General features: G+C 28.5%; 1 protein-coding gene and 1 pseudogene across 1 annotated transcript; one reads left to right on the top strand and one right to left on the bottom strand.

Annotated features, from left to right (window-relative positions):
- Nucleotides 1-49172: 49172 nt before the first annotated feature.
- On the bottom strand, nucleotides 49173-53510 carry LOC111281842 (spermidine synthase). The gene is made up of 9 exons (XM_022869569.2): nucleotides 53204-53510; nucleotides 51932-52008; nucleotides 51697-51819; nucleotides 50847-50951; nucleotides 50509-50581; nucleotides 50362-50433; nucleotides 50066-50261; nucleotides 49685-49814; nucleotides 49173-49522 (listed from the first exon to the last, which is right to left on the bottom strand). Exons 1-9 carry the CDS (start codon nucleotides 53409-53411, stop codon nucleotides 49460-49462), a joined length of 1047 nt encoding a protein of 348 aa, XP_022725304.2. The 5' UTR covers nucleotides 53412-53510; the 3' UTR covers nucleotides 49173-49459.
- A 9708-nt stretch (nucleotides 53511-63218) lies between these two features.
- Nucleotides 63219-63524, top strand: LOC149518728 (U4/U6 small nuclear ribonucleoprotein Prp31 homolog pseudogene; annotated as a pseudogene).
- Nucleotides 63525-72089: the final 8565 nt, after the last annotated feature.

Here is a 72089-nt window from a genome sequence, read left to right as displayed (position 1 = left end):
CTATTTTTAGATTGTATTATTTTAGACCTTTTTTTAAACTAAAAATACCTTAAATAATCAATTTTATTACTTATAATATTTATGAGATAAAATATAAAAAAACTAAAGTAGCTCAATCAGTTAGAATATACAATTATTAATCATAATATTATAGGTTTGACCCCTCATTCTAATGCTTTAAACAATATATTTCAATTTTTTTAGGGGATTATTTAAGGTGTTTTTAGCTAGAAAATGCCTTACATAATCCCATTCAATTTTTTTTTAGGATTATTTAAGGAGTTTTCTGACCAATAGAATTATTTAAGACATTTTTAGCCAGAAAACATCTTAAATAATCCTAAAAAGAATTAAACAGGATTATTTAAGGTGTTTTTCATGCCAAACACCATTAATTACAATATAAAAAAAAATTTAGCAGTAAAAATCTACAACTAATTTGCAATAATTTTCAGACATACTTTTCAAAATAGTAACAGCTATGTCATAATTTTTTATTCAGGTCAAATTTAAAAATAATGCAATTCCCTCCCCAGAATCCTAGAATACCATAAAGAGAGATGGGTTTTTGATTCTGGAACTTTGGGTACTGTTGAAAATCTGTCACTTTCCCTTAGAATCAAATTACCTTAAACTAAACATTGGAATCAAATATCCAACCAGTAAGATTCTAGAGGAAAATGCATCGATTCCCCTAAACCAAATGCCCCCTTAGTATTATACTTTTATATGTTTCTCTATATTGGATTTTAATCCAATAAATCAAGTCCAACTTTTTCTTAATTTTAATCTTTCACAACATGTTTTATTGTGTGTAACCCATTAAGTTTCTTAGCATGTAGGTAATAAACATGGGCATTGTAATCTTTATGTTTAGAATTAGATGAATCAAACATTTTTAACTTTATCACTAATTCTCTAATTAGTCAATCTTATATTTATAGATCATGATCAATGCTAACTACATTGTCATGACCCTCAATTGCTAAAAATAGTCAATATGGCTTAACAATTTATCTGTCCATGGTCTTGATGTATAATTAATATCCTTTCGTCACTAAACATCTCGACTTAAGCATTAAGTATGGTTTAATGTCAACTCAATTTTTATTCAACCACGTTAAGTTTTGCTCTGACATTAACTTTCGAATAAGTTTTAGAACTATTCCAAATCTTTATTTTACTTTGGCCAAAGATATCTTGAGTTAATTCAATTAAAACTAATTAAGACACTCTTTTGATCACACGAGGTGATGAATTCCATTTTTATTACTTCATGTATTTTTATATTTTTATGTTATACCTAACTATATTCGACTAAAGCATTCATGATTAGAACTCTAAGTAAAATCAAAGTATAACACTCATCATATAAGATCATAAATGATCTTAAGTTAAAAGATCACTTATATAATCATTATATGAGAATGTAGCTATAGACACTATATGGACTACCATATAACATTCTCATATTAAGTCATATTGTGAACTTGTGTTTATAACACGATCTATATATTAACTCAAATTTATCTAAACTTCAACCTATGTGCTGGTCTTAACAACTTCTATCAATATCTTTTCTTGACAAAACATCGATTAGGAACAATTTAGAAATAATACTTTGATGCAATAATGATATCATAATTACAATCTCATTGTAATTCTTTTACAAAACATATTTATTCCAAGAACTTTGTTATAAGAAGTAAGTAATATCAATCATGTATTTAGACACCACATTTTGTCTAGGGTTTAAAATTTATTTTATTTATTGTTTATTTTTAGACACCATATTTTATCTAGGGTTTACAATTTATTTTATTATTTTTTTAGTAAAAAAATAAAAAAATGGCATAGACTTAGTTGAAAAAGGATTGTTTGGTTGGATAAAAGTTTTTTAAAAAATGAAATTCAATCATAATCCAATTATTAGATAGATTCTATTAAAAGTTTTATATAAGTTGAAGTATTGTTTGGACTGAAATTCCCACCTATAAATAGACCTGTTAATCATCAACAAAAGGACACACAAGAAATCAACAGTGATCAGAGAGAAAAATTGAGCAAAAAATTTAAGGGTGTAAAGCTTTTAGGATCTTTATATGGGGTTTGTCAAACTAGGGGATTGGAAACCATTGATTGAACCTTTACCAATAACCATGCTATAAGTATTATAATAGTAATCGAAAGCCATTCTCATCACCATCATTGATCACTCACTATCAAAATAAGTAAGCCAAGAAATAACCAAAATCACTAACCCACCGTCACACCCAAACTCTCAATCCAGCAATGATCTCAACGATAGCAATAACACATAAGCTTTAGCCAAAGCTTTATACCTGATGCTTACTTTTTTCATCAAAGACTTCAACTTCAAAGCCTGCAACACTCTTGTTTGTGAATACCTCCTTCAATCATCAATTGGTCATCTTATTTGAAAGCTTGATCAATTACTGGAAGATGCTTCACGGCCATCCATAATGCAACTTGCTTCCATGTTTTCTAATGCTAGCAAGTTTTATCATTGAATATGCATTTGAAATCTGTTCAGCGGTGTGTTGATGACATAGGCTGAATGCTACCAATTGGCTGGCAACATAACTTTTAATAAAAGTAAACCCTTAGGATTGTCATCATAGGTAGGCTACTCATAAAGAAATTGCTTGCTATTGTTCTTTTATTAATTATATTGGTTTTAATGTGGTGGCCCATTGTCTTATTGTACATAATTTGAATAGTCATAAAACCATTAATTTCATGAGATTTTTTTTATGTATATCATATTGTTAGTGACACGCTATAAGGCGATTTAAAGTTTAATTAGAGATGCATTTAGTTTACTTAGAAACATCATACATCAATAATTTGTTTATTTATAAGTTCATTAATAATAAAATTTATAAAATAAATAATTTATAAATTCAATATTTTTGCATTTTTTATCATATAATTTAAATAAATTTTTCTTTAAAAACATATGAAAGTTAACTCCAATAAAATGAAGTCAAGAATGGTTGATTTTTTAAAAATTTTTAAGTGAGAAATTTCTTTAAATTTATCCCAAATGGTAAAATAATTTAGATGGAATTTTAATAAAAATAATTGTATTCTTTTCCAAATAAAAAATTTCTTGTTGAAAATATTTGACAATTATTCAAGGATGAGAATCTTAGAAATTTCAAATGGTAAATTTTCTAAGAAAATTTTAGGTGAGAAATATCTTTAAATTTGTCCCAAATGATGAAAAAATTTAAATGAAACTTCAAAAATAATTGTCATATTATTTTCTTTCCAAAGATAAAAAAACAAAATAAAAGAGAATTTCTAAATTTGTCCTAAATGATGAAAAATTTAGAAATCAAATAGAAAGTTTATAAATTAGCCCAAATGGTGAAAATTTAGAAATAAAACTTGTAAAATAAAAAAGTAAATTTCGAGGATGAAATTCTTAATAATCGCGAATGGTTGATTACATAAAAAATTTTAGATGAGAAAATATGTCTAATTTAGCTCAAATGATGGAATAATTATATATATTTCAATAAAAAATGATTAATTTTTTCGACGACGAAGCCTCTTCAAGAAAATAAATAAGATTCTTAAATACTCTTGAAGTGAAAAAATATTTTTAAAAATTCTTCTAGATTGATGAAGAAATCTTAGAAGTTATTTATAATATTTATACATTAAAATAAAAACCATTAGAACCAAGATAATTGTTAGAATAATTCAAAATTAAATTGTACCATCTTAGGATGGACGTTTTGGGGGTGTTATAACATTCCCTACACATAATCAAACTCCCGAACTTAGTTCTGTTCAGATGGTCAGAACCTATTTTTATGGACCCTTAGTCAAGCTTAAGAGCTCTTTAAAATGATAGATTTATTAGGTGACCAATCACACTCATATAAAAAAAATTGGTGGTGACTCTTATTGTTAAATCTAATTATAAATTTATGAATTTATATGTTATAACAATGTGCATACCATCTCATAGATAAAGAATGCCTTTGATAATAATAAAAATTTATAATATTATATGTATCTCATAACCAATCTAATTGGTCTTAGGGCATATACCAACAATTACTATATATTTAAAAGAAATTATCATTTTATCAATTTTGATGAAAATCTAATATAATTTTTTTAGTGTAAATAAAAGTGTAGGATTATGACATATTGCTATGTAAAAATCTTAAAAACAATGAAATTAAAGTATTTTAAGGATATCATCAATTTTATTAATTTTAAAAATAAAAATAATTAATTTTTTTCTTTTTTATGATAGATACTTTGTAGTTTTTTTTCTTAGAGATTAAATATAATGTACTCATTATTGTTTGTAAATTAAAAAATAAAATAAAATAAAATATCAATTTTTAGCCTTGATAGATTTTTAAAAGTATCTTGAGACAAAACTTAATTAAAAATAAAATATAGTAGTAGTAGTAGTAAAAAATATATTATATCTTTGTTTCATTTTCATTACCACTTTTCATCTAATTAAAAATTATGAAAAATAACACTTACGTGTAAAAAAATCATTATGTAACACTTTCATTTGTTAAAAAAAAAAAAAACCAAAACAAAAGAGATAATAAGATCTATAATTTTTCTATTATTTAGCAGCTAGACAATGACCTCAACAAAGTCAGGACTAACATGCCGCAAAAAAAATTAGCAATTATGTATAGTTACACGTGTTGTATCTAAATTTTATAGCGAGTGAAAATTTTATTATTTAATAATGACAGCAAAATATGATAAGATACAATTTACTTACTTCTTATAACAAAAGTATTTGCATAGAAAGGTTATATCAAAATGTTAAAAAAAAATAAAAAATATAAGAAGATTTATAAAAAAAAAAAAACTTACGCATACGATTTTTTTAAAAAAAGAACAAAGTATATTCATAAAAGAAGTATTTAAGTGCTTTTCTTATGTGAGTTTGATTAAATTGCTGGATAAAATATGAAAATTCTCTTATGAGATTCTCTTATGAGATTCTAGTTAACTTAATTTTTAATGCAGCTTTTTCTTATGTGATGTTACGGACCATTATGGGTGTACTAGGAATTTTGAGTTCATTTTTTTTGTTTTTAATATGGTTGATGCGTATAGCTATTTTTATTTGGTGTTTGCCATATAAGATTTATGAAAAAGAAGGAAAAAAAATCAAAGTTTACATTTGATATATAGTTATATATAGTTATCTTGAAAAGTACTAAAAATATCAGAGTTTATACCTTTTCCTTATGATGCCTAATGTTGTCGTTAGACTGAGTTATATTAGTTGTTTTTAAAGTTGTTTGAATGTAGGTTTAAGCAAAATATAACTTGCTTAGTTTGAACTTGAGAATTTTTTTGTTATTATTAAATTTGATAATGTGGTATATTTTATTAGTTCCCAGACATTTGTAAATGCTTGTTTTCTCCATGTAATTGTACATTTTGTATGACTCTAAATAGAAACAAATCAATTGTTAGATGATAAGTTTAAAGTCATGCAGACAGTAAGTAGTTTTTATGATATAACGTTGAGGACCATGATAGGTGTATTTGGAGTGTTGGAGTTTTGGGTTAATTATTCTATTTTTGATATGGTTGATGTCTACAGTTATTTTTTGTTGTTCTGTGGTATATAAGATTTATGAAAAAGAGTTTCTTTTCTTTATTTTGTGTTAGATTTAAAATAGAAGTATCTACCAACAACTTTGTTTTTACTTTATTCCGTCATGTTCTACTGTTAGATGTTATTTACATGGTTTGAGGTTTTCATTCATTTGTAAATGTAATGATCTATAAATTAAAAAGAGGTGATAAGATTTGATGGCTGAGATTGACATTTAAGTAAGATAAAATAAATGGCAAAAAATTTGATATCTTCTTATGATGTAAATTTTATGAATAGTTTTACGAATCCTAGCTCTTTTTTATGAGTTGTCTAGAATTTGACTAGGAAGTATAAAAGTTGAAGATGTATTTTAAAGATGCAATAGTCAAGTTTATATGAATGAATTTTAGTTAAAATTAAAAGTGTAATTAGTGTAAGTTTTTTTAGATAATTCATAATTAAATTATGACATTTATTAATCAATCTATTTATTTATGTGTGTAGAAGTAAAAGTTATCAAAACATCTTTATGTTTTTATCTTTGTTTTCAATTATGTAGTTAATTTGTTATTTGATTTGTTTTCATTGTTTTTAATTATAAGGTGCTATTTTTTTACAAGTTGAGTTCAAGCTATTACGTTGTTTAAGTATGAGGTAACTTTTAAGTTGGATTGTTTTGTTTTTTTTTTTTTTTTTTGTATTGGTTGATTATGAATGTAGTATGGAACGATATTTGTTAATTTTGAGTTTCGTTCTTTTTTATTTTTTCTAATTTCGTTAGTTGAGGATATTTTGTGTCTATATTAGTTAAAGGTTGTAAGTGTTAAGTTATTGTATTTAGTGATGGATTCTATCAGTAGAGAAATAGAGAATAAAATTAAAAGATTAAAAAAGTTATGGTTTGTAAGATTGAGAAGACAGCAAAATATTCATATGGATAGGTTTTTTTGTTTGGCGTTGATGGATCTAAAAATGGTAGACGTGTCTTTAAGGTTAGAACAAGAAGATATTCAAGTTTAGTTAATAATTCAATGAAATGTGTAATATTAATGCATTTGTTGATAATAGAAGAGAGTATGGTGATATTAGTTTTGATAATGTTAATGGAGATAAAAATAATGCATTTGTTGGTTATGTTAGAAGAACAAGATCTTTAGTTTTACTCCTTGACTCACAGTCTATTAGTATGTATCCGAACATGTTTCTATTGTTACCAATAGAGAAAATGGATATCAGTGTCAAGTATTAGTGCATTCTTCTGTTGATGTTAATGGAGAATTACAAACCATTGAAGTTAAAACATGCAAGTCTATTGTTGCAAAAGATTCAATTACTTATGTGTCAAAGAAAAGAAAGTTTGGATTGGAGTATGATGGTTTTGCAAGTTCTTCTGGAAGTGCTTGAAATTAGAATTGACTCTAGCAACTTCTACTAGTAATGTTCATTAACATGTTGATCTTTATATGTATTGATATTTATAGTAATGATTGACTTATATTTAGTTTGACTTTTTTCTTCAATTTATGTAGGTGATCGTAATTCTATGACAGTTTTTTTAAAAGAGGTAAAACATTTGAATGTTTATGGTAGGGAGACAAGGCAAACCAATCATTTAAGTATGTTTTATTACATTTTGTGTATATGTTTTATTACATTTTGTGTATTTTATTTATAAGTAGTTTAATTGTTTTTCCTTTCATTTCTTTGATATTTAAAATATTTTTTGAAGGAACACGTTTTGAACCTTCTAGTTTTGGTGGCCCTAAGTGTATTTGTTTGTTTTGATGCTGTCATATGGTAAGAAAGCATTGATATCTTAAAACAAACACGAAATTCTAAGTTTACACTTTGTTGTGAAGAAATGATTCATTGACTACTTTTTTTTAGAAAGACTCCACCATAGTTAAATGAATTATTAAGCTATAATGGAGGGTGTAGAAGTGTAGATTTAAAAAAAAATATCAATGTATAATTCTATGTTTCAATTTATCACAACAGGAGATAAAGTTGACAATAGTGTCAATAACAGAGCAAGTCCTTGTATTTTTAAGATTTCTAGTTAGAATTATCATAGAATTGGATCCTTGCTCTCTTTTTCTGGTCAGAATCCTAAGTTTGCTCAGCTGTGTATCTATATATATATATATATGATACTAAGAATGAGATTTTGAACTCTTTAAATTTTCTTGGTATTCCTAACCATCAATTATGTTTGAAAAGTGATATTGTAATTATGCTTTTGAGAAACATAAACCAATATTCAGGTTTATGCAATGGTACTAAACTTTTAGTGACACAATTAGCTTCGAAAGTCATCAAGGGTAAAATATTATCAGGAACTCATACTGGTGATAATGTTTTTATTCTTAGAATTATTTTGATTGTTAAACATCATAAATAGCATTTTGTTTTAAATAGAAAACAATTTCCTGTGAGATTATATTATGGAATGACCATCCATAAAAGTTAATAACAAACATTATATATAGTTGATCTTTACTTACCTAAGCCTATTTTTATACATAGTCAAATGTATGTAACTCTTTCAAGAGTAACATCTAAAAAAGATTTGTAGATTTTGATTCATGATGAGCATGGAATAGCAAGCGATGAAACAAAAAATATTGTTTTCAAAGAAGTTTTCCAAAATTTAAATTTAAGTCAATAATTGTTTTTGTTTGTCATTGATTTTTTTTAGACTTATCCTTACAAGTTGAGCATGCTATTTTATTTACTTAATGTTCTATGATTGATGTTTTGTTATTTCATTTCTTTTTTGTTCCTTCTATATGAAATGTCGTGGTTTTTTCAATTATTCTTATTTTTGCATTTTGATTTTGCAACATGAGCTATCAATTTTTCAATAATATTGAGCATACTGTTTCATTTACTTTATAATTTTATAATTGATGTTTTCTTTCTTGTTTTTTTTTTTTTTATTTTTCTATGCATAATATTATACTTTATCTCAACTAAACTTAATTTTGTATTTAGATTTTGCAAGACGAGTTATCAATTTTTTGATGAAGTTGATCCTTTCAAACCTTTAAAAAGTGTTAAATTCCAAATATGCAAATTTTGGAAATGTGTTAATCTTATTGAACCAAGTAACATTTTTAGTCTTGAATTCATAGGAATAGATGCGTAGATTAGTGGAATGTTAAAAAAAATTCGTATTCTGTTAGAATTGCAGCTATTCTAGCATTAACGAATATTTTTCATTTGATTTAATTTAACATTTTTTTGTAGGAAAATGCAATGCATTTCTACATAAAAGGATTTGATGCACCTTTCTTTGATACAATCTTAAATGAAGGCTTTTTGTATTAAATAACACAATTCCAGCTGAGAAATTGTAAGCACAATTATAACATTGTTTTTAAATTTTTTAATATTTGTCTAACCAGAGCAAGCCAAGTTGAAGAAATACAAGAGAATGTGACTCCATATCTATTAGCCTTGAATTGATCTTTATTTTGAAATGATAAAATATTAAAGCTAAATAAACTTGATCAAAATTTTGAAAAAAGATTTATTTAGTACATGTTCTTAAGTTTTATATTTTGGTACTAAATAAATAATATGATTTTCAAAGCTTAAACAAACCTTTCTTTGTTTTCATATTTCTCAAATCAAATTTATCTTTAAAGATTATTTATTTGAGCTTAAATGAAAGTTCAATTGTTGTTTTTAAAATGAACTTATTCATTTTGGACTTAATACAATTTTGATAATAGTGGTTTTGAGAAATAGATTAACTTAGGAAAGTTGTTTTACAAGAACAAAGTTTTCCAATATTAAATTTATTTTATTTTTCTACATAAATTCACATCGTTTTAATATTTGAAGTTTATATGGTTGGAAAGCTCTTTGAGTTTACTTTCTAATGGATTAAACAAAATGAAAATCCAAATTTTCTAAGAAAAGATTTTGAATTGTTACTAGACATACTGCAGTTGTCTAATAACTGCACAAAGGGTAAGTTTGAAAATTCACTATAATTCTTACACAGTGAATTAGGTGATAAACTTTTTATGATAGAAAGCGCTTTAAGTCTAGTTTCTAAATCTTCAAACAATTTGTGAGTTGGATTTGTATAACTCAAGTTATGATCAAATTAGTAAGTAGAGTACAAAACGAAAAACGACCACTAGCTTGGACATGATCGATCCCCTCTAGAAAGGATTGATTGCTTCCTCATACAGAATGCCCCATATGCTGAAAATCCAAAAAAGGGATCGATCCCCCTACATAGGAGATCGATCACCCAGGTAAGGGATCGATTCCTTCAAGGAAGGGATCGATCGAGTAAGGATTTTCAAGCACAAAATCGTGCTTGAACCAACATGAACCAATCGATCCCCTCAAAAAGGGATCGATCGGTTCTGGGCGTGAAAACCTCCAACGGTTACTTTTTCATCATTCCAATGGGCATTTCTTCACTCCAAGCTTCCCTAACATATAATTTCTCAATTTTTCTATAAATTGGACACTCCAACACACTAAGAAGTAAGAGGAAACAAGTGGAATCAAGATGAATCAAGAGAGCAAGAATTAACAAGCAATATTTTCTTTTTCTCAAATAATCAAGAGTTCTTAAAGCTTTAAAGTCTATATCCTTGCATTCATTATATCCAAATTATCTTTTTGTTATTCATTCATTTTTGTCTTGTCTATACTTTTGTGCATTTCAAATTAGCAAACACCCAACTTTTGAGAGGTTCTTAGAGTTTGTCAAACACTTGAAATTTTGTATTGTGTGATTGTAAGCTTCAAGGGGAAGATAACCCTTAAGAGTGTATTATGTTGAGTTTGTAAAGCTTGAAGAAGCTTGTTTGTAATCTTCAACACATAGTGAATTTGAGCCTTAGTGTGAACAACTAAGAGAGAGGACGTAGGTATCTTGTGGAGAAGGATCGAACCTCTATAAATTATTGTATTTGATTTCTCTATCCCTATCTCCTTATAATTTATTGTTGTTTATATTTGATTTTAAGTTCATTGATTATTATTGCCTTCATTATATTTTTATCAAAAGAGCTTATTGTTTTAATTTTCATTCAACTATATTGAAATTATTATTTGGAAAGAATTTGGAGAAATCTAATTCACCCTTCTTGGATCTTTATTTAACCTATAAAGCTAACAATATCCTCGATATTACTTTAACTTTGTCTCATATGACAAGCTTAATGATACAATTAGTCATGAAATACTTGATAGGTTTTTTTTTTTTTTGTTATAACATTTACAATTATAATAATTTATTTTCTCTTTATTCTTTATTAACTTATTATCGAAACAGATTTCATTAGGATGTTGGTATCTATTGGACATGTTAGATAAGTTAGATTGAACCATAAGTTTGGTGATGTTATTTAACGAGATATATATGTTTAAAATATTAGGTCTGTCACTATTTAAAATATTTTACTATTTGTTATTATATTTTTTTGTATAATAATGTATACATTACGCATTGTCATTTAGTTTTTGATAATATCATCTGTATGAAAATAGTGGCCATCAATTGAAGATTGTTCTTTGTAGTGTCATGGCACTTCAAATTAAAGAATAAGATTTTGTTCAAGAAACAAAAAATCGAATCATAATTTCTATTGGGATGATGGTTAAAAAATACATGGGTTTCTTGTTTTGTTAAAATCTACTTTAAGTAACTCATATCAAATAACACGTACTATTTTTTTTTATCATATTCTTTATTCCTGTTTCACTTATGTATGCATGAAAAATTTACTTGGCATATAATTCAACGATAAAATTTTATGTGGATCTTGATATTCTAGAGACAAATCAATTGAGAGAATAGTAATTTAAGAATTATAACTTTCTGATTATTTTGATTGATATGTTATGTAAATGTTATATAGATTTATTAATTATAGTATTTATTTGATAGTACATGTTTGTCAATTATGAGCTTGATCCAGTGCATATACAAGTTTTACAACAACAACATCTTTCTTCTGAGAATACTTTTAAACAAGTTTGCGTATATCACTTTGACTTTGTAATCATAAATAAGAAAAATACGTTTGCTGATACTTATCAAAATTTTCAATTATTTATTTAACAGAGAGTCTTTGTCCTAAAAGCTAAGATTGTTGATATTAATCCAACGGATGGTTAGTTTTATAATACATGCAATGAATGTGTCAATACCACATAATTTTGAGCTAAAAATTTATGGTGTTTACAACATGATGAAAAAAGCTCTTTCTTGTTGTAAGTTATCTTTAACAGAAAATAAAATATACTATTTTTTAAAAATTTACATATATGATAGATAATAATAAACATATTTTTTTTTATTCTGACCTAAAGTGTAGCTTGTGATTGAAGATGAAACTGAACAAATGTCATTGATGGTATTTGGCAAAATAATAGAAAAATTGATTAGAGCTTCATTCACATAGTTGATGCAACTCTTTCAAATGAACAAGATGGTGCTTCTAAAACCAATCAAATTATTGAAAAATGAAATAAGAACCTTACATGTTCTGCTAACTTTCAGAGCTATTAAGACTGAAATTATTTCATACAAATTACTTGACTTTGATGATTCAAAGTTAAAGAAAAAAAGAAAATTGAAAGTTGACTCTTGAAATTGATCAAACTCTATAACTTTTCATGAAGTTTTGTGAAAATCAAATGGATGAACTTTTTTAGTAAAAAGTTTTACTATCCAAAAATATGTATGAATCATCTGTACTCTAAACAACAGTTAAGGTGGCAACTACATAAATAGAAAGTACTATGCAAGAAATTGACAATTTATTGAAGTAAAGGAATGAAATGTCTTCTATCGATTCACAACCTTCCATGTTGACATTGTTTTTGAAACAACACCACCAACAAGTCCTTATTAATTTTATCAACCAATGGTTGATATCTCTAGGAGTAAAGAAAAACAAATATTGTTAGCATATACTATTCCCAAACCAATGGCAAGATTACTTTTAGCGCAGCAATTTTCAACTAAAAGACTCAAAACTATTTCTAACAAAACCACAAGTAAGTTTGAAACAATTTATACAATTATTAAAAACTTATTTACTTTATTACTATACTTTCTACTTTAGAAAATTTTACTGTTTATTAAATTAGTTTTTTATACAATTAATATGACTTTTCATAATATGTATTTACATCTACATACTATATACAAATTTAACATATTATATATTATTTTTAATTGAATAGTTCATTAAAGATTGCAAAAGTTGATATAGTTGGAGAAGCTGATTTGCCACATTTAATGTAAAACACGTTTCAACTCATGAGGATGATATTCAAACTACTAAGAATAATATAAAAATTGCTTTAGAACAAGAATCTTAGGAACTTGATGTTCTTCATTTGAAGTAAGGTACATAACATTATTTATATTTTTATGTATACAATTTAGTCTATATTATCTATTTCATTTTTTTCAATGACATAAAAATATTAAGTAACTTTTTCCTACAATTAACATATCAATTGTATTATACCAATGAATATTATAATATTTTCATATTTTATTACTAAAACAACAAAAAGAAATAGCTTCATTGATTCAACGGAGCATTTCAATATGGTAGCCACCATTTTATTAATTGCATTAAGCAAAACATGCTTGATCAAGAACTTTATGAAGGACTTCAAACATCATACTTTGTGTATTGTTTGTCGACGCCAACAAAGTCATGTTTCGTATCTTTTATTTTTTATTTTGTTGGTGCTCTTTTGAGTTCTTTATATATAGTTTTAAGCATATCAAACAAAACTAATACTCGTAAGATATTAAAGGTGTCAATTCTTTCTAAAAAATAAGTTATTGCAATATTTTATATTAATAGATTCATATGTTAATGACTCATTTATTTTCTATTATCTTTTGCACTTTTAATTTATCAAACATATTTGAAAATTTCCTTTCCCATAAATTAATTAAATCAAAATCATATGTTGAGTCAAAATTGATTTAAGGTATTGGCATATTTTCGTTAATTATTATGACTTGCAATAACATCACAAAATATATACATATTGACTTAAATTATTAAAGTTTAAAATTTTAAACTTTACAGAATTTCAATAAAATTAGCAAAGATATTATTAATCTTAAAACAAACTATCAAAAACTAGTTAATAGGATTAAAATAAGCTTTTACCAATCCAACAATCACTTATTGTGAAAAACCAAAAAAAAAAAAAAAACTCATTTTTTTTTAAAAAAAATTCTTGATTTTCGTTGATGTCCAATTTTATATTCGAACAAAGAAACATAATTTTTCAAACCAAATAATAGCAACAAAATCTCTATTTTCAAAAAGCTAACCAAAATTCATATAGTTAAACTGAAAAGAAAAACATAAAATTCAATTTCATAAACCAAACAAATAAAAAATTTTGCTAAAAAAAATTTCCACAACTGAATGCAAATTCCCTATGGATTTTTTCCTCTTTTTTGGTCTTTACTATTTTTCTTTTTCTTTGATAGTTCCATTTCGATAACCCAAATGCCTAGTTTATAAAACAATCTACATTTCCTCTATACTAAGTACATTTTAAATAAATAAACCCACAAACACATCTTCAACTTATTTTATATAAAAAGCCTACAAATATTTGTTACTTTCAATAAGTTAAACTCCAAAAATATAGACCAAAGCTTTTGATACCTTTAAGAGAAATTAAAAGCATGCCTAACACTTCCATATGTTTAAACCAAATTAAAAGCCCACCATTTTACAAATAATACACCAACATAAGTATTCATTTTTTCTCATCTAAGAACCCTAAAAGTTTTTCCTAATTTCTAACCACTCATGTTGTTTTTCTAACATTTATTTTTTCTTACTCAAGATGGCATCATCAGACAATTTAGCTTAGTTCTTAAATATAACATTGATATGAACAGTTTCATGGGATTCGATGGCAAGGAAAAATAACTTTTTCCATTTTAATTTGTTTTCTTTTATGTATGTTGTTGAATCTAAAACAAAAATCAAAATTTGGAAATATTTCTATTTTATTTGTTTATATAACCTAAATTTGACAAATTTATTTATTTATTTAATTTTTTTGTTTAAAGATTTATACTGATACAATATGTACATACCTTTGAAATATAAATAAACACAATAAAAAAGTAAATAAATTTATGCTATTTTCTCTCTTTTTATTTAATGATATTCAACAACCATCGGATTTATATAGTTTCTAGAATTTAGTTTATAATTTGAAGAATATAACCCCATTTATTATTTTACACTTTAGTATTGTTTTTAGTTCTAATTGATTTCAAATCTTATATAAAAATTAGTACTGTTATTTTATTTATATAACAAAATAAATTTATGCATATTGTCTATTTATATAAAAAAATAATATTTATACGAAATTTTTATTTACGGTACAAATATGAATTAATGCTATTGTTTATTAACTATGCAGTTATTATAGATATTATACAAAAATTAGTATTGTCATTTATTCATAATATAATATTGTATAAATAGACTCATAACTAAGCCTAAAAGTAGCAATTCTGTTTTTTCAATCTATTTATTTATACTAACAAAGTATAAATGTAATTTGTCCATACAAAAGAAATTAACAGATTATTTGTTTCATACTAAACTTTAGCCATTCCCATCAACTTTCGTTCATCAATTCATGTAAGGTATACAAATCCTAAACACTGTTTATCTAAAAGGAACACATCTAAAAACATTTCAAGTTCATCTAACTATTATTCAATATATTATGCATTTCTCCAATAGTTGGAGAATTTTTACAGCCACTCATTGCCTAAAATTAGGAGATGTTACTATCTTTAAGTACAATAGAGTCAACATCACATTTGATGTCTCTATATTCACCTCTGACAAAGTTCTCCCAATCGTTGAAACAATTTTAGCTAGAAATGGTTTGTACCTTCTTTGTTTCTTACATTTTATATTTATATAATACCTTAATTTAATATTTTATTTTATCAAAACAAAATTCGTTAATGCTTGAAACCAACCTAGCTCATCCAATAACAATGACACTAAAGCTATCAACCATGAAGATTGAAATGCACATTTTGAAAATTTTATTATCTACAATAGTGAAGATCTTGATGAAAAAGAATTCAACTCTCAACAAATTCTGATGATGATAATGACATCGCAACTTTTAATTGCATGTTAACAAAAATGAATGTGCGAACATCCTATACTTTGATAATGAACAGTAACTTATCATTTTTTACATTGTTTTATCATATTTTCTTTTTACAACTAATTTTGATAATTTTTATTTTAATAATAGCATATTTCAAATCAATTTGCTAAACATTTGCCAAACCACCAATCAATCATTGCCTTTTCTATTCCAAATAGTGAACAACGATTGAACGTTTAATATATATGCAAAGGGAAAAACAAAGCTTTTTAGTCAATTTGCAATCGAAAATAATTTAAATCTAGGTGATCACTACATTTTCATGAAAATTGGTATAAAAAAATTTTAAGTTGTTGCATATAACAATAATTAGTGATTACAAATTTCTCTAAACTTGATAGAACAATTTTTAGTTATGTTACTTTTGTGGTTAAGCCACTTTTGTAACTTAAAATTGCAAGATGGTTGATGGTAGTTTCTTTTTACTGGCTATTTTTTAGCCTGATTTTTTTTGTTAAAAATGCCCAAATACCATCTTAAAAGTTATAACTATCTATGACAACTGACTTTTGCTTCATCTTTGTTTTATATTAACAGTTTATACTGTTTAAATTTCATTTGTTTTCTATAATTTTTTGGTCTATTTAATTGATCAAATATATTTTAAATTTTGCTTTACCTAAAAGATTAAGAAAGGCACACTTGTACTAATATTTGAGTTTTTTAAGTTTTTAACTGGATTGTGTATTTGGTTGTAAGTTTTTAGGATTTTTATAGACAAAAACTCTGGAAGTGTTGATTTATTTATGGGCTGTGAATTTGTAGTAGGTTTTTTAGGCTGCATTTCAGGTTGAGCATTTTTAATTTAGACTTTAAGGTTAAAACTTAAATGTACCAAATAGAAAACATATTTCAAATCCAAAAACCTTGAGAACATCCTTATGAAAAGTGAAGATAGGATCTAAATTTCATTTTGTTGAATGTGTGAAATAGAAAACAAATTGCTATTTACAAAATAAATTGCTAAAAATCAATTAACAAAATGAAACAAATCTTTTATAAATCTATAAGCACTCATTGTCAGAAAACAAAATACTAATTTGTTTTTAAAAAAAATTGTGTCAAATATTACATTTCAATAAAAACATAAAAATTTCCCAACCAAATCACTAATTAAAAATTTTAGCTATTAAAAACTCATACATACAACATTAAATCCAATTAATAATTATTTTAAACAAACCCACATATTCATAGTTATCTTAATTAGCCATTTTAAACAAGCAGGAAAGCCCAACTTTTTTTAACCTAACAAAATTTCATAAACTTTGCAAAATAATAACAAATATATTAAACCCTAACCCAATCTTCACATACCAAACAATTTTTAAGCTTTTTCTAAAAAAAATCTAGCCCAACAATTTTTAAAACATGTTAACAATAAATCCAAACGATGGACAAATTTTGAAGGGCTTAATAATTCCTTAACCCATTAACAAAAACCACAAAATTTTTACTCTTACAAACCTCAAACAATTAGGTTAACCATTTAAACTTTTAGATTGTCAAAAAAGAAAAAACCTATGAAAATACTCTCAAAAATAGCAAACTAGCATCAATCGAATGAAACACCTTTGTCAAGAGCAAGTATTGTCCTAGAATTTTTCAAAGTGATGGTCACAGGATCTTTTTCTTGCAACTTTGTTGTAAGTTTTTCTCAAACTTATAGTTTTTTTTTTTAAAAGCAAATGACAGACACATGGAGATCATATGCATCTTCTAATAACAAAAAAAAGTTTTCACTTTTATTCTTGATTTGGAGGCTTTGAAAGTTAGTAGACATAAAAAAATAGATGAACTTAAATAATTTTACAGATTTAGGTTTTCACATATTTTTTAACAAAAGTAGGGCTAATAGACAACAAAAGCGTTAAATTCTCTATTTCTAAAAATTACTTTCAATCCAATTTTCTTTTGAAAATTTATCAATTTTATATAATAATTTTTCAAACTCATTTTTTTTTTTCATTTTTTACTCTGTTATTTATTTTTTCATTTACTTTAACTATGTGTAGTATTCACTTTGCATGTTTTATTTAAATTAACTTTAAGTAGATTATATTACATAAACAAAATTAAACAAGCATATTTTTTTTTATATTTATTGTATCAAAAGCATATTTTATTTTTATATTTATTATATCGACAAAAAAGTTAAACACATAAATTAATTATGTTTATTAGATTTACTTATGTATTGTATTTACTTTGCATGTCATTTTTCTTTATTTTAGACAGTAAATTCATTTTGTGGTCTAAAATTTTGTTTTGCTCATTCATGGCAAAGACAATAACTTTTCAAACCCAAAAAGCTATTTAACTTTGTTTAGATAATCTAAACTAACTAAAATTTATTTTTTACTAACATGATAAATTTGATTAAAACTTCTAGTGTCTACCAAAATGATTTGTTAACTACTATATAAAGGATGTCAAAATTTTAAAAACTACCTATCTTAGAGGTGTAATACCAGCTGCATTTGAAGTTAAAATGGTATGAGTAAATAATAACATTGACTTTCACAATGGATGACAAAGGTTTATCACTCTTACAAAGTTGAATTGAAATACTTTTTTATGTTCAAGATCAGCCATGATGTCATATTTGATGTGTATTTTTATGATAAGATTGTTGCTTTGATAATAATTGTTGATCTACAAAATGAGAAAAGGTAATATTTTACTTCTCCACATAAACTATATCTAAAATAACAAATTAAATGCACATAATTTTTTCTTACAGATAAAAAACAAACAATCAGTAGCAACAACCTTTTGAACTGATTCAAATCGAGAATTGAAGTTTAGATTCATATTTGGATGATGATGTTCCACTATTTCAATGTATAATGACCACAACCAATGTCCAAACATTTTATATTTTGGTAAAAAAAATCCTATATAACTTTTTTGCATACATTAAGTAAATAGTTTTGTAGAAATTTGTTTTATTACTACAATATATCAGTTATTCTAGGGTTACATATAAGTTATACAAATAAACTTTTATTACTTTGATCAATTTTTATTTAACATAATGATCTTATCACAATAACTTCATTATTATTATTCTAATATTTAAACCTTGAATAATCAAATATCTATATTTTCTTACTTGACTTATCTTGTCTACACTTATAATAAATACCATTCTTTCTTTTCATATAGCATGTACCATTTGCTAAATGTTTTCTTCCAACTTATCGAATGAATTTAATCCTTTCAATTCCAAAAGAAAAAACAAGATCATTTGCTCAAAATGCTAGCACTAGTATGAATCACCAATAGACATAATGGTTTGTTTGCTATATTCACACCAAAAAAACATAAATATTTCTTGGGTGACTGGCGTTGTTTTGCAATTGACAATTATCTCAATCTTAGAGATCAATGCATATTTTAAAAGACTGAAGCAAACAAATTTAATGTTTTTATCTACCTCATCTCTTGATTAGGAAACCATGTTAATGTCAGTGTTGAAATTTTGTTAAATGGTAAACTTACTCCTTTAATGTCATTGTTTTGTTAAACATCTTATTTTGTTAAATAGTTGTTAATGTTCTGATTTTATTAAAAAAAAATTTCAACTCTTATTTCTCTACATAGAACATGTTTTTTTTTTTTTTTTTTGGTAAATATGAAACAATTATGAAAACCATCTCTTATGAATAGTAAAGAGGAGTTACAAATTTATTTCTAAGAATGAAACATTAAATTTCTTCTATTTATTATTTAAAACATTTGTATTATTGTTCACTTTACAATAAATAAATAAAATTGTACATTTTTTTTATCTTTAGATAGGCATAAAATGGTTTAACCTTTAAAGCTAAGAAAATTTAAATCTAACCAAACAACTTATAACCTTTAAATCTAAGCAAAATCATTTTTACCAGACTATATAAAATAAATAATACAATTTTTTTACAATATACATATTTAAAAAAAAAAACATTCAAATTATTATAGCAACTCTATTTATAAAAATTAAATATTATAAAAAATTACAATTCTAATACTAAAATAAAAAAACTCTTTATCCCACAAATACAACCTAACTCCCCTCAATTAACTCAAACTATAACCCTTTCAACATAGACCAAAACTCTATCAGACCCATATACATGGACTACTGATTCAACTCAAACCATGAACTCTGTTACATTAAAATTTTCAAAAAAAAAAAAAAAATTATCTTTAACTCATTTGGTAAACCTATTCGGAACAAAACCCAAATAAAAAATTCATTAAAACCCATAACATCATGACCCAATAATATTCAAACAACTTTTATCCACAAACAACTAAAATCAAATAAAAAACTCCACAAGCCACAAACCTTACAAAATTTTCTATTAGAATCAATCATCTTAAAAAAAACCCATGGCTGCTCATAGCTCTTCTTATAGCAAAAATGCCAGAAATCTTCAACAACCACCATAATTCATGAAGCATTTGACTCATGAAAATACTTTTCAATATTACATGGTAAAAATCTTTCCAACAAAACCCAATTTCTTTTAATCATAAATGATTAATCCTTATGTATTCCCCTTTTATATTTCATTTAAGGTTTAAGATTTAAGTTAACCCATATCCAAAATTGTTATTTATATTCACTCACAATCATGAATTGAAGATTTATACTTATTCATATCAACATTTAGAATTTACACTTATTGATACCAACTATGAATTAAACTTTTGCATAAAATTATCTACATTAGAAAAAGAGTTAGAGTTTGTGGTTTGAGTTGATTAAAGAAACTATTTTAGTTTATACAATTAGAACATCAATCGGGCTAAAAATAAACTTATAAAAAAATATAGAAATAGATAGCATAGAAAAATTGAAAATAAAAAAAAAATTTTGCGTTCTTTTCTTTTTATTTTAATAAAATTTTTTTTGAACAAAGTCAAGTTTTTAGATACTTTTCCTAGATCTTCTTTCTTATTTATTATAAAATATTTTTCATGTTTGTTTTAATTTTTCATTCCCATATCAATATCATATATAATTACAGGAACTTCTAGAAGACTTTACTCAACTATACATGTCAATGGTCCAAACTCCAACAACTGTGCACATAAAGGGTTTTCTACCAAATTCAATCAAAATGGAATTGACAAAAATGAACAGGCAATTATATTTCCAAAATGGATGGCATGAATTTGTTAATCCACATCATCTTGCACATCAAAATATTTTAACTTCTACACATAAAAATGCTTACATTTTTTAAGCATTTTTGCATCGTGAATCATCCACTACTATAACAACAAATGCCCTACAACAAAAATAAGGTAAAATCTTAATTTCACATACATTATATTTGATTTCAATTCACTTAAAATATACTCATTATATTTTGTGACTAACATTACAATACTCGATCTTACTATGCAAAAGATGAAAATGATGACTATTGTGATTCTCCTGTTTTTCATTGTTTAATGACCAGCATAAACATTAATCCTCATCCAACATTGTTTAATGACCAGCACAAACATTAATCCTCATCCAATTTGGGTAAGCAATTATACATAAACTATTACAATATAATATAACAAAACATACATTCAAAATTTCCACTAACTATTTCTTATCACATTATTTCTAAAGCATATTCTAAGCTATTTCCATAAACATCTCTAGACAACCATTCTTTTATCACTTTATTGCTTTCTAAAGAAAACAAATCTTGGACCGTACATTACAATGGCAACAACAAATCATTCTCAAGAGGATAAAAAAAATTGTCACCGATAACCACATGAAGATTGGCGATTAATGTTTATTTGCTATAGTAGCACACAATATTTTTTAAGAAATTATCTATCTTGACTACGAATAAACTTTTTAATAATCATTTGTAACTATAAAGTACTAAATGTTTGATTACAGTTTTTGTTTAACAGTTTTTATTTAATGTTTCTATTTAACAATTAACATTTTCTACTTGATATTACGATAACTTTTTTTTTTCTAACTATTTTAAGAAACCTTTATCCACTTACTCTAATTTCTAACTTAATTAAATATTAATTCAATAAAATACAAAAAACCAATACAAGTGAAGCAGGCATTGATTACTAATTTATAATGAAAAATGTCTAAAATGACTACTAAAATAATATGTTAAAATATCCATTTATGTTAATATTTTTTTAATATCAATATTTTTATTTATACTAGTATTTAATTTTTATTTTTATATTTATGATTGTTAAAGATTACATCATAATCACTTAAATTATAAGAGTTCAGTATGTTATAATATGCATACAAGTGAATAATTGTGTTTTTATTTATTTTAAAATAATAATTATATGTAAAAAAAAATATTTTTAAAGCTTAAAATTTGAAATATAAGTAATTGAAATTTTATAATATTAATTTATAAATTATTCAATACTATTATATTTTAAAAAATATTTTTCAATGAAAGTAATTAAATCTAATTAAAATTTTCATTTACAAATTGGATAGATTTTATTAATAGTTATAATAAAAAAATTTTAATATTAGTTCTTTGATGTATTTAGAATTCTTATTTTATTTATCAATTAAATAAATCTTATTAAATTTAAAAAATTGAAATGATATTTAAAAACATAATAAGTAAAAATATCCATTTTTTCAATCCAAAGATTTTCTAATATTTCATTATTTATATATATTATTTATTATAATTATTTTTATTTAATAAGATATATTATAGATTATAGATAACTTGCATTCTAAATAAATCTTTAACGTAAATCCTTTTTTAAAGAATAAAAAATTTATTTAAATATTAATTAAACTATAAATATTTATTTATATATAATAAAAGTATAAAAATTTATTTAAAAAATATAAAATAATTCAAAGATTTTTTATTATTTTAGTCAAGTAAATTAAACCCTAAACCCTATTTATTTAAAGGGAAAATGATTGCAATCGAGAAAACATCGAATAGCAGCAATAGCCAAAGTCGTATTCTCTCGATTCGTGATCACCATGGTTACTCGATCTCCAGGTAGCCGGAGACTTAGCTCCAACAGGGTTCTGACGGCCTCCGAGAGATCGCTACATACCTTACCACAACAGCATCATTCAGGCTTCCTTAGCCAGCGAGGAGGCCTTATCGTAGTCCCAGCAAGGTTGACAACGCCGCCATCTCTGAGGTTTCCAATGAATGATGGATCCCAAAGGCTGACAAAGTTGCTACTGAATGTGAATATAGAGAGAAGCGTGGGGCCAGTGTACATGGTGATGTCGTCAGGTAATACGGTTAATGATTAGATCAAAGCTGCTATAGAAATTTACGTGAAGGAGAAGAGAAGGCCATTGTTGGAGGAAACCAATCCCAAGTTTTTTCAGCTTCACTATTCGGAGTTCAGCCTAGAAAGTAAGTTTCTTTCTTTTTCTTGAATTAGCGTTTTCTCTGTTATCTTGAATTTGCATGAGAATTAATCTTGATTTTATTTTCCAGTTTCTCAGGTTCTCTTGTTAAGTTTTGTTGACATGATTTATGAAAAGCATATATTCTTGCTGTGACTATTTATATGCCCCTTGTAATAGTCAGAATTTGTACTAATTTGTCTGATATGTGCAGGTTTAAAGCCAGAGGAGAAGCAGATAAATTTGGAGTCCAGGAATTTCTATTTGTGTTTGAGATCTTCTTCCTGTGTCACTTCCAGTGGCTTCAAGGAGGCAAAGATCAGGGAATCAAATTATGGTTTAATAGCGAAATAGTAATCGTAAAATTACAGTAGCGTCATCATCAGCCATCGCTATTGGAAAAAATATATTTGAAAAATTCATTCACAGTTAAAACGTGTGTAACGATTGCAAAAAAAGGATGTAATGAAAAATAGCAATAATAACTGATCGTTATTACCATTATTCTCTTTTTCCTACTTACGGATCAATAGTTCATGTTATAAGAAAAAAACACTACTAGAATAAAGTAATAAGCCTGCAAAAATAAAAGTAAAAGTAAAAGTAAAAACATAGAATAAAACTTAGAACCTAAGGTCTTCAGTATCAAAATCAATCTAAAAACAAGTTAGAAAATAAATAAATTATTTATCAACCATTCAAATAGCACTTCGGTAGCAATCCTAGCTCAATCCATAAATTACCCAATTTTAAATTAGCCTCAAGTTCTCAATCAAAAATCAAAATCAAAGAAGGAAAGAAAAAAAAGTTAAATTACCCTTTTTTTTTTGCAAAATTTTTGTAAAATGATGTCTGTTTTTGTGAGAGTTTGAGACAAACGAGCTATTCTGTAAGCACTAGGCAAGTAATATTGATGAGGGGATGAGAGAGAAAATGAGAGATGAAAAAAAAAAAAGAGAAAAGAAGAAGATTCTCGAGAGGGCTAGACTCTAAAAGCATGAAAAAGACAAACAGAAGAGAGTGAGCTTAGTGCTTGGGTTTGCTGGGATTAGGCAAAATTGGAGGATATTTGGGGTGCATGGGTGGATGAGGGATTGGGTGGGGTAGGATTGAGTGGGGTGGGATGGAGTGGGGGGTGGGGGCGGATGACTTTTTTATTTAATTTTATAATTAATTTTTGAAATTTTTTTAGATAAAATTTAATTAGAGGTTTTGAAAATTTATAATTAAAAAAATTAAGTGGTTAATAATTTAATATATATATATATATATATAGATTTTAGATGAAAAATTTTGATAATTTTTTTTTTGTATAAGTTAGATGAAAAATAATTAAAATTAAATGTTATATTTTAATTTTGTTATATATTAATTTATAATTTTGTATTTAAAATTTAGTAATTTTTTTGTTGTTTTGGTATTTATATTGTTGTCAATTATTTTGATATTAGATTAATTCTTATTATTTTTGTGTAATTATTGAAGATTCTTTTTATTATATAATTATTGAAAGTAATTTATGATAAAAAATTTATATCAATTAGTGTATCAAAAAGATTAAGTTACTTAATAAATTTAACGTTTTATGATCTATTATTCTTATTAAGATTAAAAACTAAAAATTAAAAAATATAATTTTGAAAATTTTATTAAAATTTAAGTTTGAAATTTTTTAATTTTTGAAATTTTTTTAGATAAAATCTAATTAGAGGGATTGAAGATTTATAATTAAAAAAAAATTAAGGGATTAATAATTTAATATGATATATATAGAGATTTTAGATGACAAAATTTTGATAAATTTTTTTGTAAAAGTTAGATGAAAGTTAATTAAAATTAAATATTATATTTTGATTGTGTTATATATTAATTTAATATTTTGTATCTAAAATTTAATAATTTTTTTTGTTGTTTTGTTATTTATATTGTTGTCAATTTTTTTAATATTAGATTAATTCTTATTATTTTTGTGTAATTATTGAAGATTGTATTTATTATATAATTATTGAAAGTTATTTGTAATAAAAAATTTATATCAATTAGTGTATTAAACATATTAAATTACTTAATAAATTTAGCGTTTTATGATATATTACTTTTAAGATTAAAAACTAAAAATTAAAAAATTTAGTGTAAATTCAAATTTTAATGATGCAATAAGTAATATTAATATTTTTAAACATAAGTTTATTTTGTTTTTATACAAAATAGCAAGTATGCCACCACGTGAAGAGTTCCCGAGTAAAAAAGTAGAGAGCACGCCAAGTGATGATATAGGTTGGTATTTTGGAACACCTGTACCAAATACAAAAGAAAATGTTTCATGTAAATTTTGTGGTAAAGTTGTAAAATAAGAAATAATATGTTTCAAGGAACACATTGCTCATAAAACTGACAATGTTGTATCATGCCCCAACGTTACTGGTATGTTATGTTTTTATAATTTTTTTTAAAATATTATTATTAATTTTTCAATAAAAATTATAAAATTACATAAGCATGTGTAACTAATTTTCTCCATTTTTTTAAACTATATTATTAATAAGTATAGTAAGAAAAAGTATGATGAAACTACTCCAAGAAAACAAATAAAAAAAAGCGGACAACAAAAGGAGAAAAAATGAATTTTAATCATAGTTAAGAGGGGAAGATGATTATAAAAAACTTATTGATGAAGACATCGCTACTAGACAAGCTATACGAGATAGTATCCAATCACAACATGAGTGGCACAAAAGACAAGAATTCCGACAAAGCATTAGTGGTTGAAGTAACATATATGAAGAGGGATGAAGCTCTCATGGCTCAGTTGTTGAATATTTTATAGAACGAACAAGAAAATCAACTCCAAATGAGTCTGAATTTTCATTAAGGGGAGCTATACCTAAATTGGTTAAAAATAAGAGTTCAAGGCAACCAAAAGTAAGTGATTCATTTTTAAAGATATTAAAAAGAAATATAGGCGAATCAGTATCAAAATTTTTGATATATGATTGACTTCCTTTTTCAGTTAGCAAATTCTCTATGGTTGCATAATTTGATTTCTGTGGCAGCAGAAGTTAGCCAACATGTAAAACTTTCAATACCTTATGAGATCTTAGATGTGTATTTAGAGTTTGAGTATCAATAAGTTCATGAATGGGTTAATGGATTAAAAGCTCATTGGAATGAATTGGGTGTTACTTTGATATGTGATGGTTAGAACAATAGTTTGAATCAAATACATATCATTAATTTCCTTGTTTACTGTAGTAAAAGGACCATTTTTTGAAAATATGTAGATGTCTCAAGTGTTCGTAGTAGAGATGCAAACTTTTACTACAGATTATTAGGTGAAGTTGTGGAAGAAATTGAGGAAAAATACATTATTCAAATAGTCACTGATAATGAGACAACACTTAAGGTCATAGGAAAAAGACTAATAGAGAAGAAAAAACATTTATATTGGACAACATATTCAGCTCATTGTTTGGATTTGTGCCTTGAAGATATTGGCAAGAAAAAATGTGGTAAATGTTTTGGATGATGCAAAAAAAGTTGACTTGTTTTATATACCATCACATTTGGACTGTTAATTTGATGAAGAAATATACATAAAGGAAGCAAATATTTTCCCCTGCTCTTACCCGATTTGCCACTCATTTTATACAGTTAGAAGAAATAACGAGGCAAAAATTAAGGTTTAAGAGAGATGTTTAATTTAAAGGTTAGTACTTAGTAATTAGTACAACTATTTAAATCTAGCATCTTTTTATGATATCATTTTTAAAATATTAATTTAAAATATATTACTCTAAAAATTTATTAATGAATATATAGGAATTTAAAGAATCAAAATAGAGACAAGAAAAATAAAAACTTGTTTATGAAGCTAAAAAGATCATTTTGGAAAAAAGTTTTTGAAAAAAAACAAGCAATATAATAAAAATTTATAAGTCTTTGGTAAAAGTATTGTACCTTATGGATGGTGATGAAAAACCAACAAGAGGCTTTATTTATAAGGCTATGGATAAAGCTAAATAAGCAATTCAACAAAATTATCATTATTCTGTTGAATATGAAAAGATTATTGATAATAGATGAAGTTTTATGCATTCTGACTTGCATTCAGTTGGTAAGTAAACCAAGAATATAGATGGTATTTAAAAAATATATTTATTTTTTATACTTAAATTACTTATATATTTATTTTTTATTACTTTAATATAATATTGTTATGAATTATGTTTAGGTTACTATCTAAATCCACAATTTCAATTTGGAGTGGAACGTTTTGCAAATATATTTAAAGAAACATTAGAAGGTATAAAAGCAGTTATTGAAAGATTAGAACCTTTGATAGATACTCAAATCAGAATGATTAATCAGGTTAATATTTAATATTATTTTATAACTTTAACATTTATTTTATGTATTAAAATTTGAATTATTTTTTATTTCTTCATTTATTATTGTATTTTCAATCGATGTTGTAGACACCCAATTTGGTCCAGGCCCGGATCAATTGGGCCTGGTCCAAATGAGTAAGCCCATTTTATTTTATTTTTTATTTTTATTTTTTGTATCTTATTTATTTATTTATTATTACTATTATTATTTACTAATATATAATTTTTTTTATTTTATTATTTTCCTTTTCTCAATTATTTATCTATTAACTTATTTTATTATTTATCTGTTAATATATATTTTATTATTATTTATCTATTCATATATTACATTTATCTATTAATATATATTTTTTATTTTATCTTTTTTCTTGATTGATTCTCGATTAGGATTTGGATCAGAATTGAAATTCTGACGTGAATTTGGGGCTAGTAGAGTTGGGTTTGGATTCAAAGATTGAATCTAAATCCTAAAGAGAATTGGGATTAATCAGAAACTCTTCTGATCAATCTCTATAAATAGGTGCTGAAGCATATGGGAGAGAGAAAAAAAAAACACTGAGAGAGAGGAAGAGCAGAAAAAAAGAAAAAAAAGACTTTCAGCAGGGTCAGAAGTAATTTTAGGGTTTTTGTTAGAAATTTTAGAGAATTTTAGGCGAATTTTTTCTGGAAAATTTTGGAAAATTTCCAAATTCAGGTTGAATTTTCTGACAAAGTTTGAATTTTTCAGTGACTTTTCTGGCATCGATTGAATTTTTCAGTCAACTACCCAGTTTTGGATAACTATTTTCAGAAACCAACCAACTTTCCACTGAACTTTTGACGAAAAACTTAGATTCTGATGATATTTTCCAGAATTCGAGAAGATTTAACTAGAGTTCTTGGTTCGGGTAGAGAGAGGGATGAGGACAGGAAGGGAAGAGAGAAAGAAAGAATGGGAGATCTGTCGAAAAAACTGAGGTTAGAGCCTTTTATACCCTGTTAAAATGATGTTGTTTTCAGCTTAAAAAAACCCCAGGATCCGTGCATTTTCATTTGAGAGACCCGACCCGTAGCGCACCCGATCCAGCGACCCGCTTCTCCACCTGGGTTCAAGCCAAGCCGAGCCACGTCTCCAAGTCGTTTTCTTCCTCAAGCCGAGCCTAGCTGTTCCAAGGTTTTTTTCTTCATTTATTATTATTATTATTATTTATTGATTAGATTATAATTATTTAATATTTTTTATTTTATTTTATTTTTTTGATTTTCTTTAAATAAAAATCCTAAAAAAAATATTTTTGAGGAAAAGTTGAAAGTATCAATTTTTCTTAAAAATAAGTTTTCTAAAAAATATTTTTGAGAAAAAGTTGAAAGTATCAATTTTTCTTGAAAATAAGTTTTCTAAAAAATATTTTCGAGGAAAAGTTAAAAGTATCAATTTTCTTCGAAATTAAAGTTTCAGAAAAACATTTTTGAAAAAGTTGAAAGTATCAATTTTTCATGTACAAAAACAATGAATTTTTGAAGAGAAAAAGATTTATATCTGGAGCTGAATCATTTTTTTATTTTTATTTTTTTCCTTTTTGAATTTTTTTTAATGTTAAATAATCTGACGATAGAGCCTCTACAAGTGAAACAGTAGTCTCCTTGCATACTCTTGAGGTGAGGAAATTTTTTTAATTTTCTGCTAAAAGTATTAGAGTCAATTGAGAACAATTTCTAATAATTAATCACTTGGTAAATTTTTAAGGCTTATTAGATAACATAAAATTAAGTTGGTACCATCTTTCGATGGGCGTTGTGAGGGTGCTATAACCTTTCTCACACGTAACCGTACTCTCGAACTCTGTTCTGATTAGTATACCTGAACTTATTCTTTTAGGGACCCTTAGGCTTAGATGTTCCTTAAAAGGATAGATTCTTTAGGTGGCCAATCGCACCTAGATAAAAAAGATTGGTGACGACTCCTCAAGTCAATGTCTAGCGATGGATCCTCGGATCTAGACGTTATGACAGTTTGGTGACTCCACTGGAAAAGTCTGAGAGTCAGGTCGATAAATAAATTTGTGTTATCCAAAAGCCTAATAAAATTGAACTTTTTTGTATATATTTTATTATTCATTCATGTTTATTTACTTTATTAATTATGTTATTCATATGCATATGCATAACATGAGCTTTATACTCGAGCTTCACCTCTCTATGAGGGAGTAAAGTACCTATTACTTTCGTGAGGTTTAATGCCTCTACAGTGGTTAGCGAAATACTCCCACTCAAATTGAACCTTTTTCGCTTGTATCCTCTAATAGGTGAAGATTAGGGTGCCTTACTAGTCTGTGATGAACAATGATGTAAGGAGCAATTTGAGAACCTTTAGACTTTAACCTCAAACCACATATAGTGAACCTTAAGAGTGCCTAACCTATAGATAGAGCCATCATTCTTTCCTTTTAGAATTGACCAAAAGCATAGGGTTCATTCCTCTTTTTTTGTGTGATGTTTTAATTTACTTAGTTATATTTTTTTTTTCTGTGCATACTAACCTTTTCTCTCATTCTTTTGCATTGGTTCATGCTCATATCATAAAGTTGCATAAAGAACATTTGCTTGAAAGACGGTCTTCAACAAAAATTTTTCATGGACTCCACAGAATGACTAGTTTGTTCTTCATCTGTATTAGCTCATTGTGAGTCACACAATAAAGTAAGGGTCCAGTCAGAAAAGATCCAACTAAAGATGAAAGATTGTTTACCAATCGGATATGATTCTATCTTGTCTCAAGAAACATCTATCCTCTTCAAACAAAAAAATCTGAAGGATTTGGTTGATATATGGAAAAAGATGAGTCTGTCAAGACAAGAGAAATTTTGCCAGAAATACGGACATATAGCACACTTTCTCGTAGTAGTTGTCGATGATCAACTAATCAGAGTTACAACATAATTTTGAGATCCTGCATACAAGTGTTTCATCTTCAATAAAATTGATATGACACCAACCATCGAAAAATATTCAACTTTGTTGGGTTTGCACCTCAAAGCTCCTGATAAGATATATGTCAAAAAACACAAGTCAAGATTTCGTAAGAGTTTGGCTCAACTCATGGGGATAGATAAAAAAGTTATGGATTCTCATACAAAGAAGAAACAAGAATAGGTTTGCCTACCATGGAAGTTCTTTCATGAGTTTCTATTACAACATGTCGACGAACAACGAGGGTTAGATGTATTTGCCTTAGCTAAATATGAAATAGTGATCTTTCTAAAGGTTTTAAGTTATATTGAAATAACGGTAATTAACTTCTTCGAGAGTGTGATCAATGATTGTAGCCTTTCAACGGTAAATTAGCAGAGACTATCAAATCTTTGAATTACTGTCGTTGGAATGGAAGGCGCTTTATAAGCTGCATACAGTTATTATACTTATGGATGAAAAGTAATTTCGAATGGAAAAAAGGTGCTTTCTCGAAGCTTTATGTCCGCAATCGAGTTTCGATCAAGAAATTTTGTGAAAGTGGGTGGTCAGAACAAAAGTCTAAAAAAGAGTGGATAGCTTTCTTACAAAAATTGACTAGTGCCAAAGCAAGATGGTTGGTCCCGTGGATGAATCGTGAACCTATGTTGTATCAGTGTGGGGATAATACAGTGGTCCCACTTTTGGGTTTATGAGGAGCAATAAATTATGTACCACCCTAGTGAAAAGACAGTTTAGGGTAGAACTGTTCATTTTTATGATGCATGGGCTTCATCAATTAGATTTCTCTTACAGTGAGCCAAAAGTATTTCAGAGGATGAATGAGATGATTAAAGTATGAAAAAATCCTCAAAGAGTGAGTCCTAGACCGTTTACTAATAAAGCCACCCTAAGGTATTTACCTTGGAGAGCAAGACGACTACAAAAAATCGTATTCACTTATGAAAGCTTTCAATCGCCAACAAGAGAAAAGCTTAAAGAGACACCATTAGAATTAAAGCTTGCGACAAAAAAATTTGAGTCTGAAAAGGATAAGTTAAAGCAAAAAATCCAGAAGCTTCGCGAAGAAAAAGATCAGTGGAAAGATAGAGCTGAGAGATATGAAGCCAAAGTTTACAAGATTGCTAGAGAACGTGATGCAGCTATTGAAGACTTAGCAGAGCTACACCAAGAATATAAGAGGTTATGTGTGAGAGAAAAGGCTAAAAAGATAACCATTGTTGAGCTGACTGAAGAAAATACAAGATTGAAACAGGAATATGCTGAATTAGAAGAAGAAAATACTCAAGTACAGACAGAGAATAACATGTTAAATAGCTACCTAAGCAGGTTAAGATAAAAGTTGAATGAACATGAAGACCATATTGCTGCATTGGTTAGGGAGCATAGAGAGTTATCATACCAAGCCTGGTGTGGTAAAAGAGAGAACTTAGAAAGACAGAAATACATTGAGCCCCTAACAACCTAAATTTATAAAGGGATATACAAGGCAAGAGAGATGATAGAAGAGGCAGAGGCATTAAAACATGTGGTAGCCCCAGTAGGAGAGCATAGGCAGCATCTATTAAACTTCATCGAAGAAGCTAAGGCCCAGTATGAACAGATCAAACAATTTTATGGTTATAACTCTAGGATGATAAACTCAATGTCAACAAAAGTTTTTTTGAAATAAATGAAATCTTTTAGTTAAACACCGTTTTAAAGCAAATGTTATTTGTATACATGCATTTTTATTCATTGCATTCTCATTCATTACACTTAACAAAGTAACCATGAAATAGTCATATAAATTTGCTAATTCTAAGATATGGTATTCAAGGTTCAAGGATAGCTCCATCTAGCGAGAACCCTGTCCATCTATACAACATAAGAGTCAGAGCCAGACAAATAGAGCAAAAAAACTCTCACAAATTTAGAAAGCTAGAAAAAGTACAAAAAAAGATTGAGAATGAGTTGAGCAAGATTCTATATGCTCTTAATAAGCTGAACAAGAAAAAAAGAATAAAAGAAAATACAAGCCAACAAGGCCCTCCTTACAAGAAGTGGCTGACCCTTTGTATCTTCTAGGTTTTGGTCCATAACAAACCTAGTCCACATAGGATATTCTGCCACAACAGTTCACGTATCCTGTATACCCCGGAGTATTATCAGCTTCGAATCCAATGCATTACCATAGCTATGTAAATCCTATATTTATTGAAAAGATAGTAGAACCAATTCCTGATCTAGATAACTTGAAAGAGAAAGAGAAAAAAAAAAGTAAAGGTGGTGGAGTTTCAAGAAGATCCAAAGATTGGTATGCTTGAACAATGATTACGGACGATAGAAAAGATTAGATTTTATGGTTATATTGATGCTGCTGGGCTATGCTTAGTCCCAGATATAGTCATTCTACCAAAATTTAAAGTATCAAAATTTAAGAAATATAATGGTACGAAGTACCCAAAAACCCATATCACCATGTATTGTCAGAAGATGGCAGCCCATGCCTATAATAAAAAACTATTAATGCATGGTTTTCAAAATAGCCTTGCAGGCTCTGCTGTCAGGTGGTATGTCTAGTTGGACAGAACTCACATTCATTCTTGGAGCGATATAGCTCATGATTTCATCAGTCAATATCGACATATTATAGATCTAGCTCTTGATCATTTATCTTTACAGAACTTGAAAAAAAAGGCAAATGAGTCTTTTAAGGAATACGTCCAGAGATGGAGGGATATAGCTTCTCAAGTACAACCTCCATTAACTGAGAAAGAGACTACAATGTTGTTTGTTAACACTTTGAAACCTTCATATTATGAAAAGATGATAGGGAATGCAATAAAAAATTTTACTGATATGGTAATTTCGGGAGAAATTATTAAGAGTGCCATCAAGAATGGCAAGTTAGAAGCAGGTGAAGCATCCAACAAAAAAACCCCAAAGAAGAAAGAGACTAAAGCTCAGGCTGTGAGCTTTGATAGACAATAATTTGAGGGTTATCAACTCTACTTACCACAAGGATACCTTCAATATTATCCTGCTATAAATAACATTTCCCCTTACCCATACCAATCATTCACATAGTCATCTTATCCCTAACCATATCAACCTCCTCTTAGACCTCAGAATGCCACATACAATCCTGACATTCCCTCAAGATCTCAGACTCGTCTAGCCAGCCCAATGGGAGGTTCTCGAAAATAACGAACCACTCATGAAAAGTCTATATTTGACCCAATCTCTATGACCTATACAAAATTATATCGAGAGCTTTACAACAGTCATTTGATTGCTCATAGTAAATTAGAGCCCCTCAAACCACCTTTCCTTAAGTGGTATGATCCCACAGCCTATTGTGACTATCACTATAAGATCGCTGGTCACTCTACTAAAAATTATACTATTTTGAAACACAAAGTGTAACGACTAATCAAGGATGAAATTATTAGCTTTGATATAAGAGGGGTGACTGCACCAAATGTTAGTGGTAATCTTTTGCTTAATCATAATGTGAATGCTTTGAGTGAAGAACAGAAGTGCCATTTAAAAAAAATGACAGATATAAAGACACCTCTCAGTCAGTTGTTTGATGTTTTATGAAAGCTGACATGATACAACCAATAAGTCCACACAGCTATCATAGAATATATATAGCAGGTACTAGTTGTAAATATCATAATAGGGTAATGGGTCACTCTATTGAAACTTGTGAGTAGTTTCATCAAAAGGTGTAAAAGCTCTTAGATTCATAACAGGAGGTCTACGAAAAAGGGAAAAGATTTAAAAAGTGTTGAAGTATCTATGACTGATAAGCCTGCAAAGCTGATTCCAAAGTTAGTGACGATTCATTGTGGGAATAAGCCAAAATCAATCCTAGATAAACTCATTCCCAGGCTGGTAACTTTTAAAGTTTTGAATCCATTCCCATATAATGATGATAAAGCTGTACCCTAGAAATATAGCTGCGATACAGTAGTTCAAGGGCAAGAAGGGGATGTTTCTAAAGCTGACGCCTCTAATATAACTGGTGTGGGAGGCATTACCCAAAGTGAAAGATGCTACACTCTAAAAATATTAAAAAAGGCTAGAAGAGAGAAAGTCAAGGTAAGAGAAGGATAAAATAACCCTGAAGTAGAACCTAAGAAAGATCGTTCGAAATCGGTGTCAAAAAAAGAGGCTTGTGAATTCTTAAAGTTGATAAAACATATTGAATATTCAGTTGTTGAACAGTTGAATAAGATGCCAACATGAATCTCATTACTATCATTGTTATTGAATTCAAAATCACATTGAAATACCCTGCTGAAAGTATTGAACCAAGCATATGTGGCATATAATGTATCGGTTGAATATGTGAACCACTTGGCTAGAAATCTAGTCATGTCAAATTATATTTCATTCAGCGATGATAAGATTCCCTCGGAGGAAAAAAAAAATGCCAAGGCTTTGTATATCACAGTCAAGTGCAAGAGTCATATCATAGCCAAGGTCTTTATTGATAATGGCTCTGCTATCAACGTCATGCTTATGTCAACTTTGGCAAGGTTACCCATTGACTATTCTTATATGAAAGGTAGTCAAATGATTGTGAAAGCTTTTGATGAGATCAGAAGAGAAGTCCTAAGAGATATCAAGATGCCCTTACAAATTGGGTTGTGCACTTTTAATATGAAGTTTCAAGTGATAGATATCTCTCTATCCTACAACTGTCTACTGAAAAGGCCATAGATTCATATGACAGGTGCTGTACCTTTTACCTTACACTAAAAGATTAAGTTTAATGTAGAAGGTCAATTAGTAGTGGTAGTTGGGGAGGAAGACATGTTAGTGACCCAACCGTTAAATGCTCCGTATGTAAAGGCTATCGAAAAAATAGTAAAATGCTTCTATCGATCTTTCAAACTAGTTAATTCTGTAGGTAAAAGACTTAAAAATTAATTTTTTTAAGAATAATGATGAGCCAAGTCATCAATAAGGGCTGGTATCTAGGATTAGGGCTGGACAAGAACTTACAAGGAATAAGGGAACCCTTAACAGTGGTAGACAATAGTGAAAGGCTAGGCCTAAGCTATGAAATAGCAAAATGGGAAATCAAGAGAAGGCCAACAGGTAAAACAACAAGACTAATGATTATCCCACACCTGTATGAGACTTTTAGACTTGGAGGATTCATATACCCAGATATAAAAAAAAGCATGAAAAGAGCTTTTGCCCAGTTAACCATTCACGCTATTGAAGATAAAGTAGGGCTTAATCAAGAAGGGTGGGTCTGTCTTTGTCTGCTAGATTATGAGCTGAATAATTGGAGTGCCATTGAAATACCTTTGACCTTTGAAACTAATTCAATGTAATTGTACATCCCAATAGTTATTGCCCAAGGCATTGAGGTGATCTTTTTTGTTTGGGCCATTTATATTTTATTATTTTAATAAAGATTAGGAATGATGCATTTTCATTCATTTTTTCTTGTGTCTTCATTATTGCCATTTTTCAAACATATTTTGCCAACATATCCCATTTCATTCAATTTCAGGTCCTTAAATGAACATGAAGATAATTATGATAACAATCAAGAGGTTAGTTTTGAGAATTCAATTAACACTGATGAACTTGACAATGAAGAGAATTTTGAAGAATATGTTATGCCTCCGGACCTAATGAGAATGATTGAACAAGAAAATAAGCCAATTAAGCCCCATCAAGAGATAGTTGACTTAGTGAATCTGAAAGATGAAAAGAATAAAAAAGATGTTAGAATTGGCACTTCACTTTTATCAGGAAATAGGCAACGTTTGGCAGATCTACTTCAAAAATTTATAAATATATTTGCTTAATCTTACCAAGATATGCCGAGGTTGAGCACGAAGATAGTCGAGCACAGATTGCCCCTAAAGCTAGAATATAAGTTAGTCCAGCAGAAATTGAGGCAAATAAAGCTTGAAATGCTACTAAAGATCAAAGAAAAAGTGAAGAAACAGTTTGATGCAAGTTTTCTACAAGTGGCTAAGTATCCAGAGTGGGTAGCCAATATAGTACCAATTTCTAAGAAAGATAAAAAGGTACAAATATGTGTAGACTATCGTGATTTAAATAAGACTAGTCCAAAGGATAACTTTCATTTTTCTCATATCAACATACTAGTAGATAACACGGCTAGGCATTGAATTTTCTCTTTTATAAATGGGTTCTTAGGGTATAATCAGATAAAAATGACTACATATGATATGGAAAAGACCACTTTCGTGACCATGTGGAGGACCTTTTATTACAAAGTCATACCTTTTGTGTTAAAAAATACTGGGACAACATATTGAAGAGTCATGGTAACACTCTTCCATGATATGATACACAAAGAGATTGAAGTGTTTATAGCTGATATGATTGTAAAATCTTGTGAGAATGAAGATCATGTTACCAGTCTCAAAAAGTTATTTGAGAGATTGAGAAGGTTCTAGCTCAAGTTAAACTCAACCAAGTGCACCTTTGAGGTAAAATCAGAGAAGTTACTAGGCTTTGTGGTCAGCGAAAGAGGAATTGGAGTCGATCCAGACAAGATACAGGCCATTCAAAATTTGTCACCTCTAAGTACATCAAAGGAAGTTTGAGATTTTTTAGGAAGATTGAATTATATTTCTCAATCATCTCTCAGCTTACCTACAAATGTGATCCCATATTTAAGCTTCTTCGTAAGAATAATCCTGAAAAATGGAATGAGGAATGTCAAGTGACTTTTGATAACATTAAGCAATACTTGTCAAACTTTCTAGTATTGGTGCCACCTGTTTCAGGAAAACTTTTAATTTTATATTTGACAGTGTGTGAAAATTCAATGGGATGTATGCTGGGGTAACAAGATGAGTTTAGCCAAAAAGAGAGAGCTATTTACTATCTGAGTAAAAAGTTCACAGAATATGAACTAAGTATTCCTCATTGGAGAAAATGTATTGTGCATTAGCGTAGACTGCTAAAAGACTCAGATAGTATATGCTCTATCATACCATATGGCTCATAGTAAAATTGGATCCAATTAAATACATCTTCGAGAAGCTTTCTTTATTTGAAAGAATTCTAAGATGACAAGTAATACTCTCAGAATATGATATTATATATGTAAGCCAAAAGACAATAAAAAAGAGTACTATAGCTGAGTTCCTTGCAGATCGTGTTACTAAAAAATATGAACCAATGAGATTAAAATTCTCTGATGAAGATCTAATGACTATTTCTCAATTGAAGAAGGAGAAACATGAAGAAAAGTGTTAGAGAATGTATTTTGATGGAGTGGCCAATACCTTGAGACATGAAATTGGGGTAATTTTGATCTCTCCAAAAGAATAATATTATCCCGTAATAGCAAGGTTAAATTTCAATTGCATAAATAACATTGCTAAATATGAGGCATGTGTTATGGGCTTAAAGCTGCCATAGATAGAAGATTAAAAGCATTAAAAGTATTTGAAGACTCAGCTCTAGTTATATATCAGTTGAAAGGAGAATAGGAGACGAGAGATTCAAAATTCATTCCATATCATAAGTGTATTTTAGAGTTGATAAAGTAATTTGAAGATATCAAATTTGACCATTTACCTCGAGAAGAGAATTTGATTATCGATACCTTGGCTATTTTAACCGTAATGATTCGAATTAATGACAATACTGACATTCAGCCCATCAGGCTAGATGTTAAGGATATGCCAGTTCATTGCTCCAATGTAAAAGAAAAGAAAGATGAAAAGCCCTAGTATTATGATAACTTACAGTATATTAAAGATCAACAATACCCAGTTCAAGCAACAGAAAATGATAAAAGGGTCATCTGAAGATTGGCTATGAGCTTTTTTCTGGATGAGGATGTTCTATGCAAAAGAAGTTGTGATCAAGTATTACTAAGATGCGTAAGTAAGGCTGAAGCAAGAAAAATTATTGAAGAGGTACATGATGGAATATGTGGGGCACATGCTAATGGACATATGATGGTGAGATAGATCTTACGAGCATGATACTATTGGTTGACAATGGAGAGTGATTACATTGACTATGCTCGTAACTGCCATAAATGCCAGATATATGGTGATAAGATCCATGCTCTGCATCTGTTTTACATATTATAGCACCACCTTGGCCATTCTCAATGTGAGGTATGGATGTCATTGGTCTTATCACCCTAAAGGCTTTTAATAGGCATAAATTTATTTTTGTGATGATAGATTACTTCACAAAATGGATGGAGGCAGCATCGTATGCAAGTGTAACACAAGTTGTGGTTTGCAAGTTCATAAAGAGAGAGATCATCTGTAGATATAAACTTTCAGAGAGAATTAATTCAGACAATGTCAAGAATCTAAATAGTAAGATAATGCAAGAAATATGTGCTCAATACAAGATCAAGCATCATAACTCAGCACCATACCGTTCGAAAATGAATAGAACAGTTGAGGTAGCCAACAAGAACATAAAAAAAATTTTTAAGAAGATGATCGAGACTTATAAAGATTGGCATGAGAAGTTGCCATTTGTACTGCATGCATATCGAACGTCAGTACGCCCCTTTACTGAGGCAACCCCATTTTCTTTGGTTTATGGGATGAAAGTTGTATTACCAGTTGAAGTGGAGATCCCATCCTTGATGGTTCTAAAAGAAGTTGAATTAGAAGAAGCTGAATGGATTCGAGAACGCTATGAACAGTTAAATTTCTTAGAAGAAAAGAGATTGATTGCATTGTGTGATGGTCAGCTATATCAAAAAAGAATGATGAAGGCTCATGACAAAAAGATTCGACCCCGTTGCTTTCGAGAAGAAAAGTTGGTCTTGAAAATAATCCTCCTAACCCAGCATGATAATAAAAGAAAATGGACTCCAAATTGGGAAAGACCGTATGTGATGAAACAGGCTTTTTTGAGTGAAGCATTGATACTGACTGAGATTGATGGAAATGATTTATCCCATCCTATAAATTCTGATGCTGTGAAGAAATACTATGCTTGAAAAAAATGAGAAAAAATGAAATGAAAAAAAATGAAAAACATGATGAAAAAAAAAAGGAAAAAAAAGTGAATGAAAAAGGAAGACTCAAAGTGAAAACCCTAAAAGGACGGTTTGAGTCATATGGAGGTTTATCTAAGTTGAAAACCTGAAAAGACAGCTTAGATAAGGAGAATACGACATCAAATTTGAAAATCCATTGGCATGGAGGCTAGCAAATTTGGAGGAGCCTTAAGTTGTTAAATGTATCAGATAGTTGAGTTTTCATAAAAACCTTGAGATGTGTTGTCATGATTGTCCGATTGTTCATTTTTGGGCATTGTCTTCCCATGCTTATCCTTGTAATTCTTTCTTGGCCAAAGTTTGTCAAATTTTTACTAATAAAAGACATTCTATTTCACTCTTTGTGTGCCTCTTCTGGTGATTTTTTCTCAACCATTCTTATTCTTTTCTTTTTAATACCCTACAATAGAAGAAATGTACAAGTGCATTCTTATTTTTTTTGAGTTTGAAATGATGATTGATAAATGAATAATGGCATGAAAGATTTTTACATTACATTAAAAAAGTCAAGAGTGATAAAGGTAAAATTAAGATGTTCAGTTTCTAATAAGGACATCGAATTTGAAAAGAGATTTCTTATAAAAAGAATGTGAGAATTAAATGGAAGAGATGATTTAGAGTTACACTAGCTCGATCTTAGTAAAGCAACGTAACTTGATCTTTGAAAAATCAAGGGTTTGAGGCCCAAGAAAAGAGCTTGAGAAACTTGAGTACCACAATTGAATAAAAATCAATTAGCCAACATTTGCATAGCATGCATTGAATTTCATACGCATTGCATAGCATATACTACATTCAAGAAAATATAATGCATAAATTCAAGAAGCAGGGGTATTTAAAAATCCCACATAAAGAAGACAGATGTGAAGATATTTTCAAATTTGAGAAAAAACTTGTCAGGTAAGTTTCTAATCCTTGAAATAGGATATCTTTCGGTATCAAGATTGATTTGTAAGACCTTTGGGCATAATCTCTTAAAATTCTTTCAAACACGATTTTTAACTCCTTTGGACATGATCGTCAATAAGCCTTTTACTTTTCAAAAGTCGTTGAGCCTCAGATTAGAGGAGCCATTTATTTTTCAAATTCATTGATCCTCTATTTAGAGGAGCTTTGTTTATTGTTTAAGTCGTTGAACCTCTGATTAGATGAGCCATTTATTTTCAAAGTCGTTAAGCCTCTGTTTAGAGGAGCTTTGTTTATTGTTTAAGTCATTGAGCCTCTAATTAGAGGAGTAATTTATTTTTCAAAGTCGTTGAGCCTCTGTTTAGAAGAGCTTTATTTATTTTTCAAAGTCGTTAAGCTTCTATTCAGAGGAGCCATTTATTTTCAAAGTTGTTGAACCTCTGATTAGAGGAGCTTTGTTTATGTTTTTCACAGTCGTTGAGCCTTTGCTTAGAGGAACCTTGATCAAAATTTTAACAAAAAAAAAATGTTAAGTTGAGTCTTGAATGGGTGTCTACGTCTTTGCACAATTTCTGTTTCACAAAAAATGTGCAAAGAGGGGCAGTTGTAAACACCTAATTTGGTCCAGGCCCGGATCAATTGGGCTTGGTCCAAATGGGTAAGCCCATTTTATTTTATTTTTTATTTTTTATTTTGTATTTTTATTTTTTGTATCTTATTTATTTATTTATTATTACTATTATTATTTACTAATATATAATTTTTTTATTATTTTATTATTTTCTTTTTCTCAATTTTTATCTATTAACTTATTTTATTATTTATTTGTTAATATATATATATATCTTTTTATTATTATTTATCTATTCATATATTACTGTTTATCTATTAATATATATTTTATTTTATCTTTTTTCTTGATTGATTCCTGATTGAGATTAAGATCAGAATTGGAATTCTGGCGTGAATTTGAGGCTGTCAGAGTTGGGTTTGGATTCAAAGATTGAATCCAAATCGCAGAGGAAATTGAGATTGATCAGAAACTCTTCTAATTAATCCCTACAAATAGGTGCTGAAGCATACGGAAGAGAGAAAAAAAACACATTGGGAGAGATGAAGAGCATAAAAGAAGAAAAAAAAGACTTTCAGAGGGTTAAAAGTAATTTTCAGGGTTTTTTTTAGAAATTTTTGAGAATTTTAGGTGAATCTTTTTTGAAAACATTTTAGATTTCAATTGAATTTTCTAGCAAAGTTTGAATTTTTCGATGACTTTTTCAACACCGGTTGAATTTTTTGGCCAACTACCTAGTTTTCGGTAACTATTTTCAGAAACTGATCAATTTTTTGACGAACTTTCGATGAAAAACCCATATTCCAGTGATATTTTTCAAAATTCGATGAGATTCAACCGGAGTTCTTGGTTCGGATAGAGAGAAAGAGGAAGAAAGGAAGGGAAGAGAGAGAAAAAAGGGATATCTATCGAAAAAACTGAGGTTAGAGCTTTTTATACCCTATTAAAACGATGTCATTTTGCGCTTAAGAAGACCCCAAGTCCGTACATTCTCATTCGGGCGACCCGACCCGTAACGCACCCGATCCAACGACCCGTTTCTTCACCTGGGTTCGAGCTGAGTCTCCGAGCCGTTTTCTTCCTTAAGTCGAGCCGTCAAGCCAAGCCGAGCCGTTCCAAGGTTTTTTTTTAATTTATTTTTTATTTTTTTAATTTATTTATTTATTTATTATTATTATTATTTATTGATTAGATTAGAATTATTTAGTATTTCTTATTTTATTTTATTTTATTTTATTGATTTTCTTTAAATAAAAATCCTAAAAAAAAAATTTTTTGAGGAAAAGTTGAAAGTATCAATTTTTCTTGAAACCAAGTTTTCTAAAAAATATTTTTGAAGAAGTTTTCTAAAAAATATTTTCAAAAAAAAGTTGAAAGTATCAATTTTTCTTGAAAATAAGTTTTCTAAAAATTATTTTCGAAAAAAAGTTGAAAGTATCAATTTTCTTTGAAAATAATTTTTTAAAAAAAAGTTTTTTGAGGAAAAGTTGAAAGTATCAATTTTTCTTATACAAAACCAATGAATTTTTGAAGAGAAAAGGATTTATATCTAAAGCTAAATCATTTTTTTTATTTTATTTTTTTTATTTTTGAATTTTCTTTAATGTTAAATAATCTGACGATAGAGCCTCTGCAAGTGAAACAATAGTCTCCTTGCATACTCTTGAGGTGAAGGAATTTTTTCAATTTTTTGCTAAAAGTATTAGAGTCAATTGAGAACAATTTCCAATAATTAATCACTTGATAAATTTTTAAGGCTTATTGGATAACACAAATTAAGCTGGTACCATCTTTTGATGGGCGTTGTGAGGGTGCTATAACCTTCCTCACACGTAATCGTACTCTTGAACCCTGTTCTAGTTAGTAGACCTGAACCTATTCTTTTAAAGACCCTTAGGCTTAGGTGTTCCTTAAAAGGATAGATTTTTTAGGTGGCTAGTCGCACCTAGATAGAAAAGATTGGTGACGACTCCTTCAAGTCAATGTCTAGCGATAGATCCCCGGATCTAGACGTTATGACAGATGTAGTTGTTATTATTTTAAGACAAGTATAAAACATTTGATACTCCACAGGCACAAAGAGCTTGGAAACAAATGAATCCAAGTAAATAGTAAATTAAATAATTATAATTTATTTATATTATTTAATTATATAGCATATTCAAATTTAATTTAAATAATTTTATACAACTGAGTGGTGAATGATATATGGTACTTGTGTTCTTGAATTACAAAAACTAGCAATCAAAGTGTTTAGTCAAACAACATCTGCATCAAATTAAGAACGTAATTGAAGCACATTTAGTTATATTCATACCAAAGCAAGAAATAGATTGAAGTTTGAAAGACTTCAGAAACTTGTATATACCTATTACAATATGAGGCTGAGGATGAGACATTAGAAAAAAATGAGCATTGATAAGATAAATAATAGTTTCAATCCTATTAGGCTTGACCATATTTTTTAAGATGATGATCCATTAACATAATGGTTGTAAAAGAAAGAAAATCTTTTGTTAGATGGTCAAAACTTTGATTGGTTGCCTGCAGATAATTTTGATAATGAAATGAATGTTGAACAATCACATCAATCTCAAGAAAAGAATGTGTCTCATTGAAATTTAAGTCCAACACCAAGTCAGAGTGATGATGGTGGGGGTTTAAGTCCAGATGATGATGATAATGATGATGATGATGGTGATGGTGATAGTGCAAATTTTGATGATAATATGGATGCAAATCAACCTTACAGCCTACTTGGAGGAAAATTTGGGCTTGTTGTTATTGGTGAACTTTTCATTAATATGGTAAAATACGAAGTAAATCCATTTGCTGAATCTAGTGAGGGTCAAAGTGCACGTATAGCTCGATCAAAAAAAAAAGCCAAGAAGCACCACTATGATATTTCTAGAAGTTTTTCATCTTCAAGTAAGAGACCAAATTCTAGTAACTTTGAGTATAGTGAATCATCTGCTAGGACTCAAGGACATTACTATCCACCAAAACAACCTAATTTTTAACCTCCTCATTGTTATCCACCTCTATATGATTATTATCCACCTCAAATATATCCTCCACCTCAAATGTATCCTTTACTACAAATGTATCTCCCACCACAAATGTATCATAAATATACATGCTTGGTATTTAATATATTATGTTTTGTTAATATTTGATTTGTCTAGAATTAATATTGAATATGAACTTGGCCAAGAAAAATTTTGTAGATAAACCAAATATGAATTTTTTATTATAATCTAAATAAAATTGTGAATAATTTTTTTAGAAAATAAAAAACATAGTGTCATAAACTATTTTTAAAATTATTAAATAAGAGTTTTTATAATTATAATTATAATTATTACATTTTATAATAAATTGTGCAAAAAAAATTCATGAATGCGATAACTGTAATAATCTCCGTTATATCCGAAAATGTAATAAACGCGACGCGACCGAAAACGTAACTGCGATTGCTATTTAAATCCCTAGCAAAGATGGCATCCGAATCTCTGTTTCCTTTGACAAAGTCTACGGGATCTCTATGGACATATCATTCACTTTTATCATCGGTTAATGAAAGAGAAGTGGCACTTTGTTCTTCAACATATTTATCGAGAAACTAGCCATTGTCCCAAGATAACATCTTTCTTTGATTTAATGAATGCAAATGAATGCATCTTTGGGGAAGGAAAGTCTAGTCCCTTCCAAGTTTTATTCAAACTTAAGTCTCAGGTTCCAGGATTGTTGATGCTCTTAACAAGGAAAGTTCTATAAACAATGTCAACAATTCTACAAGGAGGGACACCGTTCATTACAATTCCTCGTTCCTCATTTATGATAATCACTGGATAGTCTTCCTGGAAATCCAAAAAGATCCGTCCAAAGAGTGGTATGGATCATGTGGTATGATACGCTCACAGTCAGGAGAAGCCAAGGTTCTGTGTAGAAGCATCAGTGCCTATCACAATCTCAGGCGAGAACTATTCTCCTTATACTTGTGCTCATCGTCAGGGTTCCGATTGCATCATATATAGAGATACACGGAAAAAACCTCATTCTACGGAAACAAAAGGTTTACTGGAGCATATGGAGTAAAAAAGAAGAAAGATGGAAGAAAAAATGCCAAAAGAGTCCCGTTTGTCATATTTGTAGAGGATATGATGCTTCACCGTGAATGGACTAAAGGTGTCTGGTTTGAGGTTTGCAGTGGTTTGAGAGTTGATTGGCAGAGATCAGTACTTCTGATTGTTGGATTTTGGAGGTGTTTGAAGGAGTTAAAGGGAATTATCAGAGCTTTGGAAACAAGAAGTTTGGTGCGTTTTACTTGTTGGTCTATTTGGAAGGAAAGATGTAATAAGGTGATTGGAATATGGCACGGGTCTACTGGATGTAAGCTATGTAATTTCTAGAACATAACGAGCTGCTCAAGAGTTTCTGCAAGCTTGCTAGTTATGGAAGTCCACTTAAAAAAAGCAATTAATCAGGTATTGAAATTCCTGAGTTATGGTTCCCTCCTGAGGCTGGATGATACAAGATCAATACTGATGGAACGTATGATCCGAGGGATGGTTCTACTGGCATGGGTGTTATTGTGAGAAATTCAGAAGGCACGTGGATCAAAGGTGCTTGCTTGAAGAAGAAGGCACTCAGATAGCTGTGAGCGAGAAACTTGAAAAGGTGGTTTTTGAAATGGATTCTCAAATTGTCCATGCTGAGATAACAGGAATAAGCAAGCACAAGAGTTGGATACTGATGCCTGAATGTATTAACATATGTTCGTGACTGAATTTGAATCCGGAACACAAAAAAAAAAAAAAATTTGAAGGTAAATAGAGTATTCACTTAAATCAGGATAAGATGTGTCGTATTTAATAACTTAAAACATATGGATGTAAGTCATGCATTTGAAATAATTCCAACAAATAATCATCGATAAAATTCGAACTCAAAACTTTTTCATTGAAAAAAATGGTTTTAACCAATTGAATCGATCACTTATTGATTTTTATTAACATTTGTATTTATGCAATTTATGCTTTAGACGAAACCTATCACCCCGTAGGTGTGCCCGAAATCGTCTTGGGGTCATGTTTCTAAGAATTTCTTCTTGTGCAATAACCAATTCTTAGTTACCATTTTAAATAACAAGATGATATGTTAAGCAATATTGTTGCAATGTCAATATTCCGTACTTGAATTAGGCAAATGTTCAAGTACAGAACGTAGGATCTAATAATTTTAAATACTATTAAATTAGATCTAGTCTTCGAGAATTAAATTTTTATGTTAAGTTTTAATGAATAACAACATACTGATAAATATATGTGTATTTATTTTTTAATAATAAATTATAATTTAATTATATATAAATTTAATTTTTTATTAAATTAAGGTGTTAAATAATATCTTTATTAATATAATACATATATGTATATATATATAAATATAAATTAAATATGTTCTTTTGTATATCTCGTAGAGGGTGAGTAAAGCACAATAAATCCAATTTCAACTTGACCTAAATTACTGAATAAACCAAAATTTAACCAAATTTTTAAAAAACATTATAAATTAGATTATTGTCAATTGAAATCTATTATATATAAGTAATTTTGTCATTTTTAGATTCAGTAATTGTTTCTTTACAAAATTTATCTAATAAATAAAATTTTAAAAAACAAAACAATGACAAAAAAAATCAAATGAGATGTTACGTGAATTTATTAAATTAAGATATTAAACAATATTTTTTAATAAAATACATATATAAATATAAAATTAAATAAATAATAAAAGATATTTGTATATATATTAAAGTCGAGCTGTAATATCTAAAACTTTACTCTTACTTGAGTTCAGTATAAAAAACTTAACTCAAATTATTTATAATTAAAACAAAACATACCAATTGGATCGAGCAAATTAAAATTTATCAGATACGAATTATTTTATTATTTATATTTTTATTAATTTTTTTATTATAGAATTTATCTAATAAAAAAAATATTTAGAACCAAAAAAAGTAAAGGTTTTAGAAAACAAAGAAAAAACAAAAGGAAGGAGGTATCAAGTGAATACTCAATATGAGGTGAAACAATTTAAATATGTCTCCAATTCCATTCCATTTTCAAAAAAAAAAAAGAAAAAAAAACAACCTTGACCCAATCTATATTTTTTTTAGATTGTTGGATCGTTATGAGTCAAAACCAATATAAATTGTTTTATCATTTTTACTTTAATTACTTTTTTTTTAAAAAATTATTTAATAAAAAATAAAAACAAAAAGAAAAAGATAAAAAGTAAAGAACGGAAGAAGAATGTCGCGTATACATTCTCTCCTTCCCTCATTCCCTGCAAAATTAAATATGTAGACACCCCAAACAAGTCGTAAGCCGACCCAATTTTTAAATAAAAAAAATCACGATATCAAATAAAATAAATATGCTTATTAGAGCGAGATAAATTAAAAAATGAATAAGTATTATCTTGCTAGAATCGTCTTAATTATTTTTCATGCATAAAATCAATTAAACTAAAGAATCTAACACCCCCCCCCCCAAAAAAAAAAGCAAAAATCCCAAAAAAACCAAATCAAAAATTAAAAAAAAAGGGAAAGGACATGAAAAGATGTGACGTGGACAACTACAACCCTTCCTCCTCTACAAAATTTATTTTAACGAGTATGATTTAAAATTTTAATAAAAATTTATGAGTTTGATAAAAATAAAAAATATATTTTTATTATAATATTATAATATTTATATTTTATATATATTTAATTCAAAATAAAATGATATAAATATATAAATTATTATGTTTAAATTCAAATTATAAAAATAAAATGACCTGAATATACAATTTGTTATGCTTAGATTCAAGTTATAAAGCACCTTATATTGAAGGAAAAGGAAAAATTTAAGAGGAAAACAAAAAGGAAAAGGGGTTCATCGTTTACTAGCACCGACAAGAACGAAGGTCATAGTTTCTGACATTATCAAGTACCCAAATTGTAAGTGAGACATGATGATGAGTTGATCAAGTGTAAACAATGCCCATTTAGTTTGACCTTGAAATATCATTTCCTAATATGTGACCGAAAACCTCCATATAAATGATAAAACCCTTTAATAAAATCATTGAACATGAAAGGGATCGAGATGGAGAAGCACAGCAATGTGCTGAATCAGAAGATATAGTTGTTTAAAATACTCAAAAAGCTCTCAAGATCCCTTAAAAAACTACCAACTTACTAAGACAACCCCAACGTATTTCGATCATTGGCTGATACCAAGCAATTCTAGAACAACGGCAAATTATTTCTTTTATAAACGGATTCAACTGAGTCTTCTCCATCTGATGCCCCTTCACCTATTGGACCTCTGCGCTGCGGTTGTTACAGTTGATTTGGCAGGCATCAAAAACACATACGAAGGAAAAACCAACAACTCCCTAGATGGTACAAACACTTCTCAACAAAGCGAGGTTTAAAGGCATCATTGTCACATCTGCATATGTTAAATTTGTTTCAACTTGTTTTTTACTCGGATCAACATGGTTAGCGACGATCGATTATATTATTGTGAGGAACTTTTTCTATAACGTGTTCACTGCAGCATTTTTTCGAGTAGCTGCCATGGCTCTTCAGGTGAAATACTTTAGAATGGACAGCTATCTGGAACATGAGTATTGTGATTTCAACATTAGAGGAAGTACATGGGGCTGATGCTCTAGGACTCTCGGCTAATTTATGTAGAGGCAGCGAGAGACAAGGGTTCTTGTTGATGCTTGTCTTCACGTGGGGTGTCGGTTTAAGGTTAACATGTTACTACAGCGGATGCAATGAGAAAGGCTGGAGAACTGGCTAGCTTGATTTGCATGGGGCATGTGATGAAGTGGGTGGTTTGTCTGATCTATTTCTATCATCGCAAAAAAATGGACCACAGGGAAACCAATCAAAGCTGTATATACGAATAAGAACGTTCTTCTGTACTACACTCAGCCTGCCTAGTTCAAAAGTCATCATCATTCTTCAGCCAACCATCCAAGAATTCGAGCAGTAGATAACAGAAAGATACCAGGAACACAAAGATGTAAATCTGATGCATTATTCCCAGAAAGAGCCATTTATATCAACTTAAAATGACCCATAATCCCTGGACTTCGTTGATTCGTACAATTCAAGTAGACTAGCATCCTTCAACAATCATACTAAAAATTCTCTTCCTAAGTGACATAAAAAGAGCATTGATTGAACTTCTAAATCCAAGGTTCACGACTACATTGGATCATCAAGCAAGGGTGAAAATTAATGCACCACAATAACTAGAATTTTGTAAAAAGATCTTCAAAATTTCCATCCCTAAGGTTTTGAATCAATCACCTTCTTTGCAAAGGATGGTAAACAGAAAGCAGCTGAATGAATCTGAGATCAGGAACAACCAAAAAGAGGGAGGGTTTCAAATAAGTGAATCACAAATTATGAAGCCTTAACATAAGATAAAGACTTTGGGAAAAAGGGGTTAAAAGGCGAATCACAAATTTTCTCACTAAACAATAAAGAATTTAGAATAGAGCAGAGCCGCACCTCAGAGTTGTAAAACCTTAGGGGTCGTTTTGATTTGCAGCAGCTATCATCTGTGTCTATAGGATTCACAGGATGCTTGAAGTCAACAGGAGGCCCCTCAGTTGAGCAAAGCATGAAACCAATCACACCACTGTAACGAAATAAAAAGTTACATGATAAGCAGCTTTGGCAACACGTACAACACTAAACAAGTTATGCAAACACAAAGCAATGCACCGATAATGCAGGTGCATAAGATATACCGCCATTCAAAAGGACAGTCCATTGAATTTGAGGGTATTAACAACATCAATGAACACATAAAAAAAAATACAGGGGCGTATAGAATGATAAAAAATGAAAGCAGTTGGGCATGATGAAAGAAATGCCATTAGTACATGCCTTGGGTATGTAGGAACTGTAGTCCATGCATAGTTAACAGAGCCTTTGAAGATTTGGCGGCAGTTTGCTACAATATCCTCAATTATGTGCATATGTAGCCAGATACTTTCTGCCTGAGTACAGACCACTCCACCTGGACGAAGAGCCTTTGCCACTGACTCGAAAAAGGGCTTCTCAAAGAGCTCTTGTGCAGGACCTGAAATGGCAAACAATGGCTCAAATATCTAAAGATGTTAAACCATTCAAAACAAAAAATAAATAAATAAATAATACAGAGTTTCAAAAAATAGCATTACCTATTGGGTCGGAAGAATCCACTATAATTGCATCATAAGTACCTTCTGGAACGGCCTTCAAAAATGCAACTCCTGAAATGGAAAAGGTCATTAATGATTGATATCATGCAATAGAGTATAAAAGCACCGAAAAATAGTTGACCATACCATCACCAATATGAAGGGTCACACGGGGATCCTCATAACCAACAGCTACGTCAGGGAAAAATTGTTTAGAAACCTAGCACACACAAAAATGCATATTGTAATAAGAACAAGGCTCCCTTAAAGGATGGTTGGAAGTTTCTAGCAATTGGCCTAAATTATTGAAGCCCAACTAAAAAGTACTAAAATAGTAAACTTGCATTTTGCAGAAAAATCCTATGTGCTAAGGGAGACAGAATTTAAAAGTAACTTTACCCTCTTTTGATCAATCAATTACAATTCATTTTGAATTTATATAGACTGTGTGAAAGGCAAGAAAGACATTAAATGTTACTACTCACATCAACTACCATCTTATCAATTTCACAGATGTCAATCTGTTCAACAGAAGAATGACGAGCAACTTCCCGTAGAACTCCACCATCTCCACCACCAATAACCAAAACCTGGTGAAAAAGAAAAAAACACATCAATGGGAATTGAAGAAGTAAACAGGTATGATAAGAGTGCCTGTCAAATAATTTCATCTTAGGTAGGGTACTCTTAAAAGCACCCAACAGAAGCCACACATTAAATGAAAAAAAAAAAAAGATTATGCAGATAAATAAAAAAAAATCCAACTTCCACCCAAAAACTATAAAAAAGAAACAATTCCCTAGCTCGTAAAATATCAGCAGTTCATATTTGTTAAATTTTATTGGTTTTCTTTTATATAATAGGTTCTTCAGGCAGGGGAGACTCTCAGGAAGAAGGTAAAGACGAAGAGAAAACATTTAAACATGTCAGTTAGTGTAGGCTTTATAGCAAAGAGGAAAAGATGAAATTCACCACAAAGTAATAAAATTAACAATAGTCCTTAAGTCAAAACAACCAATGGAATCATTTCCAATGATCTCAGTAATCATCATTCGGTCCCTTCCCTACAATAGCGAAAAACAGAACATTTTTTTCAATCATTCGCCAGCACCTTCCACACATCCTCTACAGCTAAATATCAAAACTGAGAATAACTTTAATATTGAAGTCTTCATGAATCTAAAGCATGGCAAGGAATTCACTTCAAACGTTTTATTATGACATGCAAATCAGCTATAAAACTACTCATTACATCGAGCCAGATCAATGACTGACTTTGATATCTACAAAGTTGTTAGTTGTATGCAATATTACAGTAATCTAGTAGATAATTACCTTCTTTGGACTTGGAATGGAGCAAAGAGGAAGGTGAGTAATCATTTCTTGATATGCACATTCATCTCTCTCTGTGAGCTGAATCACGCCATCCAAAACAAGAACCTTCCCATACGTTGATGACTGCCAAAGGTACACAAACAATTCAGCTTCAAAACATGATGAGTCTGAAAGAAACTAAAGAAGGAAAAAAGAAACAAGAAAAAAGTTATATTCCCCTTGGAGCACCACATACCTGAAAGACCATGACATTCTGGTAATCAGACTTCCCTTGAAATAAGATCTTTTCAACTTTTAAGGAATGTGCCTCTCCTGCATATTTCAGTACAAAAGTGGTTCATGGAACATAATGATGTGTCTTTTCAAATAATAAATAAAAAGGAAGTACGTTTTCAGTAAAACTATTATGCAACTTCCTCCCTTACATCTATCTTAATTTAAGGAAACTAACAAAGACTAATATGGAACAGGATCAAACTCCATGAAAAAAAAATCATAGAGATCCGCATGCTCACTAAGAAGACCCATAACTCAGTTAAATGGCAGTCTTGCCTCTATTAGACCTATTCAATCCCACAACTAAGTGAAATTTCAAGTAGTACGAAAAGAGACAACGATGACATAAACAAGCAAGTGTATGCAAAGAAGCCTAAACTCCTAACATTCAATGAAGTTGTCAGCTAAATACATACATAAGAAACCACATTAAGGGAATTGTAGAAAAACAATTGTCGCAGAAGTAATTGAACATAAGCAACTCCAGTTGGTTTCCACCAAGCTTAAAGGGTCTTTTAAAAGATAATAGGATATTTGTCCTGGGTGGTTAACTAGTAATGACTGTTATCATAGAAAAATGAAGTTTGTTTTATGGAGTTGTTTTCATAGGATAGACGATTGACAATACAGACCCACTACACACGTAGCAATGACAACCAAGTTACATGAGATGTGAAAACGAGTGGCACACATTTAACATTGATAAAAAAATCCCATCCTCAATATGGAACTGATTGAGGACTTTTAAAAGGAAAACAAATGAAAAAAATCAGAACGAACGTCAGAAGCAATAGTAAAAAGGGGAAAACAGATTTGAAAGTATCATAAACGAACCTGATGACATTCAAACAGCTGAAAAACAAACGAAGCCATTAATTCAAAATCACTATTACCCTTAGAAGGAACGAATATTTTATACGAACAAATAAACACAACCATAGAAAATTTCCATTTAAAACAGTTGAAGCCAAACACCAAGCACAGAAATTCAGTCGCCCATCATCAGAGATATACCACTAACCATAAAAATTTACATACATATAAACATTCCCACAGATCAGAAAAGGAAAATATACAAAAAAAAAAAAAATGAAACAATACAGAGTAAAAAAGAAGAGCCATGTTTTGGTTACAGAGGAATGAAACCTTTTTACATCCCATTCTCCAAATAACGTAAAGAGAAGAGAGGGAGAAAAAAGAAAGGGGGTATTTGGAGAGTTAAAAAACGTACCAGGCCACATTGGGCTAATCTCAGAGAACCATCCAGGAATAACGGAGGATATCCCATCACCTTCCTTAACGTTATTGGAAGTGTTGTTGTTATCATCTTCCGTTTCCATGGCAGCAGCAGCAGCAGAAACCCCGTTCTCTTCACCTTCTCTAGGCCTCTTAACAGGCAAATCCGCACAACTCACAGAGGCACCGCTCTCTTCTGACATAGAGACCCTGTTTTTTTGTTATAGAAGGCAAAAAGACCTAAAAAGCAAGAGAGAGAGAGAGAGAGAGAGAGAAACGGAGAAAATCTTAGGTATGCCACTGAAGAAGAACGAGGCCACGCAATCTTGGTCCTGCTTTATGGTACTCGTAAGAAAGCAGAATGCTTGCTGGGTGGGTTGGGCCGCTTTGGGCAGAGAAGAATAAAAAAAGGAATAATAGTATGAGAATATATGGGAAAAATAAAATCAATTTTTGATTTATAATATCGTCATACAATAAACAAGTACAAAGAATCTGCTTGCAAACGACGCGTCTTTTGGGTAGGCAATGTCGGCCTGTCGGCATCTTCTCTTTTTTTTTTTTTTCCAAATTATTTTTAATTTTATTAATCAAATTAAAAGATTTTTACGTATTTTTAAAATATATAAAAAAATTAACCAAAAAAAGTGAGAATTTGACGATACTCTTTTTTAATTTTAAAACTTTATCAACAGTGTGTAAAAATAACTCACAAATGATATTAAAAATTAGAGTAATTATTTTTTAATTATATGATTGAAAATTTCAAATAAAAGTGATATTTAGGGTTGGAAACTTGGGATTGGGATGAAATCATTTCTTTTTATTTTGGGTTTTGGTTGGTTCTGAACTAATGATTTTTTTATTCTTTAATTTATTTATTTTTCTTTATGTAAAGGGGAAGCAGAATATCTAGGCATATGGGGGTGAGGGAATCGGTGCACTAAAGCCTTAGTTTGCTGATTATTTTACACTGATGCCAATATTCTTTATTATTTTGGGTTTTTTTTATGAAAGCGGTTGTAAATTTTAAATTGAGAATAAAAAAAATTTAAATATCAAAATTTAAAATTTAAATTTATTAAGTAATATTTTTACAAAAATAATTATATAAACAATTGAGCTCTTTTGACTATAAATTGTAATTTCAAATTTTAGATAATTTTATTATATGTTCCCATACAAAATTTAGCATTACTTTATTTTGCATGTGGATTGAACCTCGTGGATCTTGGGATTGTCGACTTCAACTTCAACCTTATCATCTTCTTTAATATTTTATAATTTTTTTTTTACATAAAGCTGTGATCTTTAAATGTACGAAATATAAGATTATCATTTGATTTTTTTTTTCTGATATTCATTCACACAAAGTACCATTTTATCTTCTTTAATTTTTGTAATTTATGTTTGTTCAAATTCATAGTACCAACATTTAATATTTTTTCATAAATCGTTGTGTTTAATTGATTTGACTCATTAAATGTATGTAACATCCAAATTAAGAAATCAATTCGAATTTTTTATTTTTCAAAGTAAAAATATTTTTTAGAGAACTACTTGTATAAAATAATAAAAAAAATTTATCAAATACTATATTTCATATAAAGAATCAATTAATTAAAATAGATTAAATAGATAAATTAATCAACAAACCACATAAAATTGGATTTTCTACATTTGATAAATTTTGAATATGAAATTTCAAAATTTCAGAACGTCTTTTTTTTTATAAAAAAATTTGATTTTCATAATGGTGGTAATTGATATTTTGTCTACCATATATGGTAACATATGGGTGGGAACTTTATATGTTAAAAAAAATAAAAATTATTACTTTTGAGGAACATTGCCTTTACTGACCTGTCCAGTAATCTAATTATAACGAGATGAGATGATGTATACAATATCGAGTATTACCTAATGCAATGAAATGATTACATTTTTAATTTTCAAGGGAAAAAAAAACATTTTATGGATTTATAAATTCTTCTCTATCACATATTTCCTCAATTATAGCATGTAATTTTGAATATTTATATATATATATATATAAATTAACTTATATTAATGTAAAATTAAAAGTTTTTATACATTTTTTAATAATTAATCTTACTAAATTCAAAAAATAAGAGAGACAAGTGAAAAAAAATTTAATTTCATCCATTGAACATGTTAAAATCAATAGTTAAAAAATATATAAATTTGGTTTTTATAAATTGATCACTCCCATATATATATATATATATATTAATTTTAATATTAGAGTGTGTGTCTCGAAAAGCTAATTTTGATATCTTCTAATTTTTTTTTTCTCTTTTGTAGATTCAATGAGTTCAATTAAACTTTCAGTAAAATCCATTCTCACCAAACCTAAAAAATCTTAGCAGAATGATAAAAAAAAAAAAAAAAAACCTTATTTTCTGTGGGCAAAAGATGAATTTACAATTAAATGAAAAAAAAAAGAAAGAGAAACGTTTTTTTAATGGTCAAGAGAAACAAGTTAATAATTATTGTGTTTAACGAGAACCAAAAATTACTAAATTTTTTATATTGTTAGAGATATAAATGAATTGAATATAAATAAATTTTATTATATTTTTAATTTATTTTTTAATTAACGAAATATGAAATATTATTTATAATCATTTATTATGCTTAATAAATAAATATAAATAAATAAAAACATAAAATATTCATAAAATATTTTATTTATTTATATCATTATATATTATAATATTGATTCATAATAATTATAACCTAATTTTGGGATGGGATGATAAAAAAACTTTTGGATGGGCGAAGGATGAATTTACAATTAAATTAAAAAAAAAAAAAGAAAGAGAAACTTTTTCTTAATGGTAGAGAAAAACAAGTTGACAATTATATAAATAAAACAAAAAAAAAAAAAAACATGATTGTCTTATATGAATTGCAAGTTGAAAGATTAATCCAATTTAGTCAAAGATCGCAAACTTCAAGAAACAAAACAAAAGCGAAATCCCATGCACGCACCAACCTGTTTTTCTGCCATACAAGCAACAACAATATTTCCTTTAAATATATAAAGCAACATCTTGAGAATTGAAGCTCAAGGTAAGTGAAGCATAACTGAAATCAACTAATGAGAATAAGAGCACGACATAGGCAGCCTTGAGATGCTTAAATGCCTTAATTAATTAAAAAAACCAATAACTTTTTAAGGATGAATTACAAAATAAGGGAATGGATTGAAAATATTTTATCTTCTTCAATCATGGAACAATTATTCATTAAGAAAGGAATGACAACTTGATAATCATTGGTATATAAGAAAATTTTAATTCTCTTTTTATCCTTAATTTGGATAACAATTTTTTTTAATTTAAAGAGAGAAATAAAAAAAAATCATTGAAAAGAGATTCAAAAAACTTATTGTTGATAGCATCACATCTATTATTATAAATGGCAATAACAACAACATTAATTAGATAAAATCAAATTCGATCTACTTCAAATAAAATTTTATTTGATTGATTGAGTTTAAATTGGATATAGCTTATTAACACTAGATTCGATCACATCAAAAATTGATATGCCCTCTAGATTAGATTCAGATAACAATCTAGCTAGATTCAATTTGACAAGAGTGGAAACAACCTTGGTTGATCAAGTTGATGTTTATTTGAGGAGGCAACTCGTCGGTGTCTTTTAACATTTTCTGTCTCCTTTTTTTTCTTTTTTTTTTTTTTAAATAAAAAATTATAAAAAAAGTAAAGATAAAATGGTAATTACGAATTCCTTGTTAATAGTTAAAAAATGATAATTTCTTATTTGAGCATGGTAACAATGATAAAGTGTAAAAAGTTATGATCCGTTATCCTTTTCTGTAATTTCATTTTTCAAGGGCACAAATTTTTTCTTTACACGTGTGATAATTGGCTCTTACCGTAAGAAGAGGCACAAATTCCTTCATGACCAACGGAATTGAACATAATACTTTCCCTCTTTGTGAAAGGAATTAACGATTTGGTCAAAATCTAAAAAGAGAAGGAGAGGGAGGGAAGCTGATGAGCATCGTACTGTTTGGGTTGCGTACTTTTTTTAAATTTTGCGTCACACTTCAAATGATGAGGTTCGAAGAAATTAGAGCTCGGTGAAAGTTTGAGCTTTCGAAAGATCAGTCTGCCATGCAATTAATGCAAGCAGTTACTATACTTGTTGTTGATATTCCTAACTTATAGGTTTCCATGAGAGTGATAAAAGTCAAACTAACTGTCCCCCACCAAAGCCTGGCCTTCACCTCCTCCACTTACTGCTGTCTCTCTCTTCTTTCTTTTTTGTTTTGGTCGGCAAATAATATGGGCCCTCAGCATAGGTTGATTGGTTTTAGTTTTCCCCTGCCACGTGCTTCTTCGGTCTTCCTTTATGTACCTTGCCCTTAGTAATTTATTTTGGTCGGTTGAATTTATAATTTTGCCATTGAGATTTTTTTTTGCTAACGTGAGATTGGGAGAATATAAATGGTACTACTAATTATTTTTATACTAATCATTATTATTATTATAGTATATTTTGACGAGCATTTTGTTTTTAATTAAAAAATTATATAATGTAACGTAAGATCAAAGAAATATGTTAATTATCTTTTAGATTAAATGATATGTTATTAGAATTGATATTTAAAAATTATGAATTTGAGATAATTTATACATGTAATATTCAATTCAATAAGATAAATAATAAAGTAAAAAGAATTTAAGAGTAGATTAAAATTTTTTTAAAAAAGTAAAAGAGACATAATTTGAGAGAAAAATCAAGTTGTCATAATCCTCAAGTTTACTTTCAAATGTTGATTCTCAAATTTTTTTTTCATATTTAAAAAGATTGATCTGATATAAGTTAATTACCTCGATTAATCAACAAGTGATTGGTTAAGGCTCGTCTTCCTTGATGAAGAGGTCTTGAGTTCGAGTTTTATTGGTGGTCGCTTGTTAGATGTATCTTAAATGCATGACCTACAGTCACCTGTCTTAGACTGTCAGGTATGACACATTTTATATTGACCTGAGAAATTGAATAACTTATTTATCCTTAAATTTTTCTTACAAAAAAAAAAAAACTATTAGAAGCCTATTTTCAATTGATGACTTATATCTTTCGATTAACTAATTATGATCAATTGTCGTAATGATTTTGAAATCGTCAGATGTTTAAAATTTTAAAATTTAAAAAAATGAGAAGAGTCGTCACCAATATTTTTTAGAGTGTGATTGGTTATTCAAAAATTTATCTTTTTAATAAAATTATAAAAGTGGATTTAAAGTTTATTAAAAAGATAAATTTTAGTCTACGAAAATCAAGTTGGGTACGAGAGTTGGTTACGTATGAGGAAGGATTAACACCCCCGTAATGCCTATAAATTGGTACCAATTAATCATGCACTATTTATGGTGTTGGATGAAATAGTTTTATTTTAAAATTTAATAATAACTCAATTTTATTATTTTTAAAAAATAATTTTATCAAAATTTTTTATTTAAGAGTATCAAAAAAATCTTTAAGTTAAAGAATTATCTTAAAATTCTCTAACATTTAGGCAGAACTTTAAAGATAACTCTTTTAACTGATATTTATCATGATATTCATTAAAAATAAAAATAACATTTCTTAGGGAAGGTAATTGTTGGTGACTTTTCAGCATTTAGGCAAAGTACCGAGAATTATTCCCCTTGAGATGTTATTTTTATTTTATTTCATATTTTTTAAATTACATTTTTATTTAACGTTTTGTGTGAGAAAGTAAACGATGGTACTATCAAGTAGCAAACAAAAATTGAAGGTACAAATATGCGAAATAAGTCTAAACAATAACAAATAAACACATGTAAGCCAATAGGTGCTGTATATGATGAAGAAATACAAATTTAAAATTGGATTCTTACATATAATGAGACCACATTGAGTCCCTAACATTTAGGTAAAGCTTATGTGCAATTATTTATATTTAAGATCCCATTTTATTATTATACTTTTTTATTAGTTTTAATCTCATTGTTAAGATGAAATAAGGACTCATATGAAAATTTTAATGAAATAAAGTTTTCTAAATACCCCATCATCTAGACGGTATTCGAGAATAAACTACTCCACTTGAGATTTTTGTATGTATCTTTAGAGTTTCAGAATAGTTTTGAACATAGATGTAGGTCAAGATTTTAAAGTTTGGTGACTTATGGGTGATGATTCGGGATTGTGTATCAAATTTAGGGTTTTAAGTTTTGAATTTTAAAATTTAGAGTTTTAGATTTTGGATTTTAGAGTTTCAAATTTTTAGGGTTTGGATGGTTTAGAGATTTTGATTCTAAGGTTTAAAGGGGTTTAGGGTTTCGATTTTAGGGTTTAAAGGGTTTAAGGTTTTAGTTTTAGGGTTTGAAGGGTTTAAGGTGTCACTTTTAAGGTTGGAGGATTTAGGGATTTGATTTTACGTTTGGAGGGTTAGGGTTTTAGTTTTAGGGTTTAAAGGGTTAGGGTTTCGATTTTAGGGTTTAAAGGGTTTAGGGTTTGACTTAGGGTTTGAGGTTTAAGGTTTTGATTTTAGGGTTTCAAGGATTTGGGTTTTAATTTTAGAGTTTGAGGTTTAGGGTTTTAATTTTAGGGTTTCAAGGGTTTAAGGTTTTGATTTTGGAGTTTTAAGGATTTAGGGTCTAGAGAAAATGCGAACATCTCTAAAAATCTTCAACATCTAGATAAATTTTTGAAGCAAGTTTGGTCTTTATAATTTTTAAAAATTAATTAAAAAATTTTTTTTATGAAAATTTATTATTAAATTGTTAATTTATTTAGTGATTTTTTATAATAATTTTTCAACATCTAAGAAGAATTAACATTATTTAAAACACAATTTATATTTCCTAACATTTATGTAGGAAAATTTTTTTTATTACTAATTGATTTTATAATCATTTATAAATATTTTATTATTTTTTTTATTTAACAGTTTGGTTATTAAAAATATATTAAAATGAATAAAAAATTTTGAAATCATTTTTATTATTATTATTATTATTATTATTATTATTATTATTATTATAAAACAACAAATATTTATTCTAATAAATTCTAAAAGTTTTTAAACATAAATAAATAACAATAATAAAGCTAAAAATGATATAAATAATATATATGAAAAAATAAAAATCAAATCAAAATTTTTTTTTATTTGAACCAAATCGGTTACGGGCCGATCAACAGGCCAATCTGGATGGCTCAGTTGTTCAACAATTTAGACTGGTTTAAACCAGTTCACTAGCGATTTGTATGGATCGACTGAGGGCTGGCTGAAGCGGATTGATGGGCCAGGTTACGCTGATCTCGAGTCGGGTCACGAGCATGTCGAATCATCTTCTTTGCCCAAAACGACATTGTTTTACTTATTTATTTTTATATAAAAGTTAACTTTTTTTTTGGTTCATTTCATCATTTCTTTCGAAAAAAAAAATTAGCCTTAAAAATCTCTTCGAGTTATGCCAAAGTTCTGTGTCGTGTTGCCACCCTAGCCATCGCCTGAGGTTGCTGCCAATGATCATCGATGACCAAAAAGCACCAGAAAGCTTCCAAAAGCTCTCCTCCTTGTGATCTTTCCAAATTCAGTATTCTTTTCACCGAGAACAACCCCGATCAGTGTAGATCGAAGTTTAAAGTTTCAATCCTTTTAAAAAAAAAAAACCCAAAATTGATGATTTTTTTTATTTTTGTAGACAGCTCGGCGCTGGGTTCCTCCTTATAAGGAAGACTGTGTTTGTGATTTTTGTTTTGTTTTATCTTTTTTTTGTGGCTAATTTTTTTGGGTTTGTTTTTTGGTAGTTTGTTTGCTGTGGAAAAGTAGGTTTGAAAGCTAAAAATACTTGGTATAGGGACATTGGGATAGAGGTGGCTATGTAAAAGGCCAGCGTAGAGGGAATGGCTGAGGTTTTGGGGTCTAACTAAGGGAAAAAATCTTGGTGCCTAGGAAAGGTTTGGTGCCTTTATGGTGTTGGCCTTTTAGGAGAATGGGTGGCTGAGGACGGCGCTGACAAGGGATTGGGTGACTGAAGGCATGGTGTTGGTAAGGGTAGGTGAGTGGGTTTGGGTAGTTAGGGAGTAGTAGTGCCGTGCCTTCTTTTTTTTTCTATTTTTTTATTTTTTTGTTTATTTTTATTAATTATTATATTTTTATAACAATATTAAATTGATATGATAAAAATTTAAAAATAAGCCCAAAAGCTGAATTAGTCTAGAACATGAAATTATTAACCCAGATAAAAATTAGTGTCTACACCAATGATATATGCTATACGGATGAGCATGCTTTGATTCTAAAATCATATTGCAAACCATCCATTCATGATCTATTGAACTTTGAATTTGCTTATGATTCTTTTAAACCATAGTTAGGATTGATTTTATGGTCCAATGTCATTTAAAATTAACCCTTGATAAGATTTTCATTTTCAAAATTCATAATTAGATATTTTAATTTCATTTTCATTAAGTAAATTATCTTTAACATTAATTCTGTTATTATATATGATAAAAATAATCAATAAAATTATGACATGTGATATAAAAATATCACATCAAATTTTATTTTTTTAATTTTTAAAATTTAAAAAAAGAAAATTTAAGAAAATAAAGAAGTAGATAGAATTGGGAAACAGGGGGTGGGAAAAGAAAGATAATGGGAAGGGGGTTAGGAGGAGAAAGAAGAAAAAAAAGAGAGGGAATATCAACTTTATTTTTAAAATTGCATGTCTCTTTAAGAGATTAATTTCGAAAATGAAAGAAATTGAAAAAAAATTACTATAGTAACAATAAAACATCAATTTTGTAGAATTTATACAATTGATAATGAAATTTTATGTAAGATGGACCATAGTGTAAAAGATCTCAACCCAACATACAAAATTCTTTCTAGAACTGCCATTTTCTTCTTGCTCAAGCAGGGCTATGAGGAAAAAGTGAATCAAATCCTTGGGAGGTCTTAGCCCATTTTACTCAATTCTCCATAGCCCAAACGGAAAATGACTAATGAGCCCATATAAAGCTCTATTCATTACACACTGCGACAAGAAATAAATAAAAATAGGAATGAGAAAAGATTTTTAAAAGAAAAAAAGAAACAAAAATAGAACCAGAAGCTTTAAAATTTCTTTTGAAACTTTGTTTTCACTCTTAATCGATCTTTCTAAAATTTCGTTTTCATTGTTTTTTCTTCGATTAGGGTTCCTTATTCTTCTAATTAGGAAACTTTAAATTCTAATTTGTTTTCGTTTATTCTCTGCATGCCAGAGTTAAACCCTAGAAGACTCATCACCAAAATGCAAGATGGTTAGTTTTCTTCTCATTATGATTTCCTCTCTGCCTTTCAATTTCTCTTATTACTTTAATTTTTTTTGGAATATTATATATGTTTTCAATCAAAAAATTACAATTTCACTGTCTCATTTTTTTACTGGTGAACTTATAGGCAACTTTAGTTGTTTTATTTTTTACAGACCTTGATAAATTGTCGGATAATGAACCTAATGTTGTCATGAGATTCAAACCATTCTCTTTTTATTTAGTTATCATTTATGTGATGATTACCATTAATAGTGATATTCATATCTATCTCTTAGGAGGATCATAAACACGAAAAAAGATATTAATGGTGACCTAGCTGATATTGAAACCTTTAACTACGATGATCTTGATAGTGTTTCAAAATTGTAAAAAACTCAAAGGTACATTGACATAATGCATGTTAGTTTCATTCATGTCTTAAGAATTGCTTTTGTTTTCTTATTCATTGTTGAATTCTTAAATTTAGCATAATTGATTACGTAATAAACTGTTATTATAGAGAAAAGATTTAATTTTGTATGTAAGAAAATTTGCTAAATCTTCTTAGGCTTAAGTTTGTCTTGACTATTTCTATTCTTAGCTCTATTTACAATAATGCAAAAAGTGGAAGATGTGTTTGAAAAAAATTCTATATATCGAATCAAAGAATGGTACTAGAAGATGATCCTGAGTATCAACTAATTGTAAACTGTAATGCTCTATCTGCTGATATTGTGAATGAGATTGTTATTATCCATAATTTTTTATATGATAAGTATCGACTGAAATTTCCTGAGCTTGAATCACTTATGCATCATCTGATTGATTATGCTCGTGTAGTGAAAAAGATTGGCAATGAGATGGATTTAACCTTGGTTGATCTAGAAGGACTTTTGCCTTCAGCCATCATTAAGGTTGTTTCAATTACAATACCAACTACTAGTGGCAAGCCATTTCCAGAAAATGTTCTTTAAAAAACTATTGATGCATGTGATCGAGCTCTTGTTTTGGATACAATAAAGAAAAAAGTTCTTGATTTTGTAAAAAGCAGAATGGGATATATTGCACCATATCTTTCTACTATTGTTGGAACTGCTATTGCAGTTAAACTTATGGGTATTGCTGGTGGTTTTTCAGCATTAGCTAAGATGCTTGCTTGTAACGTTTAATTGCTTGGTACAAAGAAAAAGACCCTTGCAAGGTTTTCTATTACAACATCATAATTTTATGTTGGTTACATTGAATAGATGGAGATTTTTCAAACTATAGCCCTTACTTTAAAGAGTTGTGTTTACTGTCTTTTGGCTTCAAAAGTAATGTTTGTAGCACATGTAGATTCTATTAGAGGTGAACCATCAGGGAATGCTAGAAGAACTTTAAAAGAAGAGATCCATAAAAAAAATTGAAAAGTGGCAAGAACCACCTTCTGTAAAGTAGCCTAAACCATTTCCTGTTCCTAATTCTAAACCTAAGAAAAAGAAGGGTGGTTGTCGCTTAAGAAAGATGAAGGAGAGGTAGTTCTGTTATTTTTATTACTTTAACATGGAATTTTTTTAAAATCTTATTATAGCGAGTTGTTTGTGTATTTTGGATTTTGATTATTTGATAAGTGCGTTTGTGTTTTTTTTTTTTTTTTCAGGTATACTATAACAGACATGAGAAAGCTAGCAAACAAAATGTAATTTGGTGTAACTGAGAAGAGCTCTTTAGGTAAAACTTTTGACTTTTCCATTTTTTAAAGTAATATAATTTGTGAATATTATATTTTGTTATGATTCTTAAAAGAGTTATAGGTCTTCAATAAGTGTGAAAGCTCTAATTAAGTAAATACATGTATGCTTAACTATTATCTTTTTTTTTCTGTTCATGAAATATCTAGCTTTAAATCATGTCCCTTGAGGAGTTAATTTCTTGTTGCATGTTCTACGATATGGATATTTTAATAGTTTGTTTGAGGACCAAGAACCTATTTCCCACTATTTTCTTAATGTTTATTTACTTTTTGATATTAGGTGATGGACTAGGTGAAGGTAATGGAATGCTTAGTCAGGCTGGGAGTGGCAAATTGCGTGTATCAGTTGGTCAGAGCAAACTTGCAACCAAAGTTGCTAAGAAGTAAGTTTTCCTCTTCTTGTTTTAAAACTACAAGTTTGGAAGTCATATGTTGTTTTCCTTGATCAGATTGTTTTTTTCATTAGTTTTGGTATTTATTTTGCAAACTTAACCTTACACGTTGATCTTCAGGTTTATATATATATATTTTTTGTTCCTTCAGATTCAAGGAAAAGCATTATGGAAGTAGTGGTGCTACATTTGGAATGACTTCAAGCTTGGCATTCACAGCTATGCAAGTATTTAGCTTCTTCTACTTTGACCATAACCTAATAGGTATGTCATTACTCTATTGTTTTTTTGGTTACACATTTGATATAGAAAAGATTTGAGAAGTATGCCTACATGGCTTTATTAGGTGCAAGAAATGGTTTAGCATTTAAGACTTAGAATAGGGTAAAAAATTTAGGTTAAGGCTGTTTAAGTTGCTTGAAACATAGTTGAAATTACAAGAAAATATGGACGAGACTTTTTTTTAAGTTAGTGATTTTACATTGTTGACTTCAATAATGGGAAAGGGTACTCGAAATGTGGAAAATCAAGGAAACAAGGGTAAGGTTCTAGTATTTTGAAGCATGTGGCATATGTTATATGTAGTAGTATGTGTGTAGGTAGGTAACGAATTTTAGAGGATTTATCTTTTAGCTCAAGAAAGGTGTATGTATTTTATCTCCTAATACATGGTTGACTAGCTGCATCTTAAATGTAACTTTGATCCTTCTAAAATTTAGAATTGTAACATTTAATACGAAAAGGTTGCTCAAAGTCTTAGGCATTAATCAAACATGCATTATTTCTTGTTTATGTGTGTTTCATCAACGATTGGTATCTTTATTTTTTAAGGGATTGAGCTCACAAATCCTCAAGCTCATGCACATCAACTTGGCAGTGAAACTCAAAGTACTTACTTTTCTGAGACTGAAACATTTTCAAAGATCAAGAAGACATAAACAAAAAAAGCTCTTGCTGACTACCTCATCATTAGATGACCTTGCCTTGGTCTAAGAAAAGCTTTGTAAATTGTGAAAGCATCATGATTACTTGAGTTATAATGAACTCGATATAAACACCGAATTTTGTCGAAAATATTTTAGTATGGTTAACCCAGGCCCATTTACAACTCTTTAAAAGCCCATAAAATGCATCGATATTTAGGCTTAATAAATAAAGAAAAATGAGACATGTATGGTTAATATCAAATTCTTTCACATGGCATTCATATGGATAATATTTTTTCATGTAGATGTATGAAAAATAAAGAATAAATAAAACAAATAAACCTTAAAGTCAACTCTTGTTAAAATTGTACAAAACTTGGTCAAAATAAATAGAACCAGGGTTAATGCTCAAAATTCACAACCTAATAGGAATCAATATGGTTTAAAATTAAATTTGAGGATATTTAAAACACTAAAAATTTTTATTGCACTGCGAAAGTACAAAATTATCAAAATGCCTTTTAGGGGATATTTTCATAATTTGACCTTTTCAAGCTTGAATTTTCATGAAATTTTTCAGATCTTTATTTTATAATATTTCATAATTTTTGGTGTATTTGAAAAGTTGTACCTCAAAAAGTGTGAAATTATCAAAAAGAAAAAAGTTTTGGGGGGTAGGAACAAAATAAATAAAAAGCAAAAAGGAAAGGCTAAAAAAGAAAGAAAAAAAACTTCAAAGAGGAAAGTTAAAGCCCAAAGAAAGGTTTGAAAGGCATGTTTCCTACAAACTCAAAATCTTGTCGTTTAGATGTTCGCAATGGTTTCTTTCTTCTTCTTCTGGCATGTGCTTTAAGCATCAATCCAATTTTTCATGTTTATCGCTTCTTTGTTCGTGCATATGTTTTGTAACATTAATGAGTTGTAGTTAATACAACTATCACCTTTCATGCAAAACTGAATACATAAACTATTGCAATAAGTAAAAAAAGACATAAGACTAAAAAAAAAAAAAAACCAAAACACCTAAAGTTTCATATGTGCTATCGGTTTGATTTTCCTTCATGAGCCTGCTGCATAAGGTTGATCCATGAAAATGGAAAAGTTTTTAATAACACTATAAGAAAAATGAAAGATTAGTGACAATTTTATAGCGACGTTTCACTTACAAACATCGCTAGCTTTCGTGTTTTTATAAAGCTTAAGGTGTTTTTTTATCAAAACGTCACTAAATATTCAAATAGCGTTGTTTTTACTTATAAATGCCACCTAAAACAAAAAATAGCGGCATTTATCGACTAAAATTCCTTGAATAATCCTCTTTAAAAAATTGGAGTGATTACTGAATGTGTTTTTGACAAAAAATACATTGAATCATCATGTTATAAAAATGGATAGGGAATTACTAAAGGCGTTTTTGGTAGACAATACTTTAAATAATACCCTCATAAAAAATGTAGGTGATTATTAAAGACGTTTTTCGCAAGAAACGCCTTCAATAATTTCACTAAAAAATTGGAGAGGATTATTGAAGGCGTTTTTGGTTAAAAACACCTTCAATAAATATCCTGTCAAATTTTAAGGATCATACTATTTTTAACCATAAGATCGTAAGTTCGATCATTTCCTTTAGCCTTTTTTGGGTTTTTGAAGGGATTATTCAAAGCATTTTTTGATCAAAAACACCTTCAATAATCTACTCAATAAATTTTTATGAGGGATTATTGAAGGCAGTTTTGATAAAAAATGCCTTCAATAACATTTTATTAAAGATTATTCAAGGCATTTTTTTACTAAAAACACCTTCAATAATCCCATAAAAAATTTGGTTTAATTAAATATGTGAAGTCAGTTATAGGTTTATACTCATAAAACATTTGAAGTTAGTTGTAGGTTTATACCCAAAAAATATTTGATTTATATATGTGATACTACGAATTATATTTTGGAATTTACATTGTGAACATTGTTGTATTTCAATAAATTGATCACACATCTGAATTTAAAATTGATAACGTTGCCATATAAATATACTTTTCTCAAATATCGTACTCAATATATATGTATTCATATAAAATAAATATATACCAATAATATTAAACTAATACCCCAATCTACAAACTTAAATTATCTATTCAACATGGCATGTTAAAAACAGTATAACAAATGATCCTCATATATTTGCACTCAACCAACAATGTCCAACCTTAAGGTTTAGCAATAAATGATAATACATACTCACATCACTCTTTACGAACTTCATCAAGTTCGTCTACTATGAAGCTTTCTTTACTCTCCCACTAAAAAAAAAATCAAAGGTAAATGTTAATAAATGAGAACATAAGTTAGCTTTTTTTTTTTTTTAGAAAGATATAACAACTTTATAAAATTTATACTAACCTTGAATGGTGTGGTCATAAAATCATATAAAATTATCTCCCTCATAAAACGAAAGATATAATATCCACATTCATTATATCCGGGTTGATAAGGTATCTGAAATTAAATTTAGTGGGTTTAAAAAATATTTATTTACACAAACTCAATATAAAAGAATAAATTTCACATTTATAGGTAATGACACCTATTTTATCTTTAGCTTATTATCAAATGCAGATATTACCCTAAATTAAAAAGAAAAAAATTACTTAATACATAAATAAAATTACTTATAAAGAAACAGAAGATATATAATATAATAATATGTAATACCTCTTTATAAAAATTTTAATTTTGGGGTTAGGCATTGCTGTTGGTTAAGCAAAATTAAGTAAGTATGGCATTAAGGAATTGGTATCAATCACAATAAGTTGCCAATGACGACTACAAAATAATAAAAATGATATACTCAGATTAGGCATCATATCCGATTCGGGTAAGGTTGGAATAATTATTTGTATGAATATAACTTACCGCGCATTATACGAATGTAAATAATAATCAACCCATTTTTTCATGCATTCAATCACATGATTAGCATGAAAAGTGATTATGTCACTTTGCTCACTAATGAAATTAGGGTCAACAAATCTAAATTTGTGGGTTGTTTGTTTTACCTTGACCTCTTTATATAAGAAGTTGCATGATAACAATCAATAATACTAGTTAGTAATGCACTATAATATAGATTAATACATATTGAGTTTGCATGTTTGCATTTATAAGCTAACCTCATATCAACAACAATATCAATAGCTGATATTTCATCCAGCTCATAAAATTATTTAACCTCAATCACACCAATGTAAGAAAATGATAGTTTATCAAATAACCCATCTTTAGACTCAATGGTTATGCAATTTTCTCTACATAAATGATCAAGTGAATAATTAGATAACTCATCTATGGCAGCCTGAGTAAGGGTCATACTCTGAGTTTCGACATCCTACTACAATATATAATGAAATATAAGTATTAAAACCAAATCAATAAATATAATAAACAAATAAATATTAAACTTATAAACAAAATCATACTTCATGGTCGGTAGTTGAGGTTGGGTTCCCTGCCTGACTAGTAATGAAAGCTTATCCCAAGTGGATAATGCTACCTGACTAGCCTACAAGCATGCTAAACTGCATTGTTGCCAACACGGCCTCCAAAGTAGCGAGTCTTTACTGTTGCTCATTGAGGCATTACTCCTGATTATCAAGTCGTTGCTATTATTGCTCAATGATTGCTTCATATTGTACATTTGTCATTTGAGAGGTTTTGGATTGATTAATTAAAAACTTTGATGGCAACATAAATTTACCAACCCCACGAACTCGACTATGCCTTTTTTTAGCTCTTAATGCTAAAGACAATGGATCTTTGCCATACTGGTTACCAATTCATCAGATTTAACTTTGATAGCATAATCATCTTGAAAAATAATAATAAGATGGTTGTAACAACAAATCTATACAAGCTAGTATAGAGTCATGCATATAACCACAATAACAATCATATGTGATTTACTGAACAGTTATACATACAATCTTTTTAGCCAATTCTTTAGTTGCTTCATCTGCAAGGAATCCATCTTTTCATAGATGTCTTTAGTTTTAGACATCCCATCTGAAAACTTCGATACTAGAGTTCGCTGATTCCTAATAAATTATTACAATAAAAGAATCAGAATCTATGAAATAATGTTCATAAATATTCATTTATGAGTATAAAACAAGTGTACGAATACTTACAAGTTCATACTTGACATTTGCATATCCCTTTCTCGCTGTTTGATGGTGATATATTTGTTTGGCCCGAATGTTCTTTTATTTTTCTTTGATTTTCTACAAAAAGAAATTACATAAATCATATATAAAGATATCAAATATATTGCATAAAATCTTATAAACATTTTTTTTTGTAATGGGTTTACTTACTGAGAAATCTTTTGATAGTTGATCTCTAACAAAAATTTTCCAATCTTTAATACTTATAACATCTGCATATGATATAGATGGAATAGCGAATACATCACCTTGATCAGCAGTGATAAAAGATATTCAGTTGTCAATCTATTTTTAAAGTCTTTGAATACTTTTCCAACAGATTGTAATACAAGCTTTTTACACTCAATTGGGACATCCAACTGTTTCTAAATAATTTAACATAATTAGTATGAACACATTGAATTTTAATTAAATGATCATTTAACAAATTTTCTAAAATAGTTGAATAAACATAACACAACCGACTTCTAATACCATTCTTTAGATCATCAAGAACTCATTACCAATTATGGTACATAATTGAAATGCTACTATGGATGATAGTGCTAATATGAGTAGCCAAATTGGCAGTTCCATCAAACACAAGCTGCCACTTTGATTGAAGTCTACATGAATTTTTGTGTCACTTACTTTAATTTGTTTATTTTGTCCTCTTCTTTTTCTTTTTTGGCTTACAAGTGTGTCTTGTGCATATTCAATATAAGGAGAAGTATGTTGTTCGGAGTCTATAATACATGCGATTTTTATCATAATTATATGAAATACACCAAACTATCTATCTAAATTTCACACTGTATATAATAAAATACAACTAATATCATACTACAGAAACACCATTTAGTAAATCAATCAACAGTGTATTCAGAAACACCATTTTGGAAACCATTTACAAACACCATTTAGTAAACCATTCAGTAAGCCAATACCAAACGATACCATTCAGTAAAACAATATCATACAATACCATTAAGCAAACCACAATATTTAAACCAAACTACATAAAAACATCATACATGTAATGAAAGGTACTTGGACAACTAAGGTTACGATGAAATGAATAAAAACATATATACAGATGTAAATAGCAATGAACAAAAAAAATACCTCTATCGAAGAATATAAATAATACAATAAATAAAAAGATAAGGACATACAGGTAAACAAAGAGGTGCATGACATTGAGTTGTTGAAGGTCGATGATTACTATAAAGATAAAGAAACCAAAGTCAAACTAAAAATGTTTATGAGGTTTAGTTTGGTTTATTAATGTAGCTTTTAATTATTTCTTTATAATAGCAGTTTGTGATTCTGAAGTTTAAGACAAGAGAATGAATATAAAAATTATAAGTGAGGGCATTTTTCTAGCAAAAATACCTTCAATAATCCCTTTAAAATTTGACTACGAGCTCATTAAAGGCATTGTTACTAAAAAAAGGCCTTTAATAATCCAAAATAATTTTTTAAAGGAAATTATTGAAAGCATTTTTTTTATAAAACACCTTTAATAATTCTATCCAAAAATAGTAATAGGATTATTGAAAGCATTTTTTTTAGAAAACACATTCAATAATTCTGTCCAAAAATATTACGAGGATTATTAAATGCATTTTATAAAAAAAATACCTTCAATAATTTCCTTTAAAAATTTTGAAGAGAAGATTATTAAAGGCATTGTTAGCCAAAAACGTCTTTAAAAGTCTCCTCATTAAAATTTAAGGAGATTATTGAAGGCGTATTATGCAAAAAAATACCTTCAATAAATTTTTTTAAAAAATTTGAGTGAATTATTAAAGGTATTTTTGATAAAAAATCGCATTCACTGATATTCTCCTGATAAAAATAGAAGAGATTATTAAAGGTGTATTATGCAAAAAATACCTTCAATAAATTCCTTCAAAACTTTTGAAAGAATTAATGAAGTATTTGTAGTCAAAAACACCTTCAATAATCTCTTTAAAAGTTTACGATGAGATTATTGAAGGTATTTTTTTTATTAAAAGACGCATTTAATAATCCTAAAAAATTTTTAAAAGAAAAATTTTAAAGGTATTTTTTTAGAAAACTCCTCAATTATCTGGTATATTTTTTTAATATCTTATTTATTTGAGGCATTTTATGCCAAAAATGCTTTCAATAATCTTGGCTAAAAATATCACAAGGATTATTAAAGGCATTTTATAAAAAAAAAAAATACCTCCAATAATTTTTTTAAAAATTTTGAAGTTGAGATTATTGAAGGCATTTTTAATAAAAAAATGCCTTCAAAAATCAT

This window comes from Durio zibethinus, chromosome 5, assembly GCF_047325235.1.
Source record: "Durio zibethinus cultivar Kanyao isolate XHJ-2024 chromosome 5, ASM4732523v1, whole genome shotgun sequence".
Classification (NCBI taxonomy): Eukaryota; Viridiplantae; Streptophyta; class Magnoliopsida; order Malvales; family Malvaceae; genus Durio; species Durio zibethinus.
Note: the sequence above shows the minus strand (reverse complement) of the source record. Positions and strands in the feature narration are given on the sequence as shown.

Coding starts and splice junctions, on each gene's coding strand:
- LOC111281842 (XM_022869569.2), bottom strand. CDS start 53,411: ATGTCAGAAGAGAGCGGTGCCTCTGTGAGTTGTGCGGATTTGCCTGTT. Junction 51,820..51,931: donor AGAATGTCATGGTCTTTCAG/GTATGTGGTGCT, acceptor TACCTTTGGCAG/TCATCAACGTATGGGAAGGT. Junction 50,262..50,361: donor GGATTCTTCCGACCCAATAG/GTAATGCTATTT, acceptor TTGCCATTTCAG/GTCCTGCACAAGAGCTCTTT.